This window comes from Schistocerca cancellata, chromosome 1 (genome assembly GCF_023864275.1).
Source record: "Schistocerca cancellata isolate TAMUIC-IGC-003103 chromosome 1, iqSchCanc2.1, whole genome shotgun sequence".
Classification (NCBI taxonomy): domain Eukaryota; kingdom Metazoa; phylum Arthropoda; class Insecta; order Orthoptera; family Acrididae; genus Schistocerca; species Schistocerca cancellata.
Genome location: NC_064626.1, coordinates 554,932,970 through 554,993,917, shown reverse-complemented (window position 1 = coordinate 554,993,917; position 60,948 = coordinate 554,932,970). Strand labels below are relative to the sequence as shown.

The following is a 60,948-nucleotide window of genomic DNA, read 5'->3' as shown; positions in this document are numbered from 1 at the left end:
TATCCAACTGTTTTTTAATTAAAAACATCTGCTTCACAGACAAATCTGAGAACATGCTATCAGCTGTTGTAAATGGTATTTTATCATGTCAGTGTATTCTTCTAAATTTAAAATTGTCACTTGAAGCACATAACTTGCTTTTATTATTTTAGAAACAATTGCTTTCAAAGTTGCAGGAGATCAAAAATTAATACAGCTAACAGTCTTTCTGTATGAGACAGATTTAACATTCATTCATAATAATTGTCATATGTTAGGGAAGGAAGAAAAAGCATGAGCACTTAGTAAAAAGAAGCACTGATACATTTTATTTTATCAGATACTTTTACACCATTTCCCACATAACAGGTACAAATAATGTCAGAAGAGCCCTTCGCTGAACAATGGTAAACATGGATCATTGCGTGACTCATGTCTTAGTCCCTTCATTACACATAATCACTCGACTGTACATTTTTTTATTTAGTATTCACAGTGACTACCAACCAAATTGAAATATTGGAACTAAAATTTAATGATTAGTTCTACAACTGCTGTCATTTCTTAATTTTATTTTAAACTGAGCAAAGTTTCATAGAAAGATATCCCTATGCTTTCATTTACTACAGATTCACAGATTGAGTGCACATTAGTTTGTGGGAGCAATACAGTTAATATCAGCAAAACAAGTCATATCTGAGGCCTGGCAAGTACAATCTTGTGTAAATTAAAGAGAAACTTTCACAGACCAAAAAGTAAATTATCATACAGTTGAAAAATCCTTCATTCACTGTCTAACAACAAACTCACAATATGCTTCAGGTATCACGGGTTCTCGCATAATATGTTTTTGATGTGACCAGTAATAAAATAACGTTACTATAAACATGGAAAAATATTTCTCACTTTTTGAATGTTAGGAGATAGTGACAGGCAATCAAAACTAAAATATATGTATATAAGAGACACTGCAAGTCTTAATTGTGCATGGCAGTGCGATAGCTTTGACAGAAATGGTCATGTTTGTAACTTAAAAAGTTACCTGCATGAATAATAAAATTTTGACTCCCATCAGCTTCTATATGGCTTAAATTCTCAATAACAGGATATACTTCATCATTAAAATTACAGCATTGTCCTACGAATGTTCCTTATACAAACATAACTTTATCCTTGCTTCTGGAAGAACGAAGAAATATTTTATCAATGCTATCAAAGACCTCTGAAGCAGATTTGGAGGCATCAATCCTGTGATGTATACCTGAAAAAGAAAGAAAAAGGTTCTATATTTCTAATCACTTCTCTTTACTAATAGCACAATAATGCTGTGGCAACATTTGTTGCATTGGCCTCAAACTATAACTACTGCAATGCAATAGATGTACAACATCATTCGTATTATTCATAGCATATGGCTAGAATTACCTAACTTTATGAAGACAACTGGTACTTATTTTTTCAGGATTTAACTTTTTCACTAATTTCATAGATCATCCTACAGTAAACACATATTCAGCCAGAAATACGATGTATGCATTACTGACACACAAAAATAAACAATGTCCTGCAATAAAATTATGTATATTTAATAAAATTTGACATAACAAATTTACTGAACACAGAATATCCTTCAGATCAATAGTGACATAATTACATCTTCAAAAAAGGCAGTTTTTAGTGTTAGAAAATCCTGCAGCTATGCAACCAAATCCAAGAAAATATATTCTACTGTTCTCAATTAAATAAATTTTTTTGGGGCAATAAGTGATCCATATGCATCTGAGCAAACTACACAAATCCTATGCAAGTGTGGTAACAAAAATATCTTGATGTTAACATTCTCTTCTATTCATTTACATCAGATTTCTAAAATTCTGAAGCACAAACTACAACGCATTGATAGTAGTGTGTAGTTGTTCAATGTGGCGACCGAAGAAAAAAAAAATGACAAACTAGATTACACACTAGGATGACACAACAGATCATCCACTACTTGTGCAGGTTGGTAGACTGTAAAATATGAATCAGGTTTGTACCTGATCACAGTAATTTATACATTTACCAAAAGTTTATAGCAGAAATGGCTAGTTGGAGAAGACAGGAGATACATTCAGTCACAGTAAATAAAGCAATTGTCAACCTATAGTGGTTGGGATGAAGACCAGAGTGGTTTCCCAGGCATGATTTTCCTGGAAATGATATACTATTGTTTTCCTCTGACCTGTTGACCTACACCACCCGATCTAGGACCTATACATTTGAAGTCTAAGATATTAACCATAAGTTCAATTCAACAACTGAAAGCCCAAGAGTTATGGCTGCACTAAGAGACAAATGAAAACTGTCACATGTCCCTCTAATTTTTTTTTATATTAACCATTTTAAGAATTGGACAACTTTGCTAAACCACCAGCACCGAACTACTAAAGTAGTAAGCAAGGATATGCTCATCTGTTATTATACATTACTGCACTAAAAAGAAAGCCAAAGGAACCTTTTTGATGATCACATCATCTCCAGACATTTATGCAGTGACCACTATTTGTTAGACAATCACCAAATATCACACTTCTAAATTTCAAATCTTTTGGTGCTTACTTACGACAACAGTAGGAGTTTACCAACACAAAGAATCCATAGCTGCATGACACCCCAGCACTACCTGTACAGACAACATAAATCCCAGGCATAACAGTTCTATCAGCCAGTTGCATACAGACCATTGTATGCTAATGTTAACGTCTTGTTTAAGACTATGATTTTTTTCCCAAGGTTAAGGAATTTCCTTCTACAACTTATTGGCTCCAAATCAACCAATGACTACGGCATTCCTTGGGTTATCAGTCTTCTGACTTGTTTTATGTGACCCACCACAAATTCCTCTCCAGTGCCAATCTCTTCATCTCAGAGTAGCACCTGCACTCCACATCCTCAATTATTTGGTTGGTCAGTTGGGGGTGTGCATAAAGGGCCTAAACAGTGAGGCTGTCACTTTCTTGTTCAAGATGAAAGATATCTGTAGTTACTGATGTGTGCCAGAAATATGATAAAATTATGGAAGTATATATGAATTTTCAGCTAGTATCGAGGGTAACGAATTTAAGTCTTGCATCCACTGGAGTGCTACTCCTAAAACAAAAAATAGGGTGAGGCAGGAAAAAGACTCATTGCATCTAAAAGCAATTAAAATAGAGTAAAGTGGGATGACTAAGGAAACAGGCACAGGAGGGGAAGGATGAGGGCCCCCCAGACCCAGCATGTAGCAGTAGATGCACAGCTTTAATCACTTTGCCTCTACCCCGAAAAAATGTTATATCTGAGAACAACTTAATCATCACTAATAATTGGTTTAAGGATAATCATAAATGAAAGTTGTACAAATGAAAGATACCTGTAGACAACGGAAGGTTTCACATTAAGTATATAAGACAGAGTCTTGCACCAGATTTTAAACTGAGACATTTCAAGGGAAGACAACAACTGCAAGGCAGTCTAAGCATGTGAAATGAGGCGAAAGATAGGAAAATTAAAGAGACTTTTGGAGAAAAGAGAAGTAACTGTATGACTCACAGAAGCTCAGATGGCAAACCAGTACTAAACAAAGAAGAGAAAACAGAACATTGGAAAGAATATAGAGGGCTTCTCTATAAGGGAAATTAACTTTAAGACAATTGAAAGGGAAGATGAATCATACGAAGATCAGATGGAAAGTATGATACTGCAAGAAGAATCAGGCAGTGCAGAAAGACCTAAGGCAAAAAAAGTCCCTGGAGTAGACAACATCCCCACAACCACAGATATCCTTGATAGGAGGACCAGCCATGACAAAGTACTCCACCGGGGGTGCAAAATGTTTGAGACAGGCGAAATACTCAAGACTTCCGGACTAATGTAACTGGTTGGTTGGTTGGTTGATAGACAAACAGTGAGGTCATTGGCCTCAAGACTCAAGGTGGCAGAAGCCAAGGGAGGACTACATAAACAGGGCAGTACAGAGAAGGGGCAAACAAAGAGGTAAAAGGAACATCGAGTTAGCACCAAGAGTAAATAACAGGACAAGAAAGAAGGGCCACAGAGAGACCCTGAAGTGGAGCATGTGGAGGCAGTCTTGAATCTGGTGGATGGGATAAAGAGCTTGGAGGTTGGGAAGAGAGCTTACTGAATACGATTATATAATATACTGTATCCACTTATGGCACCGGATGTATTGGACAGCCTGGAGAACAGCATAAAGCTCCACAGTAAAAACCAAACACTGGTCAGGAAGCCGAAATCTAATAGGGGTGTTGCCAACAATATAGGCACTCCCAACACCAAACGATGTTTTTGAGCCATCAGTGTAAATAAATGTGGCATCCGTCATTTGTGCACATAGAGCAGCAAATGCCTGACGATAAACAAGAGAAGGGGTACCATCCTTGGGAAACTGACAAAGTTAACGGAGCAGGCAGGTCCGGGGCCGGAGCCAAGGCGGTGCTGTACCCCAAGTTGCCAAAAAGTCTTAGGAAAGAGAACATAAGAGTTGACTGAAGTGGACTCCCGGTGGTAGTAGGGAGGAAGGGTGGCCTGCATACCCTAAATCCAAGGAGGCATCGAAAAAATGTCATGGGCCGGATTAGCAGGCATGGAAGACAGATGGCTAGCATAACGACTCAGAAGGACAGCTCACCAATTGGACAGCGGTGGTTCAGCAGTCTCAGCATAAAGGCTTTCCACATGGCCGGTGTAAAAAGCTCCAGACACTAAACGTAATCCATGGTGGTGGACAGAGTCGAGACGCCGAAGAATAGACGGCCCAGCAGAGGAGTAAACTATGCTTCCATAGTCCAATTTTGAGCACACTAAGGCGCGATAGAGGCGGAGAAGGACCACTCGGTCCGCTCCCCAGGAGGTACCATTCAGGACACGGAGGGTGTTGAGGGATCGCAGACAGCGAGCCGAAGGATAGGAAACATGGGAGGACCAGCACAGTTTTCTGTCAAACATAAGTCCAAAGAATTTGGCGACGTCTGCGAACGGAAGGTTGACAGGGCCTAGATGTAAGGAGGGTGGAAGAAACTCCATACAACGCCAAAAATTAACACAAACGGTCTTACTGGGAGAAAAGCGGAAGCTGGTTTCGATGCTCCAAGAGTGGAGGCGATCGAGACATCCTTGAAGACGTCGTTCAAGAAGGCTGGTCCATTGAGAGCTGTAGTAGATCGCAAAATCGTCCACAAAGAGGGAGCCTGAGACATCAGGAAGGAGACAATCCATAATTGGATTTGTGGCAATGGCAAACAGTACAACACTTAGCACAGAGCCCTGGGGTACCCCATTTTCTTGGGAGAAAGTAGTGTTCACCCGCACTTTAAAAATGTGTGCTCTGTCATAAATTCACGAAGAAAAAGGGGCAGCCGACCTCTAAAGTGTGCGGAGGATGCCTGTCCTCCTACAGATATCGTATGCTCTCTCCAGATCAAAAAATATTGCTACTGTTTGGCGTTTCCTGAGAAAATTGTTCATGATATAAGTGGATAGAGCAACAAGATGGTCAACTGCAGAAAGATGCTTTCGGAAACTGCATTGGGCAGGTGTTAAAAGACTGCAGGACTCCAGCCAACAATCTAAACGGCAATTCACCATATGCTCCAAAACCTTACATACACTACTTGTGAGAGAAATGGGGTGATAGCTAGAGGGGAGATGTTTGTCCTTTCCAGGTTTCGGAACAGGAATGACAGTAGCTTCCCCCCATCGTCTGGGAAAAGTACTGTCGGCCCAAATTCGATTATAAAGGCGAAGGAGGTAACGCAGACTATGGTATGATAAATGCAGCAACATTTGGTTGCGGATACCATCCAGCCCTGGGGCGGCAGAGCGAGAAGAAGAGAGTGCATGTTGGAGTTCCCCATGGAGAAAACAGTATTATAGCTTTCACGATTTTGAGAGGAGAAAGCAAGAGGTTGCACTTCCGCTGCACGTTTCTTCGGGAGAAAAGCTGGCGGGTAATTTGAAGAGCTCGAAATCTCAGCAAAGTGTTGACCCAATGAGTTAGAAATTGCAACAGGGTCCACTAATGTATCGATCGTGCAACAGTGAGCCCAGAGACCGGGGAGAAACTAGGCACGCCAGATAACCATCGAATCAGACTCCAAACTTCCGACGAGGGAGTGAAGGTGTTAAATGAGCTGAAGAAGTGAAGAAGTCCCAGCTTGCCTTCTTGCTATCGCAGATGACGCGATGGCATCGCACACGGAACTGCTTATAGCGGATACAGTTGGCGAAAGTAGGATGGTGCCGGAAAACGCAAAGAGCACGTTGACGCTCACGTATTGTGTCACTGTATGCCTCGTTCCACCGAGGAACTGGGGGGTGTCGTGGCAAATCGGAGGTGCAAGGTATTGAACGTTCCGCAGCTGCAAGAATAACTTCTGTAATATGAGTGACCTCATCGTCGACGCTAGGAAACTGACGGTCATCGAATGTCGCTTTTTTTTGTCATCAGTCTACTGACTGGTTTGATGCGGCCCACCACGAATTCCTTTCCTGTGCTAACCTCTTCATCTCAGAGTAGCACTTGCAACCTACGTCCTCAATTATTTGCTTGACGTATTCCAGTCTCTGCCTTCCTCTACAGTTTTTGCCCTCTACAGCTCCCTCTAGTAGCATGGAAGTCATTCCCTCATGTCTTAGCAGATGTCCTATCATCCTGTCCCTTCTCCTTATCAGTGTTTTCCACATATTCCTTTCCTCTCAGATTCTGCGTAGAACCTCCTCATTCCTTACCTTATCAGTCCACCTAATTTTCAGCATTCGTCTATAGCACCACATCTCAAATGCTTCGATTCTCTTCTGTTCCGGTTTTCCCGCAGTCCATGTTTCACTACCATACAATGCTGTACTCCAGACTTACATCCTCAGAAATTTCTTCCTCAAATTAAGGCCGGTATTTGATATTAGTAGACTTCTCTTGGCCAGAAATGCCTTTTTTGCCATAGCAAGTCTGCTTTTGATGTCCTCCTTGCTCCGTCCGTCATTGGTTATTTTACTGCCTACGTAGCAGAATTCCTTAACTTCATTGACTTCATGACCATCAACCCTGATGTTAAGTTTCTCGCTGTTCTCATTTCTACTACTTCTCATTACCTTCTTCTTTCTCCGATTTACTCTCAAACAATACTGTGTACTCATTAGGCTGTTCATTCCGTTCAGCAGATCATTTAATTCTTCTTCACTTTCACTCAGGATAGCAATGTCATCAGCGAATTGTATCATTGATATCCTTTCACCTTGTATTTTAATTCCACTCCTGAACCTTTCATTTATTTCCATCATTGCTTCCTCGATGTACAGATTGAAGAGTAGGGGCAAAAGGCTACAGCCTTGTCTTACACCCTTCTTAATACGAGCACTTCGTTCTTGATCGTCCACTCTTATTATTCCCTCTTGGTTGTTGTACATATTGTATATGACCTGTTTCTCCCTATGGCTTACCCCTACTTTTTTCAGAATCTTGAACAGCTTGCACCATTTTATATTGTCGAATGCTTTTTCCAGGTCGACAAATCTTATGAAAGTGTCTTGATTTTTCTTTAGCCTTGCTTCCATTATTAGCCGTAACATCAGGATTGCCTCTCTCGTCCCTTTACTTTTCCTAAAGCCAAACTGATCGTCACCTAGCGCATTCTCAATTTTCTTTTCCATTCTTCTGTATATTATTCTTGTAAACAGCTTCGATGCATGAGCTGTTAAGCTGATTGTGCGATAATTCTCGCACTTGTCAGCTCTTGCCGTCTTCGGAATTGTGTGGATGATGCTTTTCCAAAAGTCAGATGGTATATCGCCAGACTCATATATTCTACACACCAACGTGAATAGTCGTTTTGTTTCCACTTCCCCCAATGATTTTAGAAATTCTGATGGAATGTTATCTATCCCTTCTGCCTTATTTGACCGTAAGTCCTCCAAAGCTCTTTTAAATTCCGATTCTAATACTGGATCCCCTATCTCTTCTAAATCGACTCCTGTTTCTTCTTCTATCACATCAGACAAATCTTCACCCTCATAGAGGCTTTCAATGTATTCTTTCCACCCATCTGCTCTCTCCTCTGCATTTAACAGTGGAATTCCTGTTGCACTCTTAATGTTACCACCGTTGCTTTTAATGTCACCAAAGGTTGTTTTGACCTTCCTGTATGCTGAGTCTGTGCTTCCAAGAATCATATCTTTTTCGATGTCTTCACATTTTCCCTGCAGCCATTTCGTCTTAGCTTCCATGCACTTCCTATTTATTTCATTCCTCAGCGACTTGTATTTCTGTATTCCTGATTTTCCCGAAACATGTTTGTACTTCCTCCTTTCATCAATCAACTAAAGTATTTCGTCTGTTACCCATGGTTCCTTCGCAGCTACATTATTTGTACTTATATTTTCCTTCCCAACTTCTGTGATGGCCCTTTTTAGAGATGTCCATTCCTCTTCAACTGTACTGCCTACTGCGCTATTCCTTATTGCTGTATCTATAGCATTAGAGAACTTCAAACGTATCTCGTCATTTCTTAGTACTTCGGTATCCCACTTCTTTGCGTATTGATTCTTCCTGACTAATGTTAGGAACTTCAGCCTACTCTTCATCACTATTATATTGTGATCTGAGTCCATATCTGCTCCTGGGTACGCCTTACAATTCAGTATCTGATTTCGGAATCTCTGTCTGACCATGATGTAATCTAATTGAAATCTTCCCGTATCTCCCGGCCTTTTCAAAGTATACCACCTCCTCTTGTGATTCTTGAACAGGGTATTCGCTATTACTAGCTGAAACTTGTTACAGAACTCAATTAGTCTTTCTCCTCTTTCATTCCTTGTCCCAAGCCCATATTCTCCTGTAACCTTTTCTTCTACTCCTTCCCCTTCAACTGCATTCCAGTCGTCCATGAATATTAGATTTTCTTCCCCCTTTACATACTGCATTACCCTTTCAATATCCTCATACACTTTCTCTATCTGTTCATCTTCAGCTTGCGACGTCGGCATGTATACCTGAACTATCGTTGTCGGTGTTGGTCTGCTGTCGATTCTGATTAGAACAATCCGGTCACTGAACTGTTCACAGTAACACACCCTCTGCCCTATCTTCCTATTCATAACAAATCCTACACCTGTTATACCATTTTCTGCTGCTGTTGATATTACCCGATACTCATCTGACCAGAAATCCTTGTCTTCCTTTCACTTCACTTCACTGACCCCTCCTACATCTAGATTGAGCCTTTGCATTTCCCTTTTCAGATTTTCTAGTTTCCCTACCACGTTCAAGCTTTTGACATTCCACGCCCCGACTCTTAGAACGTTATCCTTCCGTTGATTATTAAATCTTTTTCTCATGGTAATCTCCTCTTGCAGTCCCCTCCCGGAGATCCGAATGGGGGACTATTTCGGAATCTTTTGCCAGTGGAGAGATCATCATGACACTTCTTCAAATACAGGCCACATGTCTTGTGGATACACGTTACGTGTCTTTAATGCAGTGGTTTCCATTGCCTTCTGCATCCTCAAACTGGTCACTCTAGTGTGTATCAGCAAGAGCGAACCATTTGAAGCGCCGAGCTAGTGGAACAGTACTGACCGAAAGGTCCAAATGAGAGAAGTTTGTCATGGAGGCAGACAAAAATGTAGGGTCCCCAGTGTTGAGGCAAGCAAGATCTGCATGGTGGAAGACGTCTATCAATAGTGAGCCGCACGGACAAGGACGCTGAGATCCCCAAAGCAGGTGGTGGGCATTGAAGTCCCCAACCAGCAAATCGGGGGGCGGAAGCTGACCAAGAAGATGACGGAGATCAGCTCTTGCCATTGGTGTGGACGATGGAATGTATACAGTACAAAGAGAGAAGGTGTATCCAGAAAGGGAAAGACAGACAGCGACAGCTTGGAATGAACAGTTTAAGGGGATTGGGTGATAATGGAGAGTATCATGGAGAAGAATCATGAGTCCTCCATGTGCTGGAGTGCCTTCAACAGAGGGGAGGTCAAATCGGACTGACTGAAAATGAGGGAAAACAAAGCGATTGTGGGGACGCAGCTTTGTTTCCTGAAGACAGACGATGACCGGCGAGTAGGATCGTAAGAGGATCGACAATTCATCCTGATTGGCTCGAATGCCGCGGATATTCCAATGGATAATTGAAATAGGGTGGACAGAAAAGGGAATAAGGTGACCAAGGTTGCCCTCAACTCAACAACTGCTCAGAGCCAGCGACCGACAGCGTGGAACGGCATTCAGCAGAAGGCAGAAGATCCTGATCCATAGGTTGTTCGGGAGCAGCTCCTGCCACCAGTGATCGGCCGCCAGCAGTGCGCCTCGGCGACACAGAAGTCAGCCGAGGGTGGTTACCACCAGGCAGTGTTGTAGATGAGACGTGCCGTGGCGGAGAAGGAGATGAACTGGGTTTCTTATTAGCCTTCTTGGAAACAGGACGTTGAGATGAAGGAGGAATCTAAGGTTGTGAAGTTGGGGTACATAGAAAATCTTCACGAGTAGGCTCTTTTTTGGAAGTCTGGGTGTCTGATTTTGGAGTTCAGGATTTAGCAGAACCCGATGAAAGGTGAGCCATAGAGTGAGCAGGTGAGAGTGGGGAGGTTGAACAGACGATCTTTGCGCTGGCCGATCTGACGACTGTGGCACTAAAGGTGAGATAACAAGTCTGCGTGGCTGCCTCCTTTGTTGGCTGAGCAGAAGCAAGGACAGTGCTGTATTTACCTGCATGAGGCACAGTGGGCTTTCGACTGGCGAGTAACTCCCAAGCAGCAAAGGTCGACACCTTTTCCTTCACTCTGATTTCCTGAATAAGCCGTTCATCTTTAAAAATGGGGCAATCTCTAGACGATGCAGCGTGGTCACCCACACAGTTGATGCAACGAGGGGATGGGGATGGACAAGCACCCTCATGGGCATCCTTGCCACACGTAACGCATTTGGCCAGATTGGAACATGACTGGCTGGTATGATTGAACTGCTGACACTGATAGCAACGCGTAGGGGTTTGGGATGTAAGGGCGAACTGAAATTATCTCATAGCCCGCTTTTATGTTCGATGGAAGTTGAACTCTGTCAAATGTCAAGAAGACAGTATGGGTTGGAACGATGTTCTTGTCAACCCTTTTCATGACTCTATGAAGAGCCGTTATGCTCTGGTCAGACAGGTAGCTTTGAATTTCCTCGTCAGACAATCCGTCGAGGGAGCGTGTATAAACGACCCCACGTGATTAATTTAATGTGCGGTGCATTTCCACCCGGGCAGGGAAGGTGTGTAGCAGTGAGCTACGCAGCAATTTTTGTGCCTGGAGGGCACTGATTGTTTCTAACAACAAGGTGCCATTCCGTAATCGGGAACAAGACTTTACAGGACCAGCAATTGCATCAACACCTTTCTGAATAATGAAAGGGTTGACTGTGGAGAAGTCTTAACCTTCGTCCGACTGAGAAATAACAAAGAATTGTAGCAACGATGGAAGAATTGTCTGTGGCTGAGACTCATTTAACTTTTGCTTGTGAGCAGACATAGTAGATGATGATGAAACCATTGTGGAAATATCCCCCATGGTTACCGGCGTCTCCGATGGCGCGTTCCTTCCTCGTGGGGGCCCTCTCTGAGGGCACTCTTGCCTTAGGTGATTGTTCACACCTTAGGTCACACCTCCTGGGAAACGGACGGAGGGACCAATCGGCACTTTCGGAAGGTATCAGCTCGGGTAATCACCCCTCCCTGGGCCTGGCCGTTACCAGGGGGTAGGTGCGTGTCCTACCTGTCTACCTGGGGCGGGAAATAACGCGTTACCCAGTCACCGGCTACACATGGGAATGCACGGGTCGGCCTTCAGACACGCACAGGGAGGAAAGGGAAAAGGAAATGAAAGGAAAGGGGTCTCAAATGCCGCAGCAGAGAAAATGGTAAAGAGAAGAGGTAAGGAAAAGAGAAGGACGAAGAGAGACTGTTTCACAGTTTTGAGCATCCGTCTCTGGACGTAGACACTAAACATACTCCCAAAGTGGGAGAAAGGGAAGGGAAGAGGCGGAGGTGGGGGGGAAGATGGGGGATGGGGAAGGATGTGGAAAAGGAAGGTATGCAGCCCGGAAAGAAAGGAGGGCTACACTAACTTGGGGTCCCGTGCTCACTACGCACGTATCCATGAAAGAGTTGTGGAGCCCCTGGGTGGCACCGTATAGAGGGTGGCTACTGCTGGGTGGCGTTGTAAAGAGACATGCCATGATGGAGAAGGAGAGGAACTTTGTTTCTTATGAGCCTTCTTGGCCATATTGGAACACAACTGGCTGGTATGATGAGGTAGGAGTCTATGGTTGTGAGGTCTGGGTACAAAAAATCTTCAACACTAGGCTGTTTTTTTGGAAGTTCGGGCATACAATTTTGAGGCCCATGATTTAGCAGGAGCCAAGGAAGATTGAGCCTTAGAGAGTGGTGATAGTGGGGATGCTGAACAGATGATCTTTGGGCTGACCGATCTGACGACTGTGGTGCTATAGGTGAGGTAGCAAGTCTGTGTGGTTACCTCCTTAGTAGGTCGATGAGAGGTGAGGACAGTGCTATATTTACCTGATGGAGCACAGTGGGCTTTCTACTGGCAAATAACTTACAAGCAGCAAAGGTAGACACCTTTTCCTTCACTCGGACTTCCTGAATAATTCGTTCATCTTTAAAACTAGGCAATCTCTAGAGGAAGCAGCGTGGTCGCCCATACAGTTGAAGCAATGAGGAAATGGAGGTGGTCAATCACCCTCATGGGCACCCGTGCCACAGGTAACGCATTTAGCCTACTGGAACACGACTGGCTGGCATGATTAAACCGCTGACACCGATAGCAACGCGTAGGTATGGGGATGCAAGGGAAAACTGAAATTCTCTCATATCCCACTTCAATATTTGATGGAAGTTGAACTCTGTCGAATGTCAAGAAGAGAGTGTGAGTCAGTACCAATTCCTTTTCAACTCTTATGCCCTGATCAGACAGGTAATTTTTAGTGTCCTCATTGGGTAAACAGCAACTAAGACATTGGCATCACTTGATTATTCACTTCAACTTCTATGCCTGGTAAATCCAGTAACCTGAACATAAATTATTTGGCTATATGTTGTGCAGTTTAGTAGTTTTTGCTCCTTTTTTGCCAAGTTTCTGTATCACTTGGTATAAGAAGCATGTCATCTTTCAAAGTGAGGGGGAGGGGGAAAAAAAGGACCAGTAGATGAAGTTAGAAACTGGTTAAAGTTACAACACCAGACAGATGTGTTCTCAAAGCACATGCTTCCGCCTACTTATGAAAGCCTGCTCTTCCCAAACTCTTAATGTTATCAGATTTCTAAGGTGATCAACTAGCTCTGTGGGTAAATCGCAGACGACAAATCCAAAGATTGTGGGCTTGATTCCATTTGGTCCAAGGAGTTTTCTTGTGACTTATCAGCACTTTTACCTCTTGCAAAGACAATGTGAAAGTCTTACTGAATTCAGTGTTCACATAAAACATTCTACAGTTGGCTGGGTAAGACAGTTCAAAGGTTGGAGGGCTACAGCACACAAGCTCCAATAGGGCTCTGTTTAGCAAAGCACTTTTGTGCCAAATCAAACTTTCAGGATGATGGCTTTAGAATTATAGTTGTGACAGGGCCACAGTATTTTAATAAATAGTTAAATTACAACCACAACCTTGCTTTCACCTAGCTGTGGATACAATTTTACATTGTTAAATAATGATGCAGATATGGGATTTAAAATTAAAACTGCTCATAGATGTAATCAGCTTGGCAAGAAATTACTGCCACTACTCTGCTTCTGCAATGACAGTGGATGGACAAATATGTGGCTAGTAAAAAGCAGTAAGTGTTTCATTTATAGCAGCTATTAATAAATTAAGCACTGTTTACATTAATCCATAACTGCAGTAAACAATGTTAGCTAAATAAGTTGTTGGTGTTCTCTCTTTCTTCCTGATATTTTAATGCATTTATCTCCTTGTGAAATGCCACATACAGCTACTCTCACCATACAGAAATACATATGTAATGGTAGCATTTGATCATCAATACCTGAAGATATGTGTCAAAGATTGTGATCACATTACAGTCTCATGCAGAAAAATTATACACAAAAGCAACATCAGTTATGCTTAAAGATCTGCGTGGGACAAAGCAATCCTTACTGGGATTACGGAACTTTGCTTAAACTCATTTGTATATTAGTGACAATATCCATGGCAAAATTTTAACCCAAGTATGTTGAATAACTAAAATTTCACACGCAGATATGAGGTAGGCATACAGATTACTATGTAGGTCATATGCATTACATGCTTAAGTTTCTATCAGTTAAGCGACCCAACTGGATTTAACAAGGTTACAACACACCCCATGTTGTAACCAAGATATACTTTTTACACCAAGCAAAATGGTGCAGTGATTTGCAATACTTGTATTACAGAAAAGTAAGGTCAATACTACATCCAGTCTAGTTTCTCCATTCACTTCCTAGGGGCATTGTCAAATTCCTCACTTACACACCGTACGACCGAACAGATGCTGTAATGATTCCAGTGACAATAGTTCTTAATATCCTCTTTTATGGTTCTTGTTCACTCAGAATTGTGCAAGTGTACAGAGATTTAATCAATTTATGTAAAACTATGGGTTATAATGGTTAGAAGTTCTACTTGACAACTGAAATAAATTATCGATTGGTTGCTTTTACCACCTCCCCCAACTCTGACAACCCTGATCATAAAGTCACTGAACATTTCAAAGAAAACTAGTCTCATTTCAAATAGGTACGCCACTCACACAATTATAGCTGGTGGCGACTTCACTTTACCCTTTATATGTAGGTGAAAATAAATGTTTTAAGTCGGTGGTAGGCATAAAACTTCGTCCAAAATCGTACTGAATGCTTTCTCAGAAAATTATTTTTATCAATTAGATCAGAAGCTCATTTGAAGTGTAAATGGTTGCGAAAACTTATTTGACCTCTAAGCACGGAAGTTGGAAGCCTACTAGAGCAATGGACCTCCTTGGACAATAGAGAGCCTCAGCACTGCACTCACTTAGTGAGTGCGCCACCATCTTGCCACGTGAGTACACTGACCCATAGTGTCCCTGACAGCCAACATAAATACCACTGCACGTCGACCACTCAGTCAGTCATGTGCTTCGCCTGATAACATTTGTTTTTATCCACACCATACTAGCGATTATTAGTTGAAGACTTTGCTTCGCTATTGCTTTTCCTCTTTGGTCTTCTACATAACATTGTGTCAAAAGCTCGTTGCACTTTGTTGCTGGATAGGCTGCTATTGACTTGCTCTTGTTGTGTTGGGTCTGCCCTTTGGTCAGCCCTGTTGCTCGATTTCAGCATGGGTTTGAGTACCATCTGCTGGCGGTCTTCCCACCTTTTGTCGTAATTGTTTCTCTCCTGTTTTCCTGACATGTGCGCCCGTATCCGCTACCCACAGATAAAGCAATTGGTGACAAGGAAAAGAAGTTGCACAGCCTGGAAACTAAATTGGTTGCCCTCTATACACAGATACAGATGAACTTTTAAGTCGCTTCAGCTCTTGGCGGGGCGAACTGTGTGCAGAAGGCTGCTGTGCCATACGGACCAGAGCCTTCTGGACTTGACACAACATTCTGTCTTCTGTTGTTTCCTCCTTTCAATGATGTTATGGAGAAGTGGGACACACATTTGCATCAACTGAAGCAACATTTCATGGTGTTTTCAAGTCTTAGGCCTCCTTCCAAAACTGGCAACTCTGTCTGACCCCCTTGCTCTTTTCTTTCAGGAGACATGTGTTCCACTGACTTCTCATTATTCCTTGCAGTATTATATGGTTGCCTACAGGCTAGAATGTCATCAATATTATAAACAGCTGGTACAGTCTTACTACTCATGGGTCACTGACTTGCAAGGACTCGGCCAAAAATGTGATTTTACTTATGCCAATCAGGGCTGCTAAGGCTTCCTATGCTGACTCCTTGATTCCTGATGCAGTGGTTCAAATGGCACCTGACAAGACATTCACATGGTAGCATTTAAACTGGATAATCTGTCGTTAGAGGACAACTTGCACATTGCTCATTCATTCAAAATCGCACAGGCTGCTAAAGAATGACTCATGACAAGGCTGCAACTAGTCACAGTTCACACACCACTGTGTGCACCACTCCACCTTCGTACACAAAGGACGACCACCATGCTCCAGCAACATTGTGATTTGTCTTTATTTTATGTCCGATTCCTGCGCCTCCAGCCACCCCTTGACGACAGCTACAGGAGCCGCTCGCTTCATGCCCAGTGTATTTTCCTCTCGCTCCTGAGCAGACTGTTCAGATCACTAGGAGTCCTGTACACACTGCGGCAAGGAGGGACACCTCTGCTGAGTATGTCGCACTCCCACGATATGCCCCCCCACATGGCGCCGTGACCACACAAGGGCACAGTAAACGAGCTGCAGACAGTAGCCCCCCCCCCCCCCCAAAGTAACCCACTCACGCAGAAATTGTTTCTCATGCTTTTCACATCTCACCAGGACTTCCACTTTCATGTGTACATTGGAGCCACCATGTCTTTGATCAATCAGGTGATTCATGTGCAACTGGATTCACACAACTTGTTCTTGCCCTCGTGCAATTTGGTGGCCTATAGAGACTGTGCAATTCCTCGTCATGAGCAGTTCTCGATCACGGGAATTTACAAATATGCTACTTCGCTTTTAATGTTCTTTGTCATCAACTATCCGTTGGATACCAACATTTTTGTCCTCAACACCTTCATGGCATTTGGATTTTCTATCTCAGATGATGTCAAGGTGCTTTCCTCTGCGGTCCCTTTCCAGGAACTGGATGACTTCTGCACACTGTTTTCATCTCTCTTTCAACAGGATTTGGGGGTGTTCTTTACACTTTCAGGTGCACATCACCCTTCAGCCAGATACCATGCCTCTTACTGCACCAGACCGATTCCGGTTGGCTTACGGGCTGCCATGAAGCAGGAACTCTATTGTATGCAAGCAGCTGGGGCTGTCAAACCCATAAAGTCTAGTAGATGGGACATGCCCCTGGTCATCATACGGAAGCCGAATGGGCATCTTAACTTGTGGTGGATTTCAAGGCGACCATCAATGCTCAATTGCGGGTAGAAACCTATCCTATACCCTGGCGAGAAGACCATCTCATTAAACTGGATAGAGGGAAATATTTTTCCAATATCAACCGAATATTTTTCCAAGATCAACCTCACTGATGCATGTCTTGAGCTACCCTTAGACGAGGTGTCTCAGAACATTGTCACTCTTAACACGCCATTTGGGTTGTGTCAGTACAAGTGACTCCCCTTTGGCATTTTCTCAGCACCTGCAATATTCCAGTGATTTCTGTAACAACTGATACAGCATATTCCAGCTTGCATCAATTACTTGGATGACCTTACCATCACAGGATCCTTCTGCAAGCAGCATTTAGAAAACCTCAGCATCCTGTTCACAATCCTGTGTTATCGTTTGGAGCAGTGCAGATTTTTTTCAGCCAGGAGTGAAGTACTTGGGGCATTGGCTCTCTGAAGAGGGAATCAGAGCCTACTAATCGGACCACTGTCACCACCACTTCTTTACCACATTTGACGAACTTACCCGAATTATAAGTGTTTTTATGCAAGCTCAACTATTATGCTAAATTCTTACCCTAGGTCGCCCATGTTGCACATGTTCTCAATCTCAATTAGTTGTATGAAAATGTGGTCCCTTATACTTGGACCCCACTTGCAACCAGGCTTTTGTCAAATTGAAAACAATGCTATCATCCCCACCCTACCTCTTGCCTCTTCTCACAATCGTCTGCTGATTATGGCAGCCGATGCATCCACCTACAGTATTGGAGCACTCTTGGTATTCAGGAATGGGGGTAGTTCTGAATGCACCAAAACATCTTCAGCCCCAAAAAAAAGTGCCTCAACTTCTTATCGATTTTAATGTGTTAGAAGAACGAAGAGATTAAGTTGATTAAATAGTTTTCTTAAATTTGTTTGTTAAAATGTAGATGTGTGACACCTGATGGTCGAGAAAAGCTGTGTCCTGTCAAGTCAGCAAGTTTGCAGCATCCAGCCGATTGCCGAATTGGGGCATGTGGCAAATCTAACAACTATGATGCAGCTGGCCACTATGAATGTTTGCCTACGACTGCAAAGAAGAAGTACTTACTGTTACAGAAAGAATTAGCATGATATGTTTGTTTGCAGAGATTGGTTCTTGGCTTGTCCTTTTAGAATTTCAGGAGTAGTATCCAAGTATCATTTGAGTAATGAGCCTCGAGAGGGATTATCTCAAGAGTGATGAGATCAGCTCACACTTATATGTGAATTAGTCTGCGATGAGGATAGATCTCGAGCGTGTTCAAAGTTGTTCTAAGTCATTTAAACAGGTATTTTGAGAAGATTTTTGGCTTGGGTAGAAAATGATTATTGCGCTGATTTTGGTAAGCATGTAGACTCACCAGCTATAGGAAAAGCTCCGATTTACTGAAGTGCGAGATTAGTTTCTCCTAATTGTGATTAATGGTGCATTGTGTTGCTAAATAGCCACACAATGGTAGGTGAACGGTATTTCAATATTTTTTGTGAGATTTTCCTTGGATGGTGTATGTGAAGAGGCGTGTTCACGCAAAGTCATTTAGTTATTTTGTTGTTGAGGATTAAAGCACACACTAAGGAATAGTAGCATTGCATTATATTATTGTGGTTGTATAGGTGTACGCAAGCACTAAGGAGTGGTGAGTTAGCGATATTTGGGTTAGGATTTATTGTGCGACTTCAGCATAAGTGTCACATTATAGTAAATTCTGGAAATCTCGTTTGATGCTCTGAATGTGTAGTCTGTATTAAAGAGAATGTGATAGCTTTTTCCTTTGGCAATAAACCAAGAATCATTTAAAAGGGAACACGCTAATTCTCTCTGAAAGAGATCATTGAGTGCTGAGTTTTGAATTTTAAATGTTAGTGGGTCGCAGGAGTCAATGCCTAAAGTGGTTGAGCTTTGATTATTTGAAATTCATATAGCTGAAATGTGGCAGTGACACTCCAGTTTTTTGTTTAATTTTTTTATTACACTGGAAACACCTTTCTCACTGACTTGGTTGTGAATAATGTCATTCTTTTGGCTACTGAGACAGATGCACATCGAGTGGTTGTTCCAGCAGAGTTACATCATCAGGTATTGAGTTTGCTCCACTGGAGTAGTTGGGAATGTTCCATATGAAGATCCCGGCAAGTCGCAATGTGTAATGGTCGTTAACTATGCAATTGAAAAAATGGGCCTTAGTTGTGCAACATGCAGATGGCACCATGAGGTGTCACCACAGTGCTGCACTTGCCTAGTGAATGTGTCACCATCTCACTAGTGATTAAATCGACCTATAGTGTCCCTTGGGATAATATCACACCTCGGTTGCTCAGTCAGTCATGAACTTTGACAGTGTTTGTTACTATCTACACCATCCTACTGACTACTGGTTTTTTTTCTTTGGTCTCGATCTGGACTGTGGTCGTACATGCCTTGTTGATAGCACTGTGTCTAAAGTTTGTTGCACTTTGTTGTTGCATAGGTTGCTACTGGCTTGCATTTGTGTTGTGTCCGCAGTTTGGTCAGCCTTGTTGCTACACTGACAGGGGTTCGAGTACCGTCTGCAAGTGGTCTTCCCACCTTGTACTGTCATCATTTCTCTCCTTTTTTTGTAACTTGTGCATATAGCATTAGTGACCATAAGGCTGTTATAGCAGGACTGAATACCGTTAACATCCAAATCCACCAAAAATATACGAAAAATACAGGGTGACTGGGTAAAACATATTACAACATAAAATGTAATAACTTGACATGTAATCGAGTTACTAATTGGTGGTTTGCTTCTACAAGTATGATAACTCAAAATAGCTGTGTGTTTGCCTGCAGCGGTTGGTACCGCTTGGACATGTGCATAACTGCTTTGTTCACACAAATGCACATCAGTAGGTATGTGTACTCTACAGCAGAAGGTGTTGTGTGTGCTTTCTCGCATAGAGCTAAGGCCTGTTAAACTGGTACAATGTAATTTTCAGCACAAGTATGGCTTGTTACCACGTAATGATGTTCCCACTTAGGTAACAATCAAGAAATGCATATTTGCTTTAATGTCAGGCCAACATGCCAAGTGCACAGTTCCAGAGGCTACTGTTTAATTAATCCATATGGTCTTCCAGTGGAGCCCTAGTAAATAGGCAGTTACAGATACCTTTTTACACAGTACACAATGTAATCCATAAAAGGATGCATCTACAGGCAAACAACCTGAGTTTCATCACAAAATCAAGACTGAGGACAGGTCACAACGGAAGGTATTTATGGAGTCAATTCTGTCAAAAATGAATGAAAACAAAGCATTCCTCAATTTCACTTGTTTTTGGGATGAGGCTATATCCCCCGCTTCCAGCATGGTAAACACGCACAACTGCCGCGTACAGGGAAGTGAACCCCCCCTCTCCCCACATGGTGATAGAGTGCGAATACGATACTCCAAAAGCAAATGTGTGGTGTAGATTGTTGATGGACAGTGTCATAGCCCATACTTCAGAGACTGCAGTTAATGCAAAACTGTAAATAGACTTGCCTGAGGCGTAAGCTATGCCACAAATTCTTTGTGACGTGATCTTTCAATAAGATGGTTTACAATGCCATTTTACGAACATTGTGGAGGATTGCAAAGTCTCGGATCGCTGGGTTGGGAGAGGTAGTCCCATCCGTAGGTGGTCTCTCCACTGGATTGTTTTTTCCAGTGGCGGTTTATCACAAATCATGTGTTCCAGATATTAGATCATCATCTACATCTGCACTATCGTGTTCATGCAGCTATCACAGATGTTACATCCGCAATCCTGCCAAAGACTGAGAGAATCAGAAAACATACCAGCTGTCTGCCACACCACTATTTATGCTCGTATCAAGATTTATTAGGCATGTAAAAAAACATTTTGAGTTACCAAACTTTTAGAACTGTACTGTCAGTAAATATCTCATTTAATTAAAGTTATTATGTTTTATATTATTATTTGTTTGTGCCAGATATGCTGAACATTTGTTTAAAAAAGCATGACTATACGCATAGACTAGATGTGGTTTAAATTCAAAGAAATAATATCAATGACAACTGAGAGATATACACCAAATAAATTAAAAGAGACGGTACTGGTTGCCCATGGTACACAAAACAGGTCAGAACATTATTGCAGATGCAATGAGAAAAGCTTGCCAAAGTTAAAAGTATCTGAAACCCACAAGATTGGTGAAGTTTTCAGAAGTGCAAAATTTAGTGTGATCTTCAATGTGAGATGCTTTTAATAGTTCCCAACACGAAACTGTCAATATGATAGAAAACCTGAAGAGATTCTGCAATCTACCACCTCAGCAAGCACCATATAGGTCTTCGTATGGTTATTTGCCCTGGGAGGATTACCTGAAACACTGGTTGTACGGAAAGTACACCAGCGGCAAGATGCAATCAATACCATCACTGTGTGATAATGTTAATATTACTGATAACACTGCCAGTAAAGCAGAGTTAATAAACAGTTTGAAAAACTCCTTCACCAAAGAGGACAAAATAAATATTTCAGAATTCTAATAAAGAGCAACTGCCAACAGGAGTAACTTAGAAGTAGATCTACTTGGGGTAATTAAGCAGCTCAAATCATTTAATAAACATAAGGCCTATGGCCCAGATTGTTTACCAGTTAGCTTCCTTTGATAGTATGCCAATATAATAGCTTCATACTTGGCAAAAGATGTGTACATAACGACTCAAAGTTGCACAGATCACACCAATACTCAAGAAGTGAAACAGAAGTAACCTGTTCAATTGCAGACCCATATCATTTGCAGAGGATTTTGGAACATATACAGAGCTTGAACAGGAATTACCCCGAAGAAAAAGATTTAATGACAAACAGCCAATATGGGTCTGGGAAATATTCTTGTGAAATACAACCAGCCCTTTACTCTCATGAAGTAAGGAGAGCTATCACAGAAAGGAGTGTCAAATGATTCTATAGTTTTAGGTTTCCCGAAGGCTTTTGACACTGTTCCTCACAAATGGCTTCTAACCAAACGGTGTGCCCGTTAGGTATCATTTCAGTAGTGTGACTGGATTTGTAATTTCCCGGTCAGCAAGGACATAGTTTGTAGTAACTGATGGAAAGTAATCTATTTAAACAGAAGTATAGTTGGCATTCTCCAAGACATTGTTATAAGCCCTCTGCTGTTCCTGACCTACATAAACAATTTAAAAGAGAACCTGAGCAGGCCTCAGTTTTTTTTTTTTTTTTTGCGCAGATGATGCAGTCATTTACTGTCTTACAAAGTCATAAGATCAAAATCAGTTGCAAAATGACATGGTATGAAAAGCCGCAACTGAGTCAACCATGAAAAGTGTTTAAGTCATCCACATGAGTTCTAAAAGGAATACACAAAATTTCAGTTCTGCAATAAGCGATACAAATCTGAAGGCTATAGATTCCACTAAATACTTAGGGATTACAATAACTAATAATTTATGGCAGAATGCTCAAACAGGTAATGTTGTTGGGAAAGCAAAACCAAAGACTGCAATTTATTGGCAGAATACTTACAAAAAACAGATCTATTAAACAGACAGCCTACACTGGGCTTGTCCTCCTCTTGGATTACTGCTACATTGTGTGGGTTCAGCACCAGATAGGATTGACAGAAAAAGTTCAAAGAAGGGCAGCTTGTTTTGTGTTATTACGAAATAGAAGAAAGAGTGGCATGGATATGATACATGAATTGGGGTGGCAATAATTGAAACAGACTTTTCTGTTGCCACATGACCTTTCTCCTCCAATGCAAAAATATTTTGTTGGCACCCACCTCCTTAAGGAGAAATGATCATCATAATAAAACATTAGACATCAGAGCTCGCACAGAAAGAAGTGTTCATTTTTCCTGCTTGCTATTTGAGAATGCAATGCTAGAGAAACAGCTTTAATGTAGTCTGAACCTTCTTTCAGGCACTTAAACGTGAATGGCTGAGTAATCACTTAGATGTAGATGAAAACTGATAAGATTCCTTACATACTGCACCAGACTACACATCACACTAGATTACCTCTAGATTTTTAACCATTACACATTAACACAGTGAAACTCCACAAAAGCAAACAAATGTTCTTATACCAACCTCTCAAGCTGTAATAGTCTACCAGTGGCTTCGTCTGCTTATGGTAGGCTTCTAGACGTTTTTTCAGCGCTTCAACATTATCATCTGAGCGACGTATCAGTGGTTCACCTGTTAACTGATTACAAAACATTTTTTTCACTAGATGTCCACAGATCTGGCATAATATCTTATTCTGCTAGGAAGAATTTAGCTATCCTGTAATCTAAATTAGCACTATAGCATTATTCTCTTAATGGTGTGAAGCTATTGATTGTATCTGCATATGGATATAACATACAGAATTCAATTCCTTGCATAAAACCAAGCTAGTGTAATTATTTAACATTTGTTTGTAAACAGAACACACATCCCACAATGCCAGAAATGATTTTCGGGTTTTAATCTCTTAAATTCTGTAATATTGTGAAGTTCATATAAAGGGCATGGTGAAAGTTGTTAAAACATGCAAAAACCAGAAGGAATAAAGTAATTTTGTTCACCTTCTGAGTGAAGATGGAGATGGAGTTGTTCTACCAAGAAGCGACACAGGAATCAGTTATCATGGAGTGACTACTTTTATAAAGCTAACCATAATGGGTTGGAAAAGAATGAAATTTTCACTCTGCAGCAGAGTGTGCACTGATAAGAAACTTCCTGGCAGATTAAAACTGTGTGCCAGAACGAGACTCATAATGACTAATTTTGGAACTGAGAAATGTTGTGTACATCATCAATAGCAGCACATGTACGTGACAGTCTGCCACTGCAGACCATCAACCACTTCTATACGGTGATTGATTAAAATAACTTGTGATTGATGTTTCAGTAAGTTGAGTGGTGGGGGCTAGTCGCCAGCTAATTTCAGTTATTTCGTGAACTCCATATACTTCATATGTAGCCTATTTTGTAGGTAGTTTCTGAGCCTGGTCACGTGTGGCTAGTTGCATGCGGCAACACTGACCTCCATCAATGCAATCTGTAAATCACATAGCTATTTTATTCAAGCTATATTAGGTCTGCTCAGAAAATTCCAGAGCTTTGTCCACAATATTTTTCTATGCTTACCTTTTACTCATTGTGCACCGTCTCCTTCAAAATACTATCCCCCACAATTGACGCACGGCTCCCAATGCTGTTTCCGAATTTTATCTCGTCTATTGTTGCAAATCTTTGTCCATTCAACAGGATTTTCAATTTTGGAAATAAAAAAGTATGATGAGGCCAGGTCTGGATAGTATGGAGGACGAAGCAGCACAGAAATTTCATTTTTTGTGCAACACTCACGCACCAACAGGGATGAATGTGCAGGTGCATTATCATGATGCAAAAGCCATGAATTGTCTCGCCACATTTCAGGCCATTTCCCTCTTACATTTTCTTGCAGGTGTCACTACACATCCCGATAGTACCATTGATCAACAGTTTGCCCCTGTGGCACAAATTCATGACTGATTAATTCTTCAATGGCTTTAACATTTGACCTGACTTGATGAGCTTTTTATGGTCTTTAAGAACCTTTTCCACCACCCTTTGAAGACAACCTACATCTCAATGTCACAGCCCATGTCTCATCTTAAGGAACATCTTGTCCTCATTTGCGCGATACAAAAGCTCTTCACAGTTTGCAAGGTGAAGATCTTTTTGGTCTTGACTCATGAGCCATGGGAAGAACTTGGTAGCATGGATATGCATATCAAGATATTGTGTCAGGATTTCACGACATGGGCCAACTTAAATGTTACATTCTTCTACAATCTCTTGGACAGTGAGTCTTCAACTGGCACACACAGTTTCATTGATGTTCCCAACACAAGCATTGACAGTAGGCATCTAAGGATGACCTGAACAAGGGTTATCTTTAATTTCTGTCCGACTGTTTTTAAACCATATGAACCATTTGTAACACTAAGCACTCATCACCATAGACTTCTCGCAGCATCTCAATATCAATAAAGGTTTCTGTGGATTCTAATGTGCCCTGGGATCCAGAGGAGGCAGTCCTGAATCCGGTGGACCGGAGGGTGGACAGGATAAAGAGCTTGGAGGTTGAGGAGATAGCCGAGCGAATCCGAGCATATAATATACTGTAGCTGCTTATGACGACGGATGTATTGGACAGCCTGGAGAACAGCGTAAAGCTCCGCAGTAAAAACCGAACACTGATTGGGAAGCCGAAATCTATTAGGATTGTCGCCAACAATATAGGCACTCCCATCCTGTACAAAGTGACAAACACTAGTCTAGTTTGTGGTGTTTGAGTCATCAACTATCAAAGTTTCGCTCCCCTCCAGTTGGCAGGTCTCCTTGACCTTGAGATGGCACTAGTGCTGTCCCCCCCCCCCCCCCCCCCCCTTCTGTTCTCTCAGTTCAGTCCAGGTGTGCAGTGCAGTTCAGAGCAACTCAGCAACAATAGGTACTCCGCAACAGAAAGCACAGTGTGTTATTTGGCTTGTGAAAAGTGAGTCAGTTTTAACGGTGCAACATAATTTTAGACATCAGTATGGTGGTGGACCACCTACAGCAAAAACTATCCGTCATTGGCTTAAGCCTATCAAGGAAACTGTTAGTATTTTAAAAGCAGAATTATCGGGTAGAGCGAGAACTTCTAAAGTTTATGTTGAACAGATCCGTGTGTTCAGAGCCCAAAGAAGTAATTGGCCAGATGTAGTGTACAATTAGGAGTGCCTAAAGGAACTGTGTATGATGATGTGTGTAGAAGACTTAAGTCGCATGTCTACAAATTGCAACTGTTACGTAAAATAAAGCCTACTGATAAAATCAAAAGGTATGAGTTTGCTGTTGACTTTCTACACAAATTGATGGTATCATTTTTTTTTTTTTTTAAAAAAGTGTCTTTTCTTATGAGACTACATTTCATGTTAGTGGAACAGTTAATCGTCATAACTGCAAAATTTGGGGGGGAGGGGGGGGGGCAGAGCATTCACATTAAGTTATTCAGCATAATTGTGACGACTCCCCCAAAGTTAATGTCTGATGCAGCTTGATGGAAGATTGTGTGATTGGTCCTTTCATTTTTGTAGAAAGAAAGTGGGATATTTACTGTGACATACCGACAGAGTGAATCTTTCCCCAAATGGACGACATCTAGACGGAAAAAGGGCTTGTGGTTTTCCAACAAGATGGCACCCCACCTCATTACAGTAACAATGTGCGTGCAGCTCTTGACACTTTATTTCCAGGAAGGTGGGTAGGAACGGCTGGTCCAATACCTTGGCCACCACGAAGCCCAGATTAACCACACTGGTATTTTTCTTTTGGGGCCACATAAAAAACGTGTGCAGTGAAAAGATCAGGGACATCAATTATTTACGGGAAGGAATCATTGTGGTGGTTGGGACAGTTACATATGAAAAGTTGGTGAATGCATGGTGAGAGGTGGAATACCATCTCTATGTGTGCAGGGCAACAAATGGATCCCACGTTGATGTCTACTAACACTAAACAAAACTTTAAGGAATTCTCTTTCATGTTATGTACTAATTGATATAATTTCCCCATTAACCCTAGCACCACTAAACTCGGACCTGTCACATGGAAGGGGAGGGGGGCAAAAATTGCCCTCACATTCTTTTCACTTTTTAACATTTTTGTTTGTTTTGTTTTGATTATTTAATGAACTTGGAATTTCTTTACTAGGTTGCAACGCACTTGCCATAGTTACCAGGAACATTATAACATACACAAATACAATAAATAAAGTAATGAATATGAGAAATTTTTATCATTAAACTAATACTTTCATATACATCAGACTTACATTAAGAAATCATAAAAGAACATACAACAGCAAACCACAAATAAGAAAATAGAAAATCAAAGTCAGAAATGACAAGTGAGTTTTTCCTTCCTACTCACTTCCACTTTCAATTTCACAACCTTTGCATATGACTGCTTTTTCAGGAAGAGTGGAACACACACTTTGAACATCTGCAACAAACTATAGACACTTTTGTCATCTTGTCTTTTTCCTTTTTGGAGTGTTTACTCTTCAAACAGATATGACATCTTCCTCTCGAATAAAGTTCAACCGATTGAACAGTTGCAGTAATGCTGAACAGCATTTTCCCTAGAAAACTTTCCATTGCAGAGGTGATAGGCTTTTGTAAACCCATGGTCTTCTTTGTTCCCTCTTCCACAGCAGGCCTAAAAAGCTGTTTACCTAATTCTAGCAGATACAGCCTTCTTACATTATCCTGCTTCTTATTCCAGTTTGGGCTGTTTATCATGAAAATTGTTCCAGCATTGAGACAGGCAATATCTATCAAGGTGAAAAGAGAGATAATGGCCACCTTCTCGTCCCTCATTTCACTGAATGATGTCATGTCATTTGATCAATGCTGTCTCTGCCCCCTTTGGTTTCATTGTAGTAGAGACTGAGTTTGTCTTTTTTTTTCCTCTGTTGACTCATCCACCTCCTCATTGTGTTGTGTGGAAAGAAGTAGGAGATTCTTAGTAGGCTTCAGTTTGGAGATGTATGAAATCAAGGTAACTGGTGCATTGCCCGTTTTTGGATCTGTGAATAACTTAAGAGGAATATAGCTCTCGACCCTACGTCTTCTTTAGCTGTTCTGGTATTTGTTTTCGGTTACTCTTCAATGTTCCCACCAAAGTTAACTTATCATTATAAAGCTCCTCAGCTAGGTCTATGGATGTATAATAACGATATGTTTTATTTCTTCCACTTCCTGCCAGCAGATTCACTAGGCATCTAACAACTGCCTTTGCACTCCGTTCCTTGGCAGGTTGTTCATCCATCCCTGCATACACCCCAATTTTTAGAACATACCAGGTGTGTGCATCTGATAACATCTTAATCAATATGCCATATTTCCCAGGCTTGTCTTTCATAAAGACCTTAAAGGGACATCTTCCTCGAAATAGGGAGAGCATTTCATCGATCATTAAATCTGCACTTGATATGTAGTATTTCACAAACATTTTGTCAATTTTGTCGAAAACTTAACAAAGGGGGCAAAACTTATCCTGCTTTTGTCTTTCAGTTCTTGTTTCTTTATCATCAAATCTAATCAGGGACAGAAGTTCTCTGCATCGAATACGACTCACTGTAGCTATATAGATATTCTATCCCAGTACTTTCCCCCATGAGTCCTCAAGAGGCCGTCTAGTGTCTTCATTTGTGCCCATGAGTATCACAATACCAATGAAGGTGCACATTCCTTCTATGGTTGTTAAGTTTTAAGTTCTTATTACGAGCTTCTTGGTTTGTACAGTTCACAATAATCTCCATTATTTTGGGAGTTATAAACTTTTTTTTAAAGATTCTGACACACTAGAGGTAAAGCCTCCACAAATCAAACCTTCACAAAAATTCACTATATTTTGTACTTGCCTTGGAAGCACAGTAATATATTCCCTACAGCTTTTTGCTGTAGCAATGATGGTGGAAGCAGCTGCATGCCGTTCATCAGGGGTTGAACTCTGAACTTTACTCATTTTCAATGACTGTGTCACTGTCATATGTCACAAATGTATCATCATCTTATGGATCAATTTCATCACCTTCACTTGCTTCATTTATTATAGCCGACACCTCTTCATCTGTGAGAAACCTCTGATACTGACGAGACATTTTATTAAAACTGCGAGTAATGTGCAACTGCTCGAACAACAAAGGAGATTTATTTCAAAACAACAATGGCAACAATACAGTGGTACCAACAGTCAGAAACTGCATTTCTTTCTGCCATATTGAGAAATATTTTAATGAGAAAAGTTCTCACCTATGTCTAAGGGAGGCAATAACCATGACCCACATACTCTAGATATTTTTCTAGAACTACCTAAATTCTTGCTTCTCTACTGTATTGTTTAATGGTGGAATTAACTTAAAATATTCCGGCCGTAAAATAGTTTCCTGTTCGTTCCTCTGTGTGGAGACTGCTTGGAAGGATGCTGCCTTTCAGAGAAGCAACAGTGAATGGAAAGACTGGCAAAACTTGACCTCTCTGTTCCGGAGGAATTTATGAACATGCAAAACTACAAGTATAGCATTTGTAAATTTAGAGTAAGCTTTTTGGCAATGCTGATTGCAATACACTCCTTTAAATTTTGAAGATGACATGAATAAAATACAGTGAACAAAAGGATACCCACAAAAGCTGGACCATGGTTACAACAGTCAAAGAACATGACAGGAAAGTAGTAGTTTATAAGGAAGTGAGACAGGACTGTAGCCTGTTATCCATAATATTCAATCACTACATGGAGCAAGCAGAAAAGGAAACCTATGAGAAATTTAGAGATAGAATTAAAGGTCAAGTGGAAGAAATGAAACTGAGTTTTGCCAATAATTCCCTTCTCTGTGTCAGAGATGCAAAGGACTGAAAAAGGACTGAAGATTTATGAAATGGATAGTATCTTGAAAATATAAAATCATCAAATGCAAAACAAGGGTAATCAAATCAGGCAAAGGCAAGGGAATCACATTAGGTGATGAGGAATTGGGAAAGTAGTAGAGTTTTATCATTTGTGCAGAAAAATAAATGACTATTATAAAAAGTGAGAGGATATAAAATGCAGACTGGCCATAGTGAAAAATGGTGTTTTTCAAAAGAGAAGTTTGTTAGCATAAAATAAAATTTTTGGTGTTGAGAATCTTCTCTGAAGGTATTTGTCTGAAGTACAGTCTTGTACTGAAGTGAAATGTGGATGCTAAGCAGTTCAGAAAGGAAGAAAATAGAAGCTTTTGAAAAGTGGTGCTGCAGAATAATGCTGAGACCAGATGGCTGAAAAGGATAACTAATGAGTAAGTTTAAGTAGTACAGTATACATTTAAATTTTTAGTGCTGTCAGCCACCTTTAAACTGTATAGTCTGATGACGCTCTTGTTCATTTGAAGAGCACAACCTATAAACAGACAGCAAATGTGCCTTGTGGCTTTACTCAAAAACTTCTCTAATTAATGTTTTTGAGCCGAGATTTGTGTACAAACAATTTGCCCAAATTAATCTGCCATAGGTGCCAGGAACTGCATCACTAAGTAAAAGATAATTCTTAGTTGGCATTCAACATGTTAATAAAGTTTTTCAGTGTCTTGAGAGTATAATACACCAGTTAGGCATGTAATCTGTGCTCGCTTCCAACAAAATTACCTTGAGTTAATTTGATAAAAGTAAAGAACTGCTTCACAATGTTTGCTGTTTGTAACGGAACACTTATCCAGTGGTTGCAATAAAATGTTAAACATGTGACAGCAATATCTATGTATGCTTCACAGTCACTGCTGCCTTCATAATTATCCTCACCACCACTGATGACGTAATTTACAAGTCTGTCTACTTCCATTCCCTCCCGTCGGTCTCTACACAACTATTTAATATACTAGGCAAGACATACAAGAACACTGTACATCACTCAGGATCCATCCTCTCCCCTCATCCAACAGTCAGTCCCAAAGTTATTACTATCGAGTGGGATGCATTTACAATAAAAGTGCACATACAAATCTTCAACTTACATCATCTTTCATGGGAACTTTTGGAGGATGAAATTCTTCATGATACGAACGACCACTTTCTGGATGTATTAGCCGGCCTGTAATTCTTCGGACCAGATAATTGTCATCAATACTGAATTCCACAACAGCATCTAGTGCAGTATTTCTTTTCTCCAGTAGTTTATCCAGCTAACAGAAAGAAGACAAAAAATTTGCAACAAGTATTTGGACAGTCTCCATTGCCTAAGGAAATCAGTTTTACAGTTTTTACCTTCTCTGCCTGTGGGACAGTTCTTGGAAAACCGTCTAAAAGAAACCCATTTTTACATTCTGGACGATCAAGATTAGTGTCAATCAGATTAACAACAAGCTCATCACTTACAAGTTTTCCTGAAAAAAAAAAATTAAATTAAACTCAATTTACTGAGTTAAGACAGTATGTAAAACATTGCTGCTTAATGTCATTGTAAAATAGGTTCACTAGAAAATAACAGCAAAGATTATTAACTAGCAAACTTAGTGCCATCAGGAAATATGTGGGCTTGATTCCTGCCATCTCAATAACAGAGCAAACTTTACCTACAATGCAGTATACACTTCTCTAACTTCCTGATATATTAAGCTGTGTGCTACAGGAGCACTTCAGCCTGGGCCCATTTTCTTTTTGTAATTTTTTTGTGGGCAAGACCCTTGTGCAAAAGGTCACTGCACTCTGAGTTACAATGGTGGGAAAAACATTGCTTTCATTTCCTTACAACAGCCATACAAAACTTGTGATATTTAATACAGCTTTAATGGTGAAAATCTTATAACTGTTTGACAATAATGAAACCTATGAAGTATGTGGACTTCATGCAAGAGAAAGTTGACGAGAACAAAATTAATGAAACTAGTGTTTTATGGTATCTTAACTGTCTGACAATGTTACATAGATTCTTCCATCCCTTTGCATTAGATTGCAACTAACCAATAAGGATATCACAAGTTCCATGCAGAAAATCTGGTTGTAGTAACAAACTGACCAGTAGCAAAGACCAATGTTTACGTCTGTGCCACATTGAAAAATGCATGGGGGAGGGGGGGGGGTCCAATACTTATATTTTACTTCACTAACATCTGCCCTACAGCCCATACCTGGCTCCTTCAATATGCAAATGTGAAAGTGGTTTTTTCTTCTGATAAAGAATTTCATGGAGATATCACAATCTGGGTGCAATGCCAGGCATTAGAATTTTAAACAGAGGAATTTGACAACTGAATGATAAATACTTAAATGTGAATAGCCATTGCACGCAAGTAGTAAAAGTAGTGTGGTCCTCAGATTCTTTTAATAAATTTGCTTTAAGTATACCAGTACTTTATTAGTAGCCTAATGGAGTTTACTTTCCAAATAGCTCACATAATAAAGAGCAAAGATGAAATACTAATACACTTAGTGCAAACAGCAGGTATGGTGTCTGAATACCTATTGTTTAAATTCAAGCGAGCACTTTATCTGTAACAGACTGTATAATTATATAGGTTCTAACTGGCCAAAAATACCCACACACATCTCAGTCTGCATCACAGTTACCATCAGTCAATAAGTCTGCTAGTTTTTCACTCAGTTCTGATCCTTCTGTATAAACCATCTTAGTATTAATTTCAAGTGAGTTAAGAAACTGCAGAAAATAATAGGAGTCTGTGAAAATGATTTGAGCCCCATATGTCTTAAATGGGATTCCAGTATCTGGGCAGTGGACCTTATTTGATAAGGTACTGCATCTTCACAAGTTTCACAGCTACCATTTTGGAATCCATTAAATCCTTATCTCCATGGAAGAACAATATTCACTATTTTTAGACTATTTCCTATAGTATGCCACAAACATGCAATTTTACCACTAAGGGAACCTTAAAACATTATCCATAATTCAGGACATATTTCTACCCTTAGTGCCAATTTGAGCCAGATCTTGTGACCAACACTAGCTATTAAAATACTCCTTGAAATGTTAATGTCATATGTTACATACAGGATGTCTGGGATTCCCCCCCCCCCCCCATATGTTTCAGTTGTATATGCTGCTGGCATTTGTTATTTATAATATGTCAGTTACTTCTTGTGGCTGGTGATTAACACACAGTAGTTTTGTTTACTAGACCTTTGCAGGAGACCAGTAAGCAATGTCAAAGTGTGGTGATGGGACAATGACATCATTAATGTAGAGGAGATTTGAGCCTCAAGAAATGATAAACTGATGACGGAACTATGTATATTATTATGACATATTCAATGGCTTTCACCACTCTTACGCAAATTATCACGTTGTGACTGGGTCCACTACAGTTCCATCTGTCACGACAGCCTTCACTTTAAAAACGCAAGGCAATGATAACAAGACTGGCCAAAACAGAACAATAGTATTGCAATACAGATTTGCCATCTGTACTAGAGGTACACATCAAATAAACAACACAATCTAAACTACCACCTTTAATAACTAAATGGGATGTTTTAAACAAACCAAATGAACGACTTTTATAACCCAAGTTGAATCTAAACCAGAGGCTATGTCAACTCTGTGACTAAAATGGATGCAGATTCCTCAACCTATACTATGGGGCAGAATGTTGTAGGATGCCCCTTGATAGACCAGGGATGCACTACACACAGGAAGCAGCTGCATGGGTAGCACAGTACTTGGGGTGTGCACATGGGTGTTCTTTAGATGAGGTTTCTCCCCACGGGAAAAACTGTTGCCCTGAAAACATTACCAGTTCATGACACTGATGGTGTACCAACTGTAAAAAATTGTTAGTTCGCCTAAACAGGTCATCCCAAAGGATTTAAATATGCTAAATCTCATGTTAGTAAGTTGTCAAAGTGTCCGTAACAAGATCCCCGAGTTACTCTCCGAAATAAACAGTAGTAATGCCAATATTGTATTAGGTACCAAAAGCTGGTTGAAACCGGACATAAATAGCAGTGAAATTTTTAACTCTGATAGGACAATGTTTAGGAAGGATAAGACTGATGATATGGGAGGTGGTGTGTTCATTGCAGTTGAAAGCTGTTTAAACCCAGTTGAGATTGATACTGGGCCAGACTGTGAAATAGTCTGGATAAAGCTGTCAAGCAGACAAGGAGTGACCATTGTATTAGGATGTTTTTCCAGACCGACAGCAACCATAACAAATGTCACAGAATGTTTCAGGGAAAGTCTTGAGTACATAGGAAATAAATATCTAAATTATCCATTAGTTATAGGTGGAGACTAATCTGGCATCCACTGACTGGGAAAATTACATTTTTATCACAGGGGGCAGAAGCAAAGACCCGTGAGAAGTTATTCTAGGAGTGCTCTCAACAAACAACCTTGAGCAATTGGTTAGAAAACCAACTCAAGAAGAGAATATATTAGGTATCTTGGGGACAAATGGACCTGATCTTTTTGAGGAAGTTAATTTAAAAGAAGGTATTAGCGACCATAATGTCATCGTGGCTTCTATGCCAGTGGAAGTTACAAAAAATCAGTGTAGCGTTTTCTTGTTTGGGAAAGCAAATAAAAGTGTCTTTAATGAATATCTTCATAGTTAGCTCGAAGCATTCACCGCAGGACACAAAGATATTGAGCATCTTTGGTCGGAATTTACAGGTATTGTCCGCCACATGTTAGAGAAATATGTGCCTAGCAAAAAGGATCCACCTTGGTTCAACAAACATATTAGGAAGTTGCTGAGAAAGCAGATACTTTTGCACAGTTGTTTTAAACGTAGTCACTACCCTGCTGACGAACAGAAATTATACAAAATGAAAGCAGCTGTCAAAAGGTCAATGAGAGATTATTTTAACAAATTTGAAAGCAATATTTTATCTGCAGACTAAAAATAACCCCAAAAAATTTTGGTCAAATGTAAAATCTATGAACGCTACAAACAATTCAATACCTTCTGTTGCTGACAGTACAAGTAATGTAATGGATGATGATAAACAGAAGGCAGAAATTCTAAACCTAGCTTTCAAAAACACTTTTTCGGTAGAGGACTGCAGCACCATTCCCTTTTCAATTATTGAATAAACGCAAGGATGGCTGAAATAATGTTTAGTGTTTTGTGTTGACTATGCTACAAATATAGCACCATTCTTATCCATCATCTATCAGAGATCATTGGAACAGCGGAAAGTTCCATGGGACTGATAGAAGGCCCAGGTCACAGCAACCTATAAAAAGGGTAGAAAATTGGATGCACATAATTACTGGGTGATTTCACCAAGAGCTATTTGTTGCAGAATCATGGAACATACTTTGTGTTCCAACACAATGACCTTTCTAGACTCTGAGAAGCTCATCTGCAGAAACCAGCATGGTTTTAGGAAACACCAGTCATGCGAGACACAGTTGGCCCTCTTTGTACATGATATACAACAGGCTCCAGATACTCTAAGGTTGATGCCATATATCTCGACTTCCAAAAGGTGTTCGACTCAATTCCACACTGTCGCCTGCACCAAAAAGCGCATGCTTACGGCCTATCCGATGGCATATGCAGCTGGATAGAAAGTTTACTAACAGACAGAGAGCAGCATGTTGTCCTGAATGAGGAGACTTCAACAGAAACAAGCATAACATCAGGTGTGCCCCAGGGCAGCGTAATAAGTCCGCCGCTTTTTACAACTTACATAAATTATCTGGTTGATGGTACTGACAGCGGTATTAGACTGTTTGCCGATGATGCTGTACTCTACAGGAAAGAAGTATCACATGAAAGTTGTGAACAAATCAATGAGGATTTGCAGAAAATAAATGTGTGGTGTAATGACTGACAATTATCTCTCAATATTAGTAAGTGTAACTACTGTGTATGAAGCAAAAATCCCCATTAATGTACAAGTACAAAATAAATGCCCAGTCTTTGGAAGCGTTAACACCTGTCAAGTATCTGGGTGTGACTATTCAAAATGATCTCAAATGGAACGATCAGATTAAACAAGTAACAGGCAAGACGAACTTTAGATTGAGTGTTACTGGTAGAATGCTGAAGCGATGTAGTCCTTCAACAAAGGAAATCGCTTACAATATTTCAGTTTGTGCAGTCACAGTATTGTTCATCTGTGTGAATCCCTTACCAGTACGGTCTGATTCAAGAGATTGAGAAGGTCCGAAGAAGAGCAGCAAGATTCGTGACTGGTAAATTTAGCCATCACGAGAACGTTACAAATCTCATAGAAAGTTTGAAGTGGGACATACTTGCAGAAAGACAACGCACTTAATGGAAGGGGCTGCTCATTAATTTACACAATCCAATCTTCACCTATGATGTAGAGCATATATTATTCCCATCAACTTTCAAAGATAAGGGAAATTAAAGCTCGTACTGAGGTATTCAGACAGCTGTTTTTCCCTCGCACGAGCCGCAAGTGGAAAAGAGGAGGAGAAATATGACTTTGGCGCAAATAGTGCCCTGTCACACCGCTTTGTGCCTAGCGGAGTACATATGTAGATGAAGGTAAGTGAAAGACACAAATAGACCAAAGACACCATCTAACATATGACATCACATTTCAAAGAAAATACCTTCATTCACACATTTTTCGGATCTAAATATAAATAAAATTTCCCTGAAATTTAATAAGTGTTTATCTGAAAATTAACTGCCAATGAATTTAGAGAGCACACAATACAGAGCATAAGGCCTTACCACACCATTAGAAATAATGCTTAAAGATGGATGAAAACTTAAAACAGAATGTTCTAAATTGTTAAATTTTTATACAGAAAAAGAACCTGAACTGGAAATCACATATTACCAGCCTGCAGTCTCTGTGCTACAGACAGTATCAGAATTTGTGGTTACAACATTGGACTCACATTGGAAAGACCGTTAAAACCCACACCTGACCATCAAGATTTAGGGTTTCCATGATTTTCCTAAATCACTTCCTTCCCCATCCTTGAAACCATCCAAGCTTGTGTTCCATCTCTAATGACCACTATACCAACAGGATGATAAAGTCCAAATATTCCTTCTCTCTTCAGAATTTGGAGACAAAAGTGTTGGAAATCTGACTGACTTTTCCCACTGTCTTATGGTACAATATTCTGGGGGTAACTCATTATTGAGGAAAAAGAAGAATATTTTGTACACAAGTACATAATAATATTAGATAATCTTTGGTGTAGCCTACAGTTACTCTTTTATGAAGTTTGTTGCAAAGAATCACAGGTTCAAAACAGTAACATTCGTGATCATAACATTAGAAGGAGAATGTGAGACTGTATCCATCTTCGGCCTTAGTGTACTGCTTAGCTGGGTGGCTATGGGCCTCCCATGCAAGTGGGCCCGAGTTAGATTCCCGGCCGGGTTGGAGATTTTCTCCGCTCAGGGACTCTGTATTGTGTTGTCTCATCATCATTTCATTCTCATCACCAGTACGCAAGTCACCCAATGTGGTGTTGACTGAAATAAGACTTGCACTTGGCGGCTGAACTTCCCCGGATGGGGCCTCCCGGCCAACAATGCCATATGCTCATTTCAATTTTTCCCAGTGTGGTACAAAAAGAAGTGAGACATTTAGTCGTGCAAATCTTACCACCTATACAGTGATGTAAACAACTTACTGCCTAAGACTACTGTATCTGCTGGACTACTCTTAAGATATGCCAACATGTCTCGTTTCTTGTGCACAATAGCAGATGCACAGGAATAAAAGGACATGCACAAACATTTGTGGGAAGAACACATGTATGCATGGGCATTCTCGTGTCCAAACATTGCCTCACTCCGCGAGAACCCTGCTATGTATCCCTTTATTTGCTTGGGAGCTTGTGCAGCGTTTATTATGATGAAAAGGCAACAGTACATGAAAATGAAAAAGTGGCTGTAGGTAAAAAATATATGCAAAGAAATAGCTAAATGAAAGTATGAGAAATGAAAAGTGACAATGTTTTATTTGCAAATTTCCTAAGGAGGTCACAGTGAGATTTTACAGGGTGTTTCAAAAATGACCGATATATTTGAAACGGCAATAAAAACTAAACGAGCAGCGATAGAAATACACCGTTTGTTGCAATATGCTTGGGACAACAGTACATTTTCAGGCAGACAAACTTTCGAAATTACAGTAGTTACAATTTTCAACAACAGATGGCGCTGCGGTCTGGGAAACTCTATAGTACGATATTTTCCACATATCCACCATGCGTAGCAATAATATGGCGTAGTCTCTGAATGAAATTACCCGAAACCTTTGACAACGTGTCTGGCGGAATGGCTTCACATGCAGATGAGATGTACTGCTTCAGCTGCTCAATTGTTTCTGGATTCTGGCGCTACACCTGGTCTTTCAAGTGTCCCCACAGAAAGAAGTCACAGGGGTTCATGTCTGGCGAATAGGGAGGCCAATCCACGCCGCCTCCTGTATGTTTCGGATAGCCCAAAGCAATCACACGATCATCGAAATATTCATTCAGGAAATTAAAGACGTCGGCCGTGCGATGTGGCCGGGCACCATCTTGCATAAACCACGAGGTGTTCGCAGTGTCGTCTAAGGCAGTTTGTACCGCCACAAATTCACGAAGAATGTCCAGATAGCGTGATGCAGTAATCGTTTCGGATCTGAAAAATGGGCCAATGATTCCTTTGGAAGAAATGGCGGCCCAGACCAGTACTTTTTGAGGATGCAGGGACGATGGGACTGCAACATGGGGCTTTTCGGCTCCCCATATGCGCCAGTTCTGTTTATTGACGAAGCCGTCCAGGTAAAAATAAGCTTCGTCAGTAAACCAAATGGTGCCCACATGCATATCGCCGCCATCAATCCTGTGCACTAAATCGTTAGCGAATGTGTCTCATGCAGCAATGGTAGCGGCGCTGAGGGGTTGCCGCGTTTGAATTTTGTATGGATAGAGGTGTAAACTCTGGCGCACGAGACGATACGTGGACGTTGTCGTCATTTGGACCGCAGCTGCAACGCTGCGAACGGAAACCCAAGGCCGCTGTTGGATCACCTGCTGCACTAGCTGCGCGTTGCCCTCTGTGGTTGCCGTATGCGGTCGCCCTACCTTTCCAGCACGTTCATCCGTCACATTCCCAGTCCGTTGAAATTTTTCAAACAGATCCTTTATTGTATCGCTTTTCGGTCCTTTGGTTACATTACACCTCCGCTGAAAACTTCGTCTTGTTGCAACAACACTGTGTTCTAGGCGGTGGAATTCCAACACCAGAAAAATCCTCTGTTCTAAGGAATAAACCATATTGTCTACAGCACACTTGCACGTTGTGAACAGCACACGCTTACAGCAGAAAGACGACGTACAGAATGGCGCATCCACAGACTGCGTTGTCTTCTATATCGTTCACATCACTTGCAGCGCCATCTGTTGTTGAAAATTGTAACTACTGTAATTTCGAAAGTTTGTCCGCCTGAAAATGCACTGTTGTCCCAAGCATATTGCAACAAATGGTGTATTTCTATCGCTGCTCGTTTAGTTTTTATTGCCGTTTCAAATATACTGGTCATTTTTGAAACACCCTGTAGATTTCCTGGTTGGGAAACTGTAAAGATAAGGTCGACAATAAGTTTTTTAGCTGGCAACCAGCAACTTATACATGAGTTTGAACTACTTGCTTCGCATTTCAGAGTAAAGCAATTATTCTTGAAATTGGGAAATAGTTGAGAGGTTGTCAGTAACGTAAATTAAATTTCAAAATTGTCATTTGGGTTTACTTTTATAAAGTTTTTTTTACACAACTTTAATCATGAAAGATTATGCGAAGGTTAGCGTCCTCAGACTCAATACACATGGGAATTTCATAGATGGCAATAACCACTGGAATGTAGGTTTTGTTTTCGAATTTCGTATTTCCTGCTTTATTTATGTCTTGTTTTTAGTAGGTTGTCGAGGAGCTACACATACCCCGTCATTCCTTATCTTCAGATGTCAGGTTCCTTAGTTGTGCTATTAAGCTGCTATACCATAAATACTCTTCCACCATTTCCATATATGCGTTTCATAGATTTCTAGCTTATTCTACTATGTTTTCCTACTTCAAAACTTATGGTATCTTATTCTGTATAGTAATGGGTGTGTGGGCGCCCGCACAAGAAGTCAGAATTATGATCCACAGAACAAGCTAAACAACAAGAGCAAGATATGTCTCTCCCTGTAACCTATTCTGAACTGTAGTTCCAAATGTTTTTGAGCTACTGCCACCTTCTTTCTTTTCGATTTACCAAATCAGTTGCAAAGAAAAATTAGCTTGCCACTTGAGTAAAGGCCGAAACTAACACTGACCCTCAGTGCTCTCTCCCAACACTGAACACCACATTTCAGATTATGGATGAAGGTCGAAACAGATGCCAGCAGAAAGACTGATCTCTGAACATCGCCAGTTGGAACACTTAGCTTTTCTTGCCCTTGCATTCAACTATTAGGTTTAGTTAGGCAGTGAAAGGCAAGAGAGTAGGATAAGTGCATTCAACATTAAAACTTAAACCTTGGTTTCATCAATCACAAAATTTCATCACGAACTCCAGAATGTAAAATTCTGAACCGTGGTCTGTTAACTCTAATACTGAGCCCAGCATTGCAGAAATTGGCTATCATATTTACCAGTGGACATGTCTTAGAATAACACACGACTAGTTAGCATACTGAACACAACAGTTGCAACAAGATACATACTCAGATTTGGATCAATTTTCAATGTGTTTCATAAAAAGGCTCACCTTCATCCATTGTTTTCTTCAGCTGTTTTCCCAGAAGGGAGCCAGAGGATATTTCTGCACGCAGCATATCGCCAGTCGACAGATGACACACACAATATTTGTTCCTAAGTAGTGGAGCCTGCAAAAAATAAAAATCTGAAAGCATAGCGTAAGTGCATATTAAATTTATAATTCTACAGTAAAATTGGATCATCGCTGACACACAACCAGAAATTAGTTTCGTGTTCCATCATCCCACTGAGCATGCAAAATTTTCTTTTTTTTTTTATCTACATAAAAAAATCTAGTCGAAAGTTGGCCGTATCTATCACAATGGCTTCCAACTGAGAAATCTTGTAATCACCCAGGCAGCTCTTTTCGATCATCGTTTTATGCCGAAATCATGAAACCACTTTGAAAAATATTCGAAAAAAGTATTAATAAATGTGATACGCAGTCGAAACCGCAGAAATAAACGACTGCCACTTTTAATATATTCGCTGATCATGTATCCCAAATAACACGTTTTACAAATGTATAAATTAATATATGTAAATTGATAATATCGACCTGTCGCTAACCGTTCCTTGATTAAATAAATATTTCATTGTTAGAGCAGTTCCAAGAACAATGGATTCCAAACTTTGGACTTTCGACTAAGATGTAAAAATGACTTTGAAGCTCACCTGTGTGCCCTTGCCGGAGCCCGGTGGTCCTAAAAGAACAGCCTTTATTCCTGCAGGTGTTGTGTCAGCTGGTTCCTCTTTAGGAACTTCAGCAGTTTGAGGTGGCATTGTATTTGTCTGCGCTTGCTCTCAACAGACTTCAATTGGAGGATACAAAATGTACCACTGTGTCACATGCACAAACAAGCAATCAACTTGCTACCAGCATTACATCGCCGCCATCCCTCGCGAAGATAAAAACAACCACGTCTCACATGGCCATCACAAAGTACTTACGAGAAAGAACATAGCTAATCGAATATGATCGTACATGGAGAAGAAGACGGTCACAAAAATTAACAGCAAGGATCCTTGAATAACAATGTTCAGTAGAGAGCAGACGACAAGCGAAATATTTACAAATGATGTGTTCTGTAAACCAAGATTTCTTTTACTAAGTAAAAGCAAAGTTTAGTCAGGTGTTTTTTAAAAACAAAATTCAAGATCGCGCCTAGAGAAAAGTGTCGTACCAACTCGGTCTTGTTCAAAAGGAAAAGATAATCAGCTCTTCGTGTAGAGAATGTGAAAATCGAGTGATGAAAGGTGTTTCGTGCATAAAGTGCAACTTCTGGCGACGCGAAAAGTCAGCGAAAGTAAATCTGAAATTCATCAGCTATGTTTTTCCGTTGACATGCCAAGGCTTTTTGCGTGACGAAACTGCCGATGTTTTAAGTGCAGTGGACTCGAAAAACGAAATTGCAAAGCAACTACAAAGTGACATTTAAATACAAAAAAACCAAAAAAATGATAAATTAATACATGAAAAGCAGTCCAGTGTGTGTGTGTGTGTGTGTGTGTGTGTGTGAGAGAGAGAGAGAGAGAGAGAGAGAGAGAGAGAGATAAAAATCAAGCGGAAAAGCAAGTCCGCGAAAATACTAGTGCGCCTATGAACGCTAAAAACAACACTGCCAGCGTTTCCGATGTTACTGTACACTCAGCAAACAAAAACCTGTAGATAAATATAAATGGAAAATGATGACATACAGAAAAAGAAAAGACAAGACCACAGCTATGCAAGGGAACGAAAATGAGTTTCTAATAATTGATGATTCGCTGCTGAAAAATATTGCTGTCCCCAACTGCAAAATCGACCAATTAGAACACAACAACTCGGCAAATATTTTAAAAAATATGATAAATTCAAAACAGACGAATTCAAAACCGGATTCTGAAACCAAGACTAGTTTCAGCGTTGTCTTTATACATGTTGGAACAAATTCGTTAAGAAGCATCAGTGAAGAAGAAATTATTAACGAAAAAAAAAAAAAAAAACGATTCGTTTGTGAAGGTGTGCGTCTGCTGGTTCCGAACTGATACTTAAAGAATCATAAAAAGGAAGTCAGTGAAAGGCAAATATTTCTTCCAAATAAAATATGCTGTCAAAGAACAGTTTGATCGTCTTGGGACAGTTTTCATGCACCCAAACAAATTCCTATGTGAAAACTGCCTAAGAGATGATGGCATGCATTTAAACAGATTATGGTCTGAGGCACTCAGCAAAATTTTTTGCAGATGTCTGCAAAATAACCGGAAGCAAGGGAAGCTAATATGGCCTGATGGAGGTGAAAAATCAATTGCTGCAGCTAAAAAAGCAAAATACAAGCACCACACAAAAAAGGTGGGACTATGGAATACGCTCTCAGACGGCAGCCCACAACATGTAAGCCAGCAAAAGAAAAGTTACATAAAAGTACTACCTCAGAATATTCAATACATTGGTAACAAGAAACTAGAAGCAGAAGTAGTTCTAAGTGAAGTACAACCAGACATAGTATGTATCAATGAACAAGATCTAACTGAAAGTCAGATAGCTAACTTGACAATAAAGGACTATATCTTTTACAGCTATTTCTGTGTATCTAAACATAAAATGGTGGAGTTATATATTAAAACAGGAAAGCCCCTAAAAACTGTAAATAGAAAAGATTTGAGATTACCCATAGCTAGAGAAAACGATTTTGAAATTACTTGTGTAGTGACTGGTGACTAGATTGTTTTCTGTGTACAGATCACCAATTGGTAAGATTAGCATCTTTCTAAAAAAAAATTCTAATTAACTAAAAATGAACAGGAGAAAAACATCGTTATATGTGGAGACTTCAATAATCACATGGAAACAGAATCAAAACCAAGACAAGATTTTGAAGAATCATTAATACATTACAATATGGTAGCAACAATATCTGCACCAACAAGACTGACTTCTCGAAGTCACACAAAAATGGTTCAAATGGCTCTGAGCACTATGGAACTTAACTACTGTGGTCATCAGCCCCCTAGAACTTAGAACTACTTAAACCTAACTAACCTAAGGACATCACACACATCCATGCCCTAGGCAGGATTCGAACCTGCGACCGTAGCAGTCATGCGGTTCCAGAATGTAGCGCCTATAACCGCACTGCCACTCCGGCCGGCGAAGTCACACAGTTATTGACAACATCATTAATAATATAAGTATGTGTAACCATGAGCTGCATGTAGTCCAAATAGAAATATCTTACCATCATGGACAGCCGATCTGCTTCCACAAAAGTAAGGACACAATTTCAGAACCAAATCAAACAACCAAAGAAATCAGGAATATCACTGTAAAAATATCAAAATCTTTAGAACAATGTTAAGCAGGGAAACCTGGAATGAAAGCCTACAGTTTCAGAATGTAAAGGAAAAGTATTAATATTTATTACTACAATATTCCCCAAAATGAAGAAACAAGAGAAGCCTCAGGATCAGACAAAGCGGATTACTAGTGAAATAGTGGAACTGCAGAGGACTCTGCAGGACCTGTGACAGTGGGGTGAAGCTGAGAAATATAAAATGTTATCAAAGAAGTATACAAACTAATAAAGGAGCAAAAGTGAGAACAAATTATGCCACCATAGTGAACTCAAAAAATAAAATAAAGGCAGCTTGGAATGCAATTAATGGTGAAAGAAAGGAAAAGGCATGATTGAACAAAGACACAAACATCAAGTCAATGAAAATAGATAGTAGAGAAGTAGTTGACATTCTTAATGATAACTATATAAATGTGACACAGAACAGAAGTAAATAGTCCAGAAAAGAAGGTTACTAAGTTATCAAAACCATCAAGCAGAAGCATGTACTTGAAACCAGTCACAGAAGATGGACTGAGGAAAATTATACTAAAACTGAAGTCCAAGAAATCAACTGATGATGAAAAATATCTAATCATATAATAAAGGAAGTAAGTGAGCAATTACTCTCAGCAAATAATCTCATCATTGCTAGACATAGCAAACAGCTCTTCCAGAGATGGAATTTTTCCAGAAAAGTTGAATATCAGCAGGGTGGTACCAGTGTCCAAGACAGGGGATAAGGATGATCCCCAACAACGAAAGGCCAGTTTCACTGACATCAGATTTCTCAAAAACCCTGGAAATGCTTCTATAGAACAGATTAGTTGATTACCAGGACAAATACAACATTCTTATACCAACACATGGTTTCAGAAAGAATAAATCTATGGAATCATTGGTTGGCAGTCTGTCAGAATATATTATATAGTCCATAGACGAAAAACAGGTTGTATCTACAAAGTTTCTCGATCTCTCGAAAGCATTCAACATTATTGACCATGAAATGCTGATAACAAAATGGAAAAGCTATGGGAATCAAGGGCAAGCAGGCGAATGGATAGAATCATATTGATGTAACAGGACACAGTATGCATGAATAGAGATTGCATATCAGTCAAAAACCAAAGCCATCAAATTTTGAGGAATCCATAAGTGGGCCACCACTATTTAATCTGTTTGTTAATGATTTAGGTGTTGAAGAGAAAGAGAAGAAAATATTGTACGCAGATGACATGACAATACTGAACAATGACCAAAATGTGGGACAGCTTGAGAGAAGAGCATACATATCTGCAAATACTATAGCTCAGTGGCTCCTGGAAAATGGTCTTCTATAAAACTAAAAAAGACTATGTATGCGATGTTCAATAATAAGGAGAAAGTTGTGCTCATAGATTTAGAGGTGGCTGAAACAAGACTAGAAAAAGTAGAATCCATTATATTCATAGGTATTACTGTGGATAACGAGCTGAAATGAAAAAAAAAATATTATTTCTGTCTGTAAGTAACTCAGGTCCATCACATTCATAATGAGGCAGCTAACACAGTATGCACAAAAACAGTTTCCATCCACAGTATACCATGGAGTCTTCGAACCATAAATGCAATACAAAGAGATAGTGGGGCGTAAATCAAACATTCAAGAAATAAAAAGGGTATGATTCTTCAACTTCTACTGGCGTATCTTCCTTGAACAGTCCACAGGTGTACTGCCAGTCCAAGGGGATTTAGGACGGCCGGCCGCCCTCAGGAGCTCAGTTCGTCAGCACACCTGACGATGGTGACATGTCTGATCGCCGAAATATTGTGCCTGTTGGACACTATGGACCGGCAGTACACCCGTGGTCTGTTCGAACAAATAAAAAGGGTGTTCACGTTACAAAAAATAGCAATCAGGATGTTATTAAGTAGAAAGACTTCTGAAATGTGCAGAAACTGCTTCAAAAGACTAGGCACCTTAATTTTTACTTCCCTGGACACATAAAACTATAATATATGTCACAAAAGATAGTGCTCAGTGGACTACAAATGCTAGTGTATACTCCGACAACACACAGAGGAAGAATGCATATGAAGCACACCCCACCGACTTACAATGTTTGGAAAAGGACCCCAGTACTCAGGTATCAAATTACTAAAATAACCTACCTAAAAACCTGTGTGACAATGTACTTGACACTAAGCTTTCAAAGAACCTCAAAGACTATCTGGTGGAAAAGGAATTTTACAGTGTTTAAGAGTACTTCACATATTAAATTTGTATATATTATTACTTATAATCACTTCAGAATGTAAGAAAATTGGTTAGGAAGTGTAACATAACGAATGTTTCCTATTTTCGATGTGTACTACAATACATGGGCATTCACTGTACACCATGTAATCCTACAGGATCAAATAAAATTCAATTCAATGTCACTGCCGTTTCATATGCCTATAACATTATACTGTTTTGTGCAAAACATCTTTTTTTATACAATACTGTTTAAGACAGACATGTGGATATTATAGGCAGACTTGCTTCTTTTGTTGTGGCTTGCTGCAACTGTTGTGATGAATAATAAATATCAATCTTTGGCCTTTCAAGCTGCAACATTTCAGGTGAATTCAGGAATATAACTACAGGAAATTGGATCAGCTATTTTCACATAACTACGGAGCTCAGCAGTAGTTTCCAAACTACTTTCCCTGTTTTCTTGCGTTCTAATGACTTATAAATCTTTCTGATGTACATATTACGAATGTCGGTAAAAGTTCGTGGAACGGACTAAAACTAAAAGTGCATAATGTGTTTCAGTTGTAAATGAGTAAGAAATGGGATCCCAGAAGATATTGACAGATCGAATTAGTAAACGATGCAAACGTTTCTGATAACACACATTTGACAAGTAACCATGTCACTTAAATTAACACATTCTGTGATTATATCAGTGACATACTGACAGCATAATGCCTATTCCGCTTCTTTACCTGAGGTTCAAGTGGTATAATGGATGACACTGTGCTATGTTTCCTATCTTGTCCTTCGTATGTGGCACATTCCCCACCAATTTTTGCAAAATGTGACACTGAAAACCACAACAAAGATCACGTGAATATAATTTGCACTCACATCTTATTAAAAAGAGTTACTTGAAATCTCAGTAGTTGGAAAAAGTAATGAGAATTTGTCATTTTATCAAAATGCTTATTTCTTTGTATAGTATCGCTTGCAGGTGGGACCAAATAAAAATCGCTTAATGTGTTAGATTCTATGAGTATATTCCATGGATACTACGGACTGGAAAGGTTTTACATTTTATTTAAGAGCGATACAATGAGAAGACTTAAAAAGGTTATAGCCGTCGTCATCAAACCGTGGTCTGCAGTCCATGTGCTGCATGGATCAAGTATTTTATAACATTCATCTATCAATGAACAGTGAATTCAAAAGTGTCAACTAATGTAAAGGCCTTCTTATGACTGTAGTAGTCCTGCTCAGAAACACATAAAAAAAACGCAATCATAATATAGTTGTAACTAGATTCGCGTATTTTACTGTTTACGTCGCTTATGCGTAATCTTTCATTGATTGTATCAGTACCTGTTTGTATTGTGAAATATCGAACACTTGCAAGTGTGGTGGTAAAGTAGGACTGTTATTGTCAATTTTAGGGTTAAACTAAATTGCGCTGTTTTAAAATTTTTGAGAATAGTAGGCCTATCCTCGTTAAAAACCGTTTTTCTCAAATAGCGCTGTACAATTCGTGAGAAATAGGCTAATTTTAGAATTTTCGGACGCTTACAAAACCATATTTTCGTGAGTTACCTGTAGGAGTATTTTGGATACGCAATTTATTTCGTAGCAAATAAGCACTTGTGGTTCACAGTTCAGTCAAATATTACATCACCCCTGAATTTCATTGCATATTAACGGAAATAAACTGCGTTTTTGAGAATTTTCGGAAACTACTTTTATCCTTTGCGTAATTTATGAGCAATCTGCAGCAAATCGACGTTTGTGATTTACTTACAGCAGCAGATTTTATAACTAACATATTTGTTAAATCTAGTTTTCCATTAGAGAGGAGTAGCCCTATATATTATCTGCATTAATCGTAATTAACTCTATTTTCGAGTTTGCCAACTACTGTAATTAACATCAAAACGTTTAAGGAAACTAGAAATTTTTGACACAGGTTTTTTTGTTGCCTTAATAGAGATCTCGTTTTGTCTCTCTGCTTCAGTTCGTATAGGAATCTGGTAACTTTTTAGCTCGACAGATTAAAAGATAATCAGTGGCCTTAATTTAAAGTTTTTTGTTCACTGCCTTGTAATACATTTCACCAGCCAAAATGCAGCCCCACTGCAAATGCAGTCCGAAAACACAGGTGAGGTGGTTGACATGGAAATCGCCCTGACTACTGCCAAACGATTGGGAGCTGCTGCAAATTGATGTCTTTTGAAAGCACCCGAGACTTGTGTAACTGTGATACCTGTACCAGAGATACTTCAGCAACTATTCTCTCCTGTGGATCCTGTCACCTCTGCAGAAAGCACAGGATCTGTCATTATCCGTCCACTTGGCTACGAGTGGCGTGCCAATTGTAGATCCAGGCGTCCTGTACAGGGTGGTCAGGGATGAGGGAGGATTCAGTCTGTTGTAGCGATCCCTCTAACCAACAACTTTGAGATGCTGTCTTTCACTGATATTGAAACTGAGGCAGTGGGATTCATTCCACCAGTTTTGGAGAAACCTGTGTTTTCCAGTGTCAGGAGGAGGCAAACACAAAAGAAAAGGGGTCTATTAAACATTATCAGTTGGAATTTATGGCGAATGATAGTACTTCTTAGGGAAATGACAGAAAGGGACACCAAATACACCCAGTGTGTATGCCTGTGGGCTTCATTCAACATGTGGAAGAGGATATTACAGCATCCACTGAAGGAACATTTTGCAACCAACTCCAGATTGTGACGCACGTTGGAACAAATGATGCCTGTCACCTGGGCCCTGAGGTCATTGTGAGTCATTCCAGTGACTGGCAGAGAAGGTTAAGAAGACCAGCCTTGTGCTTGGTGTTTCAATGCTTCTCCCAATTTGCAGCTCAGTTCCCAGAACTGATCGTGGACTTTTGGTTCCTAGTTGAGTGGAAGGACTGAACCAGAGACATCGAATGTTCTGTGACAAGCTAGGCTGCGACTTCCTGGACATGCGCCACAGGATTGAGAACTGGAGGGCCCCACTACATAAGTCAGGTCTGCACCACATATCAGAAGATGCTGCTCAGGTAGCTGTATAAAGGTTGCACACAAGGGCTTTTTAGATTAGGCAACTCTCCAGCAATTCCAAATAACGAAACTGTAGGAAACCCAGAAGTAGCAGTGTAAGATCAAGAGAAATGCCTCCCTCTGATGTGAGTATTAAAATCTTAATAGTAAACTGCTGAAGCATTTACAACAAAGCGCCAGAGTTTGAGGCATTCATGAAAAGCAACGAAGCTCACATGATACTAGGCATAGAAAGCTGGTTGAAACCTGAAATTGATAGAAGTGAGATTTTTGGAGAAAATTTAAGTGTATATCGAAAGATGAGCAAATGGGAAATAGAGGTGGTGTATTTGTAGCAGTAGATGAGAATCTCAGATCTACCGAGGCAGAAATTTACGCTGCAGGTGAAATTGTTTGGGCAAGACAGTATCAGGGGTGGGCATAAAGTGATAGTTGGATCCTTCTATCGCCGGCCAGGCTTATCTCCTGAGGCAACCAAACCTCGGTTCACTTGCATGTAAATTCTCCAGTGGAGCTTGTTTTAATCATCTACAATTAATTGGGAAAATTAAAGTTTTGCTAGCAATGAGCATCATAAGATATCCTGTGAACCTTATGTGAAAACTGTGTAGAACACAGGAATGTCACTCATGATGGAAATATATTGGATCTAATGGCAAGAAATAGCCCTGATCTCTTTGAGGATGTTCATATTGAAACTGATGTCAGTGAACATGACACTGTTGGGGCAACAATGATTGCCATATGACAAAGAACAATTTAAAGAAGCAGAAACATATATATGTTCAGTAAACTAGATAAAAAAATCAGTAATGTCATATTTCAGTGAGGAGCTTGAAACTTTAAGCACAGGGCAGGAGTATGTAGAGGAACTCTGGCTCAAGTTTAAAGGAATAGTTGACCATGCACTGGATATATATGTACCCAGTCGAACATTTCATAATGGGAGGGAACCTCCATAGTATACATTCAGTGTAAAGAAACAGAGATTACTACATGATAGGTGTAAAATAATGAGTAGGGTTATAGGTAGAGGAATGCTGAATGAAACACATGTGACTATCAAGACAGAAATGAATGATTCCATCAGTGAATACTGTAACAGAATATTGTCAAGTGATCTTTCACAGAACACAAAGAAAATCTGGTTGTATGTAAGGGTTGTTGGTGGCACCCAAGTTAGTGTCCAGTCCCTAGCGAATGAGACAGGAATTGAAATTGAGGATATCGAAGCAAAAGCTGAAATGCTTAAATCAGTTTTCAAATTTTCTTTACAAGGGAAACCCAGGAGAACTGTCCCAATTTAATTCTTGTTCCACTCAAAATATGAATGAAATGAGGATTAGTGCCAGCGGTGTTGAGAAACAGCTGAAATGGTTAAAACTGAATGAAGCTCCAGGGCCAGCCGAATCACTGTCAGATTCTATGTTGAATTTGCGATTGAGCTAGCCCCTCTTCTAATTATAACAACATCCCTCGAAGAAAAACTGCACTGTTCTTGGAAAGAGGCACAGATCACACCCAAGAGGGGTAGTAGAAGTGATACACAAAACCAGCATTCAATATCTGTGACATAGATTCGTTGTAGGATCTTAAAACATATTCTGAGCTCAAACATAATGAGATTTCTTGAACAGAATGACCTCCTCAATGCCAACCAGCATGGATTTAGAAAACATCATTCATGTGAAACCAAACTCGCACATTTCTCACATGACATACTGAAAACTCTGGATCAAGGCAACCAGTTGTGTGCAGTATTTCTTGATTTCCAAAAAGCATTTGAGTTAGTACTGCACCTATGCTTATTCTCAAAAGTACTGTCATATGGGGTATCAAGCAAAATTTGTGAGTGGATTGAGGAGATTTTAGTTGAGAAGAGACAGTATATTATCTTGGATGGAGAGTCATCGTCAGACATAGAAGTAAATTCAGGTGTGCCCCACGGAGGTGTGTGGGAGCCTTGCTGTCCATGTTGTATATTAATGACCTCAAAGACAATATCAATAGCAAAATTAGGTTTCTTGTAGGTGATGTAGTTTTCTTTAATGAAGTACTATCTGAAAGAAGCTGCATAAATATTCAGTCAAATCTAAGATTTCAACTTGGTGCAAAGACTGGAAACTTACTTTAAATGTTCAGAAATGTAACATTTTACACTTCAGAAAACGAAAAAATGTAGTATCCTATGATTATAACATCAATGAGCGAATGTTGGAATCTTCCAACTCATACAAATACCTGGGTGTAACACTTTGGAGGGATATGAAATGGATTGATCACATAGGTTCAGTTGCGGGTAAAGTGTGTGGTAGATTTCGGTTTATTGGTAGAACACTGGAGAAGTGCAATCAGTCTACAAACAAGATTGCTTACAAATCACTCATGCAACTGGTTCTGGAATATTGCTCAAGTGTGTGGGACCCATACCAGATAGGTGTAACAGGGGATATTTGACATAGACAGAGAAGGGCAGCAGGTATGGTCACAGGTTTGCTTAATCTGTGGGAGAGTGTTACAGAGATAGTGGAGGAACTGAACTGAAAAATTATCCCAAGAAAGTCTGTTAACAAAGTTTCAAGAATCAGCTTTAAATAATTACTCTAGGAACATACTACAATCTCTTATGTACGTCTCATGTTGGGCTCATGAGGATAAGATTAGAATAATTACTGCACACACAGAGGCATTCAAACAATCATCTTCCCATGCTCCATACGTGAATGGGGCAGGAGGAAACCCTAATAACTGGTATAATGTGAGGCACCCTCTTCCATGCATCTCACAGTGGTTTTGAGAGTATAGATGTAGATATAAGTTCAGTTTAGTATTGTAACTGAAATCCGTGAATCTGTCTGTGAGTTAAGTGAAGCTAGCCACTTAATTAATGGGCAGAGGGATAATTAATGTGGCCACTGCTGAGTCAGAGGGCCATGTATGAGTTGTATCAAACAGCTACTGCATTATAAATTTTGATGCAGAAGTAACACAGTTTTGTGAATTTGCTTTACGGAGAGTGCAATCTTGAAATGCGGTACATATTTGCATGAAGGAATATGAAATTAGATAAAGGTTGTTGTAATACAATGCAAAAAATGTTCTGTGTAAAATCTTATGGGACTTAACTGCTAAGGTCATCAGTCCCTAAGCTTACACACTACTTAACCTAACACACACACCCATGCCCAAGGGAGGACTCGAACCACTGCCGGGACCAGCCGCACAGCCCATGACTGCAGTGCCTTAGACCGCTCGAATACAATGCAATAAGTAGAAAAAATGACATTCAAAATCTTTAGCAAACATCTGTGATTGTGTCTCATATTGCACAATACATTTAGGTATAAGTACAATTATTGCTATTAATCAATTAATCATCCATTCACACAGACAATACAGCAGCTCTTCGTCAGATAATTACTGTGTTGCAACTCTTGGGCCGATGAGTGTGGCAGAAATCTTAGCCAGAGAACAATCGAAACGAAGCATTTCGAATAGATTCGACTTCCAACAATCGGTACTTGGTGGTTAGCTGCCAACTTATTGTGTCCTTACTGCAGCTACTCCATTGTGAGCTCATAACATACTAATTTATGTAAGTCACTAATAATTAATAATAAAAGCTGTACATATGTGGCCTGAGGTGCTGTCCCACAATGTCAGTATTGTATCCTAAGCAAAAAAAGCTTGATGACCACTGGGTCACAGTATTGAAGTGCTAATATTAATTAAATTATAATTCAACACATTATTTTTAAAAGATAATGTGAAACATTTATGGTGTATACTGTTGGCACTTGAAGAAACACAGAAATATTAAATACTGAAATTCGCAGCATTAATGTACTACAATACACTCCTGGAAATTGAAATAAGAACACCGTGAATTCATTGTCCCAGGAAGGGGAAACTTTATTGACACATTCCTGGGGTCAGATACATCACATGATCACACTGACAGAACCACAGGCACATAGACACAGGCAACAGAGCATGCACAATGTCGGCACTAGTACAGTGTATATCCACCTTTCGCAGCAATGCAGGCTGCTATTCTCCCATGGAGACGATCGTAGAGATGCTGGATGTAGTCCTGAGGAACGGCTTGCCATGCCATTTCCACCTGGCGCCTCAGTTGGATCAGCGTTCGTGCTGGACGTGCAGACCGCGTGAGACGACGCTTCATCCAGTCCCAAACATGCTCAATGGGGGACAGATCCGGAGATCTTGCTGGCCAGGGTAGTTGACTTACACCTTCTAGAGCACGTTGGGTGGCACGGGATACATGCGGACGTGCATTGTCCTGTTGGAACAGCAAGTTCCCTTGCCGGTCTAGGAACTGTAGAACGATGGGTTCAATGACGGTTTGGATGTACCGTGCACTATTCAGTGTCCCCTCGACGATCACCAGTGGTGTACGGCCAGTGTAGGAGATCGCTCCCCACACCATGATGCCGGGTGTTGGCCCTGTGTGCCTCGGTCGTATGCTGCACAGCTAGCGCCATTCGATGGCCAACACCGCGGTTCCTGGTGTGTCCGCTGTGCCGTGCGTGTGATCATTGCTTGTACAGCCCTCTCGCAGTGTCCGGAGCAAGTATGGTGGGTCTGACACACCGGTGTCAATGTGTTCTTTTTTCCATTTCCAGGAGTGTATATTCAGTGTCGTGGTATTTGTCTGGAAAAACCACTTCATTCAGAGGTAATCCCGTACCTCGATTTATAAAACCAGTATAGCTTTTCAAGTGGATACTTGTGTACACCTGTAGAACTAAGATCGCTTGTGATAGTAATATGGTCGTGTTTTTTAACATCTGGCAGTTTGTAAGACGATTACGTTTCTCTTCCTAAGACACAGTGGTACCACTTTCAAGAAAAACTTAGTACGTGTTTCCTATCGCAGATTTTTGGTCAGTATCATTTCGTATCGCCAGTAATCGGTTATTGGCGGAGTATTATACTCAGTAGTAGGGGATGTGTGATAGGTTCGCCTTGAGCATCAGGTTTATAAACTATGTATGTGTGTTCCAACACGTTCAGAGGGAATGAATATGTCCAGTCATAAGGAAGATATGGATTTGACACGGAATGCTGTGATAGCAAAGGGGAAAAAGTATGTCAAGTCATAAGAATGGTACAGATGTTTCTATTTCCAGAGCTACAGCCGTCAGCAGGGTGTATTTCCGATACTTCACTCATTGTAAAATGTTGTCCAATTGAGACTGCGATCGTAATTTTTAACTGTAAGTACAGTGATAATATTTATATATGGCTGGTTTCCTAGGATGATTCTGTCTGTGCCGGTGGCCTGTGGAGGGAATGATTCACGTTTCCGGTAACAGTAGAAGCTGTCTGAATGGAGAAGCCTGTTGGGATGCAGGAATGTAGCTGACTTAACCATGTCGTCCTCTAGACGGCCGAATAGCGAACTAATACTTAGTACGTGTTGGATAGCTTTCGTGGTCGTGTGGAAATTTGAGAAGATTCAATATGGACGTGTCTTTGGGCTGGAACATTATTCCCTCCCATATAAATTGTCCAGTTGACTGCTTCTATGCATTTCGCATGCGACTTTATTTAGTTGAGGGGACATCGATGGTGGTGTGTGCATGTAGCAAGTGAAAGACTGTTGGAAGAGACGTTTACTGGTTCTCTAGACGTGAGAAACACTTTAGTTGACTTTGTAAATTATAAGAATGATTTGGAATCTGGTACATCACCGACATCGGTATTCGCGAGTGGACATATCAGCTTCCTCAATTTTTTTCGAGTTTTGACATAAAGGTCGTTGCAGATGGGACAGCATACTCCACTTAGTTAAAGTTTCTGGAGAAATGAAGTTTCTGGAGAAATAATTTCGATTCTATATCTTCGGAATGATACAGTGCAAGCGGTAATGCTATGCAAGCGATATTGCTGTGTGCTTGATATCGAGAAGTATCGCGTAAATGGTATAATATTCTGGCAAACCATGTGAAAATAGTGTTCTTGTAATCCCAGAGTCTGGAGATGGGTGTAGAAAGCAAGCAAGCAAGTAGATCGGGGCAGAAACAGTAATGTCTTTGTGCCAAGTGGAAACGTGCCTGATTTTGTTCAACAGTTCGGAGAGTGACTTCGGCCCACTGAGGGCTCTATGATCACATTGGGAACACATGACTTGTGACCGTTGGCTGCGGTGGATAACCGCCCGACCTCGCGAGATTCATCTAGTGCTGCGAGGGGTATATATGGTGCATGTGCTTATGCTGTCTGTCTTTGCAGTATATGTACGAGTGTCTGGCGGTCGAGCGCTATATGCATGATGCAAAAGGGGCGATTTTGTATCACGCAGAATACGAATTGTGTGTTTACTACATTGATATGGTACGTGGAGATCGGTTTCACGCTGAAACATTCAACCTTCCGTACTCCGTGGCAGAGCAGTGTAATTGAGGAAGAGTCTTTCCATGTTTGACGATTTGTAAGCCACTTTTACAGGGTATAACTGCCAGTGCAATATAGCGATCTGTACAAAATAGTTTTGCCACTGAAGGTCTTGTCTGCAGAAAGGAAAAGGCGGGCAGTGCTTCCACACCGGCAGCATCAGTAATTTGGCGAGTAAATTCAGTAAGAGCCGATCAGAATGCTCCATTCATTCGCAAGACATCCTTTGTGCTGGGACACCGGAGCCTCTATATAACGGTGAGAACGTTTGCGTTCTGGAGATGTTTATTGAAAGCAGGACTTAACGATTTCCAGGAAGGGTAACACATGATGGACAGGGTTCCACGTTAGGACCATCAGGAAGAATGCATTCGGCGTTATTCTGGGCTATTTTCGAAACAGGTTCTGCTAGGACAAGAGTTTCCATGCAGACAAGCTGAGACATCACGAAAGCTCCTAAAAAAGCGACCATTCACCACTTCTATGGCACTTTACGATCTCTGAGAGAAAGACTGGGCTCTTATTTACATAGCTACGTGGCGTCAGTATAACATTGAGAACCTTTTATCTGCATCTGCAATGGTAAGTCTTACAGGGCGGGTTGGGCAGTGTGGGCTGCTCCAACCCCAGCAGTGGCTATGAGGGACAGGCACTCAGCACAGGTAGCCAGATTACCCTGCAGGCCACGGCACCTCTTGAGCCAAGCTGATGGTGCGCCTTCAACAGTCAAATGGTTAAAGTTTCTTAAGGGAGGAAAAAGATAACCGATACTGGTAAAAATATGAGAATTTATGAAAGTAAAGCCAATTGTCTCAGGTTGGTGAAGAGAAAATATGTTGATAAGTCTGAAAAGTTAAAGAAATTTCACAAAGTTTATAAACGAGTGTTGTATTTGTGGAAAGACAAAAAGTTCGAAATATGGGGAGTATGTTGACATTCGAAATACATTAACGAACTTATTGACTATTTTCATTTAGCGTACGTTCACTGTGGAGCTAGGAAATGCACTGATAAGATGTTTGAAAGTGTTACTATTAATAAGTTCGAAAGGAAGGTAACAGAACTAATAAAGTTTTGTGATTTGTTCCAAAAGGGTGAAGTTATCAATTCTGCCAGTAATCTGGCAGAAACAAGTACAAGTAAAATAGGTAGATTGTCTTGTACATATTGCCATAATAACAATAAGTCATAGGAGAAGTAAGTAATTGTTTTTAAGAGGTAATGAAATCTTTGAATCGTGAGGGTACCGGTTTTACTCCAGGTGAAATTTTAATGGATAGAAAGAGTAAAAGTTCAGTCAAAGAATTGATTGATTTTCCATCACAAAAGGGAACTTTCTTTAGACAAAAAGGAGAAAAGCTTAAAGACAGAATGCAACAAGTAGCAGAATTGCAAATTTGTAGACATGATATAAACTTGAGGACTAACAAATTTAAATTTCGTAATTCAGTGCTGGTAAAGAAGCATGAAAAATCTAGTGAAATGAGCCATGAGATTATTAAAATCAAGTTTGTGAACAATGGAATTTTGGCCATAGCACACAATTATGGCCACATCACATACAAATGATTATTACTTTATTTTCCTAAGATAGGAAAAAAGTTAGGTGTGGGAAGCATAAGTGATCTAAACTTGTGTAAAAATAGAATGGATACTTTTGATAACAAGTAGTAAATATAAAAAGCTGACATATTGAAGTCTATTATATTAATGTTAAATACTATCATAATTAATATTTTATAAACATACTAAAATGAATGATTTATATATATGTGAAAGACCTGTGTATCATTCACTATAAATTTAGAAACTGTTACTTGTGTTAAAAAAAGTTGAACATGTCTATGACTTACTGTTTTCAGGTAATGGAAGTGAAAGAGAAGCTGTATGAATTAAAAAACTGATCGAAATATGATGTAATTCATGGATGTTTCAATAAATGCTGAGAAATGTAAACAGATAGTGTGGGATAGGCATTACTTTTTCTGTCCACTTCAATAGCTGACTGGTCAGCGCGGCTGAATGCTGTGCAAAGGGCCCAGGTTTGATTCCCGGCTGGGTCTGGGATTTTCTCCGCTCCGGGACTGGGTGTTGTGTTGTCTTCATCATCATATCATCACCACTGATGCGTAAGTCGCCAAAGTAGCGTCATCTCAAAAGACTTGCACCAGGTGACCGGTATACCCGACTGGATGCCCTAGCCACACGACATTTCATTTCATTACTTTTTCTTACATCTTCCCATAAAGCTATTTTGTAAAGTAATATGCACATGCCAATAGGCAATTTAGCCGATTCTTTAATACTGCATGATAACTGCAGACAACATTCACTACTGCCAATGATTGCATCGCTAATTATTTTTCTTCTCCTTTCTGTTTATTATGGTGAGAAGAACCTGTTATTTTCTGCAGCCTTGGGGGTTTTCTGTAGCTATTTCATGACATGAAAGCTAACTTAGAAGGAGTAGAGTTTCACAAACTTGTACAGGGTCAAAAGCAGTCCCTGAGCATCTACAGGACAAGAAATTCGTTGTGTTCCATTTCCATACATCAAGTGCGTAGGAGGAGGGCCTGTTTAATGTTAAACTGCACTGTGCAAGATCCTAGAACTAATCCTTTTCGGAGAGCCAGGTGTAGTATTCGGAACTTTAGACTGTGGGATCAGACATTGTCTGTGCCCACACTGCAAAGGAATCTTCGTTTAAACTTTAATAATAGGGATTGAGATTATCTCACAATAACTATTTTAATAGAAGGCACATTTTTCTACACATGTCAATGTGCATCTCTTTCGGCTGGCTAGGGTTAGATAGCTATCATGAAGAGGGAGAGAGTTTCTGCCTTCACTCCCATGACCCACTACTGTTGGTTGAACATAAAAAATCTATGAGAGTAAGAATTTGTTAAACTTGTTTATAAAATTGTTATCCATTAGAACTCGCAGCTGGATGGCAGAACCAGCTGAGTTCCAAAGAGAAAAGTCAGAGGACACTTGCTGCCAATAGATCGATGAGTACATACTTACTGCTGGGATGTTAAAGGGAACACTGGATTTGGGGATTCCAGAGACAACACTTGCTTCAGATTGCTGCAGAGAATTGCACAGAGAGATGTCTCCATCTTAGTACAGAGTATAAAGGTTGGGCTACTGCCTCCATCTTCCCCATTCACACTGTTGAAGAGTGGTGAGCTTAAGCTACAAAAGCAGTTACCAAGACTAGGTTCATGTGAGGCTACATCAAGGTTCATTTGCGAACGTTCACAGGCAGTTGGTCGCTACCATCAGGCACTTTGACGGCTTTACTGTTGTGCATATTTGCTTTTCCTGGGTTGTTTCCGTGAATCATTAACAATTTTTACAGTCATTTGTCATATCCATTATATAGTTTCACAAATCCATTCACATGTCCACAGACGAGTGCCAGTGTTATATTTCTTAATTATAGACTGACTTTTGTCCACTTATTGAAAGTATACATTTTTAATTCAGAAGGTAAATCATTTGTTTGAATTCTTATGGTAATACATCAAATTGTTACAGTGATAACTAGTTTCCTTTTGTAGCTAGATGAGACCTGTATTAATATACCTATACGGGATGTGGTACCTATACTTTCATGCTTAACTCTGCCATCCCTAGTAGCTTTCCCTCAATGAGACATTATCCATTTTGCGTGTTGTTTCTCTTAAATTTGCATGATCTTATAGAGAGCTTCTCTTTCCTGTAGGGCACTGGGTATCAGACTTATTGCATCTTAGCAGTATACTAAACAGTTCAATTGGCACCCCACAATGGAAAACATACAACTCAAAAGTGTACTACTGGACACTATCACAAAACACATCTGTCTCGATCACTTTGTAAATATGACTGGAGACATAAGATCTGGAATCTTTCGATACATCAAATTAGGGTGGAAAGCATTTGGAAGACATTCAACTACCTTCAGGTCAAATATGGCAGTAAAACTAAAAAAATAGTTTTTAATCAGTATTTCCTCCCTGTGTTGACTTACAGCTGTGAGACCGGTGCACTTCATTAATATACAAAAAGGAAACTTAGAATTGCACAGTGAGGCATGGATAGATGTACCTCAGGATTTACATGGAAAGACAAAAATGGCAGAATATACCAGATCAATTATGAATGTTAAACACATGCTGGAGAGAATAGCCTCTGTGAAATGGCAATGGGCTGCCATGTTTCCAGAAGAAATGATGACCAGTGGACAAAGGCAGTGCTGATATGGAGTCCAAGAGACATAGTGTACCAGACTGATGGGACATAGATCTGCAGAAGATCATTGGAAGTAACTCGCTGAATATCACCCAAGTCTGTAGCTCATGGAAACGGAAGTTCCAGATGTACCTGCACTCAGTAATTGGAGAGACCATGTCCTTTAATTATAGAAATGGCTGCTGGTGCAGTTGATGGAGATTATGATGAAAATCATGGCGAGAATTTGTATATTGATATGTAACATTTGATTCTTTGGGTGAAGAATATTCATGGTAGCCAGCAGTGGACCAGTAATTAATTAGCAGTGTTTGAGTAAGCTTCATGTAGTAGTGGTCTCTATGAGATTTTCATATCTTATAATGACGCAAGTTATGGAGGATGGTGATGGTGATGATTAACACTTTTGCACTAATAACTCATCTCATATAAACTGTAGCCATGGATCCAAGATTTTTCAAGCCAAAATTTGGTGCTGCAAGAAATTGCACCTTCATTATGTCAATGATTCCAAAACGTATACAATGTGGAAAGTTTGTCTGCCTGTATAAGATGAGACATGAAGATACTGTGAAGCACGTTTCCACCATACTCTCAACAGCACAGTGTCTGAAAGGGCAAGCTATTGACATTTCATTTGTGCTTAGGATTTTGACAAGAGAGACAGACATTTTAGAAAGAATGTTAATGATTTTTTTTTCAAACAATGCAGTAACCATTCGTTGTCTATGGCACTCCATTATCTTGCAACTATCTTATAATTAAATTTTATTAAAACCAATAAAAAATACTATTTGTTGACTAAAATGGAGGGTGTAGTTCACTTAAAATTTATGTGGTAAATTAACATAAAAGAGTGGAGAAGTGCAAATTTAATGGGTCACATTGAAATAGTACTACATTTAATTAATTTACTTATTTTCCAAAGAAAAAGAAAAATATTCAGAAATAATAAGTAACTTCATTATTATTTAATTAGTTTTATAAATTTGATTGTTAAAATGTGAAATGCTAAATTTTTCATTAGTTTCATTCTGGTACGAAAATGAAAGCTGTATTTATTCTAAGATAAATTCATAAACTATTTTAAGTTCAGTGTACAAAACTATATTCAAAATTTCTTGCTACAGAGATGGCAACCGAAATTAGTAGACAGCATAATTTATTTCAGAAGTAAAATATTCAAGGTGAGTTTGTCATGATTCCTGGCTCTAAATTTCCACTAAATGTCCCAAAATAATTACAATGGCCTTACCAATCATAAAACATGTTTGCAGAGAGTTAAAATTTGTAAAAGAGGCCAGTTTAA

At 40.0% G+C, this 60,948-nt stretch overlaps 1 protein-coding gene across 1 annotated transcript; it reads right to left on the bottom strand.

Annotated features, from left to right (window-relative positions):
* Positions 1–281: 281 nt before the first annotated feature.
* Positions 282–41,340, bottom strand: LOC126180600 (adenylate kinase). The gene is made up of 6 exons (XM_049924706.1): positions 41,068–41,340; positions 40,403–40,520; positions 30,962–31,080; positions 30,712–30,879; positions 23,235–23,349; positions 282–1,240 (listed from the first exon to the last, which is right to left on the bottom strand). Exons 1-6 carry the CDS (start codon positions 41,173–41,175, stop codon positions 1,131–1,133), a joined length of 738 nt encoding a protein of 245 aa, XP_049780663.1. The 5' UTR covers positions 41,176–41,340; the 3' UTR covers positions 282–1,130.
* Positions 41,341–60,948: the final 19,608 nt, after the last annotated feature.

What these genes read in the sequence shown, in the direction of transcription:
- LOC126180600 (XM_049924706.1), bottom strand. Translation starts at nt 41,175, where the DNA reads ATGCCACCTCAAACTGCTGAAGTTCCTAAAGAGGAACCAGCTGACACA. An exon ending in AAGTTCCCATGAAAGATGAT is followed by an intron (nt 23,350 to 30,711) that starts GTAAGTTGAAGA and finishes TTTTGTAATCAG; the next exon opens with TTAACAGGTGAACCACTGAT. An exon ending in AGACTATTACAGCTTGAGAG is followed by an intron (nt 1,241 to 23,234) that starts GTTGGTATAAGA and finishes TTTCTTTTTCAG; the next exon opens with GTATACATCACAGGATTGAT.